Source organism: Pituophis catenifer, unplaced genomic scaffold (assembly GCF_029215685.1).
Source record: "Pituophis catenifer annectens isolate HBS135680 unplaced genomic scaffold, rPitCat1.0.hap2 SCAF_12, whole genome shotgun sequence".
In the NCBI taxonomy this organism is placed as follows: domain Eukaryota; kingdom Metazoa; phylum Chordata; class Lepidosauria; order Squamata; family Colubridae; genus Pituophis; species Pituophis catenifer.
Window position 1 is genome coordinate 5613278 of NW_027256892.1, and position 72089 is coordinate 5685366.

Consider the following 72089-nt stretch of genomic DNA (forward strand, 5'->3'; position numbering starts at 1 on the left):
ATTTTTTAATTCGTGATTTTACAAATTGGGTGTTTTAATCTGTGTTTCGGCCGAAATATTTAATAATTTTAAGGGATTTTTTTAATATTTGTATTATCTGTATTTTATCTTGGCTGTTCACCGCCCTGAGTCCTTCGGGAGTAGGGCGGTATAGAAATTTGATTAAATAAATAAATAAATAAAACCCCAACATAACATTTAGACACACAAAAAAAGGACTTTGTCAGGCTCCAGAAACCAAGAAAACATGCAGTGATTCTTCCAAGCAGATTTTTTTTATTGTTCTACAGACAGAATCTTGCCAAACTAAAGCAAAGTACCACTCACATAAAGCATATGTGCTGAGAACTATTAGGGAAGAGCTTTTTTCACCCTCTTTCTCACCCAAACTATCTGAATTGAGTTGTTTCTTACTTCTCTGGAATGCACTGCCTCCCTCCTGAGAATTTGGAAAACAATCCATCACAGACTTGGTTCTGCTTCTTTAAGAATATAAGCAGTGATGGGATTCAATTTTTTTAACAACCGGTTCTGTGGGCGTGGCTTATTTGGGTGGGAATGGCTTGGAGGTCATGTGACTGGGTGGGCGTGGCTAGCTGATCATGTGACCGGGTGGCCATGGCTGTGTGTATAGGGACTACCCAGAGGGCTGAAAAAAGTCATTTCTGACAGTTCCTCGCACTTTTGACTGTTCCTCGCACTTATGACTGGTCATCATTTATGCCCATTGTAGCATTCTTAACAACCGTGTCACTCATTTCACAACTGCTTCTCTTCACCATGATGACAAGATAGGGCAAAAAACATAAAATGTGAGGACAGTCATAAGTGCGAGGACTGGTCAAAAGTGTGAGGACCAGTCAAAAATAACTGTTTCAGCCCTCTGAGTAGTCCATATGCACAAAAGGACTACCCAGAGGGCTGAAAAAAGTGATTTCTGACAGGTCCTCACACTTTTGACTGGTCCTCACACTTATGACTGGTCATCATTTATGTCCATTGCAGCATTCTTAACAACCGTGTCACTCATTTCACAATTGCAGTGCTTCATGTGACTGGGTGGGCGTGGCCAGGTGGTCATCTGGCATCGCTTCTTTGCCCTAATGACAGTTTGCTGCAATGGTCATAATTGTGAAAAACGGTCATAAGTCACTTTTTCCAGTGCCATTGTAACTGTTGTAAATCAAGAATTACCTGTACAAAAGTACAAAAAGCTTCTTTGCTTGCAAAAAGCTGTCCTAAATACCAATCATTAGATTAGAAATACCTGCAAACTGGAGTTACAAATCAGGGAGGGTGCCAGAGCACTTTGAAGAATTAAAATAATTAAAATGTAATGATAACTATCAGCAGCCAATTCTTGCTCATAAAGTGAAACCCTTTAGTAGAGAGTCATTTAAGCTCTCCAGAATGAAGCAAAGGAGCAAACAGAGTATCTGTTGCTTGTTAAACCAATTACCAGAACAAATAGACACAGAACTAGTCAGATTTCCAAAGCTGCTTCTTTTGAGGAACAGAGATTAACATTTTTCCTTCCAAACAAAGCTGAATATAGAAAATTATCCCATTATTAAACACAGGATTAAACATCACCAAGCACATAATTAAACTTCACCAAAAACCAGTTTTAGACCAAAAGTCAGAAAGGGTATGTAAACTCATGTTTGAATGTCAACTTTCTAGCTAGCCAAGAAGCCTTGCTGAATGTCACTCATCTTCTGCCACCAATAGCCTCCCACCGACCAGTCCGTTCCCACAGAGAGGGTCTCCTCAGGGTGCCATCAGCCAAGTTATGTCGGCTGGCGACGCCCAGGGGGAGGGCCTTCTCTGTGGGAGCCCCAGCCCTGTGGAATGAACTGCCCCCGGAAATACGTAAGATCTCCGACCTCCGGGTGTTTCGCTGCGCATTGAAGACCCTGTTGTTCCGCCAGGCCGGACTATCAACATAATAGTTTTAAATTGGGGTATTTAAATTTATTGGGGTTTTAAATCTGAGCCACTTTATTTAATTATTTTAAATTTTATATTGTTGTTTTGTCTGTGTTTTTAAATAGGCTGTACACTGCCCTGAGTCCTTCGGGAGAAGGGCGGTATAGAAATAAAATTATTATTATTATTATTATTATTATTATTATTATTATTATTATTATTATTATTATTATTATTATTATTATTATTATTATTATCTTGGTTCCTTGTCATTAAAAGCTTCTGCTTCGTTATTCAATTATTTCTTCAAAGTGCTGATCATTGCACCCTGGCTGGAAGAACTCCAACAGGGGAGTATTTCCTCCCAACAGTGGTGTAAAAAGCTTAAAACAACCCTTCCCCTTTAAGAAAGTCAAGCAAAAAAAAAAGAAACCCTCCAAGAACCTCTGGAACCGGAAGTGACAGTAAGTCTAGGCATACTGCCAGAGAGGCAGTTTCTGCAAGCAGGGCAATAAAGATTAGGCTAGGAAACAACACCAAATGTTGTAATTCCTTACAGGATTAACCCTGTAAAGTGAAAAAAAAAAAAACAAAAGGAAATTTCTTTTAACAACTGCTTAACTACTTAGCTACTTAACTACTTAACAACCTAACTACTTAAACTACTTAACAACCGGTTCTACCGAACCGGTGCGAACCAGTAGAATCCCACCACTCAATATAAGCAATTGCACAAAGAACCATGTGTATAAAATGGTTAAAATGTGGGAAAAGATAATAAAAAGTAAAGAAATGCTTTCTCATTTCCTTTTTCTTTTTTTAGTAAATGGAGATTGAATGTATATGGAATGCGAAACAAATAGCATAGAGACCAATTCTGCCTATGCCTGATAAGACCTTGCATTATTTTGTTGTTTCAATGCAGTGTGTATTCATTTTCACTGGTGAAGAGGCAGGGAGGAAAGGCAAAGAAATGAAATCTGAACAAATAAGATCTATCCTTTTTGCCCCTCCTCTTGAAGGGAAAAATATCAGATACCAACAAAACACTGAGAATCTTTGAAGGGATTCAACTCTTACTGAAGTCAATTGGATTTTGAAAGAAAGCCATGTTGTGTTGTGTGTAGGTATTAACAGAATAGCAGAATAAGAGAGTTGGAAGGGACCTTGGAAGTCTTCTAGTCTAAGGCCCTGCTCAAGCAGGACACTCTATAGTCTATACCATTGCAGACAAATGGCAGTCCAGTCTCCTCTTACAAGTCTCCAGTGATGGAACAACCACAACTTCAGAAGGCAAATTGTTTCACTGGTTAATTGTTCTCACTGTTAGGAAATTTCTCCTTAGTTCTAGGTTGCTTCTCTCCTTGATTAGTTTCCATTCTTTGTTTTTTTGTCTTGCTTTCTGGTGCTTTGGAAAATAGGTTGACCCCATCTTTTCTGTGGCAGCTCCTCAAAGAGAGGGCCTCTTCAGGGTGCCGTCGGCCAGACAATGTCGGCTGGCGACCCCCAGGGAGAGAGCCTTCTCTGTGGTGGCACTTACCCTCTGGAACAATCTACCCCCAGAGATACGAGTGATTCCCGACCTCCGGACTTTTTGTCGGGCCCTAAAAACCTATTTTTTTCAGTTAGCCGGGCTGTCCTGATTTTATGGTTGGTTTTAGAATTTGATATGGATTTTAAATTGAAATGTTTTAAATTACGGGCCAAATTTATTTAATTATTTTAAATCTATTTTAACTTTTGTGTATAAATGTTTTATCTTGGCTCTTCACCGCCCTGAGTCCGAAAGGAGAAGGGCAGTATAGAAATCTGAAAAATAAATAAATAAATAAATAAATAAATAAATAAATAAATAAATAAATAAATAAATAAATAAATATTGGAACACTGTTGGATTAAGACAGTTCACAGAATAACTTGGGCCAATCATTCTCTCTCTAAATTCAGTCTACCTGGCAAGAGAAAATATTCTTGCCAGGTAGACTGAGAGAATATTACTATATACTTCTGCTTTAAGCTTTAAGTGATTCTGACAAATACTTGCTTTCTTTTTTTGCTACATACTATATGCCTAAACTAGATTTGTCTCCTTCTCTATTTCTGCTTTTTATCTCATGTGACCATCTATTTTTTCTTTTGTATTTTTTAAGAAATGCATTGTTTTACTGTTCTTATTCTATATATAAATGGACTGCAAGTCATAATATTGATTTATTTTAGGGAATGGTTTCACTTGCTGCCTTTTGGAGGTCTAAATGACTTGGAAAATGAAATAACCAATTTGAATTGTTTTTGGTGTTCTACCGGCAACTCCGAAGGCCACAAGCATTTAATAGACTGTTTCTGAGTGTAACCATTATTTTCATAGATCACTGCCTTAATAACAATTACCATTAGGCAATCTGTGTATATGTGTGTATATTCCTTCTTCAACACAACCTTCTTTTATGTTGCTTTTATAGACATCAAAGTAGCGCTTTATTCTATATCCCAAGCTAAATTCTGGGAAAGAGCAATGGTGGACAGGGTGCATCAGGATTCCACCATTGCTGTTTCCCACAATTCAGCAAAAATTATGTCATTCTTGGACAGGAGGAAAGGAAATGACCACAACAACCAGGACAAGACAGACAGACATACATTTGAAACAAATCATTGCTTGCTTATTTCCTGATAAAAATAACTTGTTGGTATGTGGATTTTTTTTTTCTGATTTACATCAGAGTTAAATTTCATCCCCTGCATGCTATAGTCTTAATGAAAACCGTCCCTTCTTCTTTTTTCTCTTAATTAAAAATGTCAGGATTATCTTTATGTCTAGCTTGCTTGGTCTGAGCTTGATAAAAAATCTATTTCTCCTTCAGTCATACAGCTCTATGCTGACACAAGGCAAACAAATACATTACATGATAGAGTTTTTTAAAAAAAACTAAGCTTGCTTTCTTGAGTACTTACTTTAAAAATAATAATCAATCAAATATTTCTAACTAGCGATTTTATAGTCTCTAATCAATTGCCTTATCTTTGGGAGGCAAGTAACATTTAAAAAACAACAGTCAACCCAAATGTTCTGTACAGGAGGTTATTTTCGTGAGAGACTGAAATTAGAACAGCAATAAACAATTTGCAAGCTGAAAGGTTGAAAACATTATCCTCCAAGGATGCTTTGTTGCTGCTGTTCTTCTTTTCCCTCTTGGTGTGTGTGTGTGTGTGTGTGTATGTGTGTGTGTGTGTAAAAGAGAGAGGGAAGGAGGGGGCGGGAGTGTGAATCCTTCCATGGAAACTTTATATAATATCAATGCCCAAAACACTGCCTTGTTTTCTCCTTAGTACTCACCTAACCATTTCCACCATTGTTGCTTTATCTATTGTTATTGTTGAGTGTCAGTTTATATTTATTGGCCATTTTGTTTTGAGCTGATCTTCCAACTATTTCTGGAAAGGCATTACTGTCTCTTCTTCTGTGTGAACTATAGTGCACATATCCAACATCTGGCAGTCAAAGACTTTATCAAGTATGCAATTCAAATTGTTAAACACAGACCTGCATACATGTACTCACACAAACACAAAACATTCATTGATTGGAAGGCTTAATTAGCTATTTTTATTTTATTTTATTTCAAATAATATTGAGAATTTATTTTTCACAAACAGTTATTTCATTTCATCCTGTATCTACAGGTCCATTTGCCCCCAGGAGCACTCTGCAGGCCTCCCAAACCCTCTGCATGCCCCGTTTTTGTGACACAAAAATGGGACAAGCAGGATGGGGCTTCAGGAGGCCAAAAATGGCTGTAATTGATGTACAAGACATACCAACATTTCCACCCTCTTTTAGGAGGGAAAAAAGTGTGTCTTATACTCTGAAAAATACGGGACATAAATGGCATTGGTCGTGCTTTTTGATGATCTCTGGTGGGAGTGGGATTTGGTAGTGCATCGATCCTTACTCTGGCTTTTGATACTATTGACCATGGTCTCCTTCTGGAGATACCCCGGGGGTTGAGAGTAGATGGTTTTGTGCTATTACCTCTGTGGCCACTCTCGGTCAGTGTTAATAGAAGATTTAGTCCTCGTCCACTGCTTTGCCTGATCCCGCAAGGCTTGGTACTCTCTGCTCCTATTTAACATCTACATGAAGACATTGGGTGAGATCATCCATCACCATGGACTGAGATATCATCAATATGCTGATGATACCCAGCTATATATCTCAGCCGTGGTGAGTTAAGTGATTCCATGATCTCACTCTTGCAGTGTCTGGAGGCTGTTAGGGGCTAGATGGAGAGCAATGGATTGAAACTGAACCCTGGCAAGACTGAGTGACTCTGGGTTTGGGGTTCTTTGGTCCATGGAGAATTTCCACCTTTAGTCTTAGATGCGGTGACACTGCCCCAAACAGACCCAATGCATAATCTGGGGTTCTCCTGGACTCGCAACTCCTGCTTGAAGAGCAGGTGGCAGTCATCACCAGGAGGACTTTTGCAACCCAATTAGTGGGTTGTGCACTAGTTATACCCTTTCCAGAACCAACAATCCCTACTCATGGTCACGCATGCCCTAGTCACCTCCTGTCTTGACTATTGCAATGCACTCTACATGCCCCGAAAAAGCATCTGGAAGCTCCAGTTGGTGCAAAATGCAGTGGACTGCATGGTTTTGTGGAGATCTTGGTATGCATTGTGTCATTCTCCTGCAGGAGCTGCATTGGTTGCTGATTTGCTTCCAGGGGCAATTCAAGGTGCTAGTTGTCACCTTTAAAGCCCTTCATGGCTTGGGACCAAGTTACCTGAGGGACCGTCTCTTGCTGGTGACATCTACCTGACCCACTGGAGTGGGGAGACAAGGAATGTGGCAGGTCCTGTCCCCTAAGGAGATATATCTGATGGGGCCCAGAATAAGGGCCTTCTCTGTGGTGGCTCCCTCCCTCTGGAATATCATCCCTCCAGAAATGAGACTGACCCCAACTCTGACACTCTTTCAGAAGGCCCTGAAAACATGGTTCCACCAGTGGGCTTGTGGAATCCAAAAGGGGGATGGTGCCCATTAAATGGCAGGTATAACTGTGTGTTGTTATTATTTTCATTTTTTATTATTTTTATTTCTTTTATATTGTATTTTTCTTTCCTATAAGCTGCCTTGTGTCACCGTGAGTAGGGAACAATATAAACTTTCCAAATAAATATTCTCTGTGTGTGTGTGTGCACGCGTGCGTGTGTGTGTGTGTGTGTATGTGTATGTTTTTCTGTTTTCTGTTTTCTGTTTTTATCTCTAAGAAGCTTCCAAAAGGCTTGTGCAAATTATATCTGATAAGCCATGAAAATAGTTTGAAAAACCATATGTATCTGATCAGTAAGTCCAGCTGAAAAGTCCAATTCAGTTTTAATGTACTATATTGATTAATTGAGTTGGCTCAAAATTCATTACGTTTTGCACAAAACCAGTATTTTTTAAAATTAGAAATAGAAGCAAATTATTTAGTCCAATTAAGTGAATCAAACTAGTTTGGTTTGTCAAATCAGATGCATCACACCGTCAAAGGTTCATCATACTGAATGGCTACATCATTAATTGATCTATAAAGCCCTAATTGCAAGCCTGCTACATTGCATAGAGTTCCAATAACTGCTGAACTTTTTCTCAAACATATTAGATTCAATTTCTTATATGTTTTCTTCTTTTAAAGTTAGGTGACTATTCCGCACTGATGTTTGTTTGTTGTATTGTCAACAACACCCACATTTGGGGGACTCTCCTTATTTTGAATGGTTGAAGTAATTGTTTCTGGCCAACTACTCAGCTTTTCACAACTAGTGTTTCGGCTACTTCTTCTGACTGCTGGCTGCCTGCAATTTGGCAGTTCAAATCTCACCAGGCTCAAGGTTGTTCTGTCCCCATCCCACACGCACACACACCAACAGACGTCCAAGAGTTAAAAACCAAACCAGCCGACAAAATCCTTATCCTTATGATAACGGAATTTGGCAGCAACCTAGTGGCTGCCTGCCAAGAGTTTATTATTCATGAAGGGAAGAGATAACGTCTCTCCGCTTCTGGTACATCAAAGTAAAATGTTCAATAATTACAGAGTAACTTAAGTCCAAATATAATCCAGCAAAGTCTATAGCAAAAGTCCGGCAATGCAGAATGGCGTGGAAGCTTTCATCTTTGTTCGGCTCAAGGCTTGACTGGCCAGCACACTCCCTTTTATACCCTGTGGGGTGTGGAACAATGACTCAGCCTAATCTCTGGCACGCCTTTTCTTCTGTTGCGCGCGCTTATCTCTGCGACGCTGGTGTGGATCCAGCCAAGACTAACTACTCTCATCACTGTCCACCTGTGGCTGCGTGGACGTGCTTGGCCCCGGCCCTATCTCTTGCCCTTCGGCGGACACCGAAGGCATTGCCAAAGAGGAGGGTCCTGGAAAGGGAGGCCTTGCCAACTCCTCTCCTTCACTCTCAGAGTCCTCTCCTGCCAATGACACAGGCTCAGGTAACGGAGCCACAACAAAGGTTGACTCAGCCTTCCATCCTTCTGAGGTGAGTAAAATGAGGATCCAGATGATTGGGTGCAATATGCTGACTCTGTAAACTGTATATAATGATATTTTTAGAGCTTCTAAGGGGGAATCTAGTTTTAATTACTCTAGTGATGAATGATTTGTTCAACTGAAAGATCAAGGCATTTTCTTTTCCAACACCACACTTCAAAATCATCAATATGTTTTCTTTGTTTAGCCTTTCTAATGGGCCAGTTTTCATAGTCATATATTACAAGTGTGAAAACAATGGCCCTGACAATATGTATTTTTGTTGTCAACATGATACTGCTGAACTTTAATAATCTACTCTTCACATAACCTACTTTATTTGATTAGGATTCCCAAACCAAACTTAATACATTGCCACCAGTTAATGTCAAATGCATGTTAAACATCTTTTTTTCAAAGAAAAAAATAACTTTAATAGTGACATTAAAATAGGCATCATTATGACACTTCTAAAATATCACTTCAACTGTGGGATCCTTGGTGATCTTGAGCTTGTTGGTATTCTTGCAGATGTTTTATTACCAAACTAGGTAATATCATCAATGCTAGGGGTTTGTTCTTGTTTTTAGTGACTTGCCCTGTCAGTGTTGGTGGACTGTTCTTGGTGGTTCCTTGATGGGGCTGTTGTTCACGGTTAGCTTGCTTGCCAGCATTGGTAGTTCTTTGATGCAATATTGTATACTTCTTAATTATTGATTAAGTGTTAATCTTAGTGTTGATTTCTGCTCATATGGGGATTGATTGGTAGTGAGGAGGGGTTTATTTGTTTCTTTTTGGGCTTTTTTATTGTCTCTTTTAAGAGGTATGTAGGTGTTGTTTTTCTCTATGTGTCTGTTGATGGCCACTAAATCAGATGATTTCACACTAAATTAAACAGAAAAATTATGGATAAGGGAGACATAAAGAATACAATTATCATACCTATGTATTCTATTCACTAGCAAACCAAGTAGGTAGCAAACCAGGAGCTCTGGTGGCTCAGCAGACTAATTAACATCCACTTACATCTGCTGCCTGCAATTACTGCAAGTTCAAATCTCACCAGGCTCAAGGTTGACTCAGCCTTCCATCCTTTCTAAGGTAGGTAAATTGAGGACCCAGATTATGGGGGCAATAAGGTGACTTTGTATAAATATACAAAAGTATGAAGGCTATTGCTTAATGCATTATAAGCCGCCCTGAGTCTCCGGAGAAGGGCGGCATATAAATCAATTTTTAAAAAAAAGTACTTTAAAAGGAATTTGTGGACATACCGGTATTTCAGTGTCACAAAAAGGATAAATCATGTCTAAGAGATGTTGACCATATGTCCTATTGGAATATGGACACCAAACTTTTTGACAATAGAAGAACAGGATTGAGGGAAAACTTCATTGGGTCCATATTTTCTAGAGGATAACCAAATTTGCACTTTGCCTACACAGTCTTCTTACTTCTTACTACTTTTTGATATACTTTTTTGAAAATTATTCATGCTATTAAGCTGTCTCACTAAAATCAATGTTCTATTTATTGTTTTAAAATGTATACAAGAAATTGCCTATAGACACAAACACATTTTTGCCTCATGTACTTATTTTGGAATAAGAATGAGATTGCTACCCAAAATACTCTTAATATTTTATTGATTTTGGAGTATCTCCAGAGTCATCGGCTCAGATTGATAAATCTCTTCAAGACCCTCCTCTCTTTATGATATCCTCAGCACTTTAGCATTATTAGTTACATGCTCCGCCCAAGTTTCATAACTAAAATTAGAAGCTTCCCATTCCTTCTCTTGCCTGTCCTTTCTCTTACTATAAACGTCTTCTCTGTCAAATGCTGCATACATTTAATTTAACAATGCCTGTCCTACAGTAATTTCACAACTAAAAAGCCTTTTCCCTTCCTTTGAATAAAATATGTATGTGAACAACATTAGCTGTGAAAAAATGGTTATCACAATTTGTCATAATCTTCAGCAGCTACTGTGTGAAATTGCAGGTGAAACTCTTCAGGGTGACAATGTCCATGTATGTGCTTTTAATTGTTTTTTCTTAATCTCTCTCACACATGCCAGTATACTTAATCTCTCTCAAACATGCCAGTTAATAACTTTTATTAACAATCTGATATGTCCTGTTCAGTTGTTCAGCAGATCAGAAGAAATATTCCAGTTTAAATTTGTGGATTTAAATCAATCATTTGAGGAACAAATAGGATTTGGGGGTTTTTCCTCCCCTCCTGAAATGGATCACTCTCACAATTTTACTGTTTTAATTCAGCAAATTTACCTAAAAGTAAGTCTCACTGATCTTAAATGCTACTGGTTTCTGATTGCAAATTTAAGCACCCCAGTGAAAGTATCTGGTTTATTATGGATTTATGTGGTTAATTAGTTTTGCCTTAACATGTATGTGGAACTAGCCATTGTGGCTTTTTGAACAAACTATGTTAAAATAAAACCTGATTCAATACGATATACAAAGCTTATTCGTGGGTTGTCCAAATTAAGTGCGTTCTTTCAAACCAATGCCTTTTATGTAGCAATGTAACCTGCACATATGTGTCCCTGTGTAAATATCATAACATCAAAAAAGATAGGAAGGTCAGCAGTGCCACCATTCCCTTCCTTCCCAGATCTCAATATATTGTCATAATTAACTCTGTAAAATGTTGTGATATTATATTTCCAATCTGTAAATCAGTTTTATCTTTAATCAGTTTTTCTTTATACCAAACTCGCTTTTCAGGGATTTAAAACAATTTGGTTGTGTTGATGTATATGTCCAAATCTATGAAACAACAACAACAACAAATCTGAAAAATTATTTGAAAAATGGCCACTTTGTGCCAATAATTAAGCATCAAATTCTTCTGTGATAATAATAGTAATAGGTGCCTTGGGTGCAATCCCAAAACATCTGCAGCACCACTTGAACACCATCAGCATTGACACAATCACCATCAGTCAATTGCAAAAGGCAGCTTTACTTGGAACAGCTTACATCCCGTGACAATATCTTTAACACCATCAAGCAACAACATCTGCCTAACCCTGGTCCTTGGGAAGGACTTGATAGGTGGATAAAAGTGCCAAATCCAGTCTGAATATCTGGCTGACTGTGTAACTAAATATAGTAATACTCTGTACGATATTAAGGCAAGTGTTTATCTCAGTGTCTGCTACAATTTCATAATGCTTTTTTTTTTATTTTTTCACTGCATTGAGAAATTGTTAGAAATATTGCAAACTGGAAAGGGAATTTGTGACCAAGTTGCTAAGCAGCAATAAATATATATTCTTGCTCTTCCTTGTGTGCAAAAACAGTGGTCCCTGATCTAAAATCACAGCAGAAGGCTGAGAATGAAGCATGAAATGAAAAATCTTTGCCTACTGCACAGAGAGAATGCCGACAGTGCCCTATCATTTATTATCTACCAATATGTGCTGTGAGCCGGACAAGAGAATACTTCAAACTTTGAAATCTCTTTCCTTCCAAATATTTCTTTCATGTATTTTTTTTCCTACTGTGACTTGGCTGCCCTTGCTTCCATATCTGTGATGAAGCAGAACCAAGAGAAGTTGCAGGTGATTCTACTATGACTGGAAGAGAAATTCATTTTCTTTGCATGTTAATGCAAATGTACTGCATTTCGTTTCACATTTTTTTGAGCCAACTTCAGAAATAAAATTCCAAACTCAAGACTTCTGCTGGTGTTTCTTTTTTTAATCAGTCTAATGTATATAGAAAGAAAAGTATGCTTGAAGATATGTGGATTAACAGAAATAATGTAGAAACACAGACAAGTTAGCAAAAACAAAATAAATCAAAAAGTGTACATTAGAAATGTGATGGGGGAATTTGCTTTGTGATTTCACAAAAGTTTTCTTTTGAAACTTTGAACTTTAACATTTGTCCCCCAGTGGACAGGGAAATTGAACTGAATTTCAGTTCGAAAACAGAAATTAAGAAAATCCGATACTGATTGTAAACTGCATCTAATTTTTATAGGGCAGATGACAGGATTATAGATCTGGAAAGAACTATTGAGAAATAATTGATTTGGCCACGATGTTTCTGTTGAGGAAATTATGTTTCTCTTTTGGTCATCCATATTAGACTTATGAAGCTACTTGTTCATATTGTACTCAGTTTATGATAAGTATGTTCTGAAGGCTCAGCAGTTAAAATGCTGGGCATGTCAGCTGGAAAGATTTGAGAAAGGTCCAGGTTTGAGACTGTTGTGACTCTGACCCCCGAGCCCTTCTTATCGGAGGGAGAAGACTCCGAAGGTGAAGGAGAGGAGTTGGCCAGGCCTCCCTCTCCAGGACCCTTCTCTCTGGCAATGCCTCAGGTGTCTCCCACGGGAGAAGAGATTGGCCAGGAGCCAGGTATCTCCGAACACTCGCAGTCGGACAGTGATGGAGATAAGTTTTGGCTGGATCCACGCCAGCGTCGGAGAGACAAGCGCATGCAGCAGAAAAGGAAGCATGCCAGCTGATTCACTGGACCACACCCCACAGGGGATAAAAGGAGGTGTGGTGGCAATTCAGGCTCTGTGACGGACAAAACTAAACAACTAGCGAGTCGCATTGTATCTCTGAAACTACGCTATCTGCCTGCCTTGGATTTAATACGGACTGGACTTGACAATTCTTTGACTTTGTGTATTTGTTTTGGTTTATTTGACAGAGGAGGAACACCTCCCTCTGTGAGTAAAGTTCTTGGCAAGCAGCTACTGGGTTGCTGCCAATCCTGTTATCGAAGGAATTTATTGTCTGCAAGTTTTATTTAACCCCTGGCTGACTGTTTGTGTGCGTGTGTGAGACGGGGACAGAACAGAGACCGGAGCTCCATGTGAGAGGATGAGTCTCCTCTTCACCCAGCTGCTGCCAACCTAGTAATTCAAAAACATGCAAATACAAGTAGATGAATAGGTACCACTTTGGTGGGAAGGTAAAGTGCTCCATGATATCATGGCCACATGACCATGAAAATGTCTTCAAACAGCACATGGGCTCAATGGCCTTGAAATGGAGATGAGCACACACACCCTATAGTTGGCAATGACTAGCAAAGTAAAATCCACATGGACTCCTTTACTATGATAAATACAATTCCAAGAACCACTATACAGAGGTTGTGATCAGACCAGATCACCCGACCACTTCATCTGACTAGACTGAGCCAGTGTATAAATTTCATCAACAAATAAATGTATCTCATCTTATAACTATGTGTATAATTTCTGATTCCTGTGTGGACAACCTTACATTTGTCTCCATTAAAGTTCATTTATTATTTCATACACTCCTATCAAGATAATTTAGAATTGTGCTTGTCTTCTAACGTATTCCTATCTCAACCACTGTTGTTCATCTCTAAATTTGATAAGCGTTCCTTCTGCCTCTTCAGCAAATTGATTAATAAAATGAATTCCACTAGGCATATCCAATCCATAGCCTTGCTTCTCACATTAGCAAACCAGAAGCTTAAAATACAGCATCATGATATCAAACCTCTGCTGTTGTTCTGCAGAAATTGATATTTAATAATATACAAATCCTTTGTGGGTATTATAGATCCACAGACAGTGAGCACATCAGTGTGCGGCTCTACCCTTAATGCCATATGCACTAAAGCTGCTTTGTGCTCCAGATATATATGCTTTCTTGTGATGTCTGCAATCTCATTCCAGTCCTGTCTATTCACACCAGCAAATCCATACATTTGCATGCACTCTATTCTTTGGGTTCTCTAATTATTCCACGAAAAACAGTATGGATTTGACTAGTGAAATAAAGCTCTGCAAGACAACATTCTTGGGCAGCTTTAAAGCTACAAATCTCTTGTTGCAGAATGGCTTTTAAAAATTAAAATCTTGAATTGGAGTTGCCAAGGAAATGCCAATCCGAGGGAAGGAAAAAGTAAATACATAAAAGCAAACAAGCATGGATAGAAATTATACCATTCCCAAACTTAAGAACAAAGTGTGCACAGATATAATCCAACAAGCTGTAATGCAAATTCTGTCAATACCTATTTATTTTTAAATTAGTTATGATAATCCCTAAACATCACTGTGAATGTTCTGCTTTAAATTTCATTTCATTTTGCATGAATTGTATATGCCTTCTGTCTCAGTCTTTGTTTCGAATACAGTGAAATATTTTTTTGTGGATACTTGGAAAACACAACAGGATTTATCTGTACTGTCAGAATCTAAGTGTTATGATGAGAAATTTCAGAATGGATGGGTAAAAGAAGGATAAATGATAAAAGCAGAATTATTTTTTTAAACAAAAACTAGTGTAAAAGTAGGTAGCTCATGAAAGGAAAAATGATAATTAAAAAAAATTCTTCCCAGTTTTAAAGTAAAATAACATGTCAAGCAAATGTTATAAGTACTAAACCTGCCGTTTAGGCCTATAACTAAAACCGGAGCAGATCTTCCTGAAGAAAAACTAGGAAAATGAAGGGAGCAGATTTTTGAGTCTCTGTGAAGTAGCTAATCAAATTGCAAGAAGAAAATAAATTGCAGTGTACAAATCAAGGCTTAAGACAGCAGAAGCAAGAAAACACCCACTTTTAACTGTGGATAGGAAAACATGGGGTTGGAAAATGAACAGAGGACAGTGATGTCTTCTCCTGATGCCCAGAAAGTGTTGGTGGCCATACTTATAACAGGGCAACCTGGCTGTGTGGATTTGCCCAAAGTCAGGTAAATACCTTAGAAGAGAAAGATCTGGGTGGGATAAGATCTGGATTGCCCAAATCAGGGTCTGCTCTGAGATGCAACACATCAAAGCTGGATGACCTTAAAGGCTTCGTGGTCAATTGGTAGGGATTATTTGCCTGATCAATCTTCACAGAAGGGCAGTGATTATGATGAGGAGGTGGTATAGAGAAACCTAGCTCTGGGCTTTAGGAGAGGAAGAGATAAAACAGCCCTGGGAAAATAGAAAATATGAAAAAAAAAAAAAGAACAGCCCTATCTTGAGTGGGACAGTGAAGATTTTGGACAGGTTTCCAAGAATCTTTATATACTCCACTTTTAATATAACCAACACACATCCTATAGTGTCTGTTTCTTAACCTGGGCTGCCTCAAGGAACTAACAAGGAGCTCTGACCCATTTTTTCCCCATCCTCTGTAATTCCTTCTGACAAGAAAGACTGGATTATTCCCATCATTTAGTGACAGAGAACACATTATTGTGAAAGCCCTCAAGCAGACTCCGTGCATTGTAGAAAAACAAAGAAGTCTTTTTCAAAGCCTTTTTAAAAACTCCTTACAAGATCCAGAAAGAAAATCCAAGCTCTATCTAATTTTCCCTTTTACCATCCTAGAGTTGAAATGGCATTCAACTTCGAGCCGTGCTGTCTTCTAATATATGGAAGAATCAGGGAGAGGAAAGAGGTAACAAAATGTCTTGAGTTAAATCATGTGGGAAGGAGACTACCAAGTTCAACCTAGCTAGTGTTCCTTATGCCAGGATGTCTTGACCACATCTCATATTTTTCTCCATCTTTCAAAAAAAAGGGATCAAACTACAGATAGTCCTTGACTTACGACTTGACTTGACTTACAATTGAGCCCAAACTTTCCGTTGTTAAGCGAGACAGTTAAGTGAGTTTTGCACCATTTTATGCCCTTTCTTGCCACAGTTGTCAAGTGAATCACTGCAGTTGTTAAGTTAGTAACACAATTGTTCAGTGTATCTGGCTTCCTCATTGACTTTGCTTGTCTGAAGGTTGTAAAAGGTGATCATGTCACCCGGACACACTGCAACCCTTATAAAGATGAGTCAGTTGCCAAGTGTCAGAGTTTTGATCATGCGACCATGGGGATGCTGCAGTGGTCATGAGTGTGAAAAAAGTGATAAGTCACTTTTCTCAGTGCCTTTGTAGTTTCAAAAGTTCACTAAATGAACTGTTGTAACTCAGGAGAACAGGATTTACATAGATTTCGTTTTTGCAGATTCACTTTTTATTCATTAGTTCCCAATTGCTGATCCCCAAGAAAAATAAAAGGACAGAGATGTGACAAGGATTCCTTTATGTTTCTTGGGTAAAACATTTTTTTTCTATGTTGTTGTTTCATCTGGAGATGCTTCAAGATACTCAAAAGTCCCTGGCAGAAGAGAAAGGAGAGACATTGCCATGTTTGTCACCATTATATCAAGTTAAGCACTTCTCCAGAAAATGTGTAAAACTGTCTTCAGTCACTATTTCAGCCTTTTTGGAAAGGAATACAATTTCCTTGTCACTTTTGGAGATGTGTTTACAGAGCATATTGGTTTTTTTTTTTTTTTCTGATTGGTCTGCCAAACATTTAAAACGTTGTACAAGAAAATACTTGTATTTGAAGGAAAAGATGATCACGAATGATTTTATCACCAAAGCACTGGTAATCAACCTGTTTTGTTCCCCTTTCTTTCAATTGATGACTGCTGTGTTATAGCTGATATGTATGCTGCCTACAAGTATGCATGTCTGTGTGTACTGCTGAATGCAGCACATGGTGCTCTCTCAACCAATGCACAAAGATTAATTGAAAAACCAAGATGGGAGGAGGGAGGGAGGGAGGGAGGGAGGGAGGAAGGAAGGAAGGAAGGAAGGAAGGAAGGAAGGAAGGAAGGAAGGAAGGAAGGAAGGAGAGAGGTCATTATATTTTACATCTTAACAATGTCTTTTGCTTATATTTGTGTACAGACCATCATCACAACATGCCTCTTTTCCCTTCCCAGTTTGCATTTTATATTCCACATCCTGGTAATGCCAGGCACAATGAAATGGTTTTGTAATTAGGATGGGGAAGATAAAATACAAATACTGAATGGGTCATGCTGCTGGATAAAAATTAACATCTCTCTCAGCATCACTGATGAAACAATATCCTTACTGCAGCCTTTAAGAATCCCTGAACTGAATTCATGCTGTATTTGCAAAGAGCTGGATTTGTTCCAGCAAGAAGGCTACAGTTTTTTTTTCCTTGTAATAAATCAACATCCATTTCAAATCTTGGCAAATAAGAATTTTGGAAGAACTATTTGCAGAGCAAATTGCTAATAAATACTTTCCTTGGGTATCGAAAGAGGAATTTACTTGTGTATAGATAAGTTCCCCCAGCAACTTAGTGGTTCTATACAGTGAAGTGCTTAAGATAGCAAACTATGACATTTTACTGAGAGTCTATGAGGACAGGCATATATTTGAATGTGAACTTCCATTGCATAGAATTGAGCCTATGGCAAGCTATCTTCCTTAGCCAGCACAGTAGCAAGCAGTTATGCCTGCGATCCAGTGGTGGGTTCCTCCCGGTTCCACCTGGTTCCGCTGAGCCGGTAGCGGTGATGATATGATGTCACCGAACCGGTTCTGCCCCCCCTGCCCCCCCATCCCCTGCGTTTTTCTTACTTTTTATTTGGCCCCACCCCCAATCTATTGCTGCCTCCTGAGTCCCAGCTGATGGCTAGGGGAAAAAAACTGTTTAAACTCTTGTTGCGGGGCTTCAAAGGGCAGTCCTACAGCTGATCAGTGCTAAAAGAAAACAAATGAGTAGACTGGTGCCTGCAAAAATACATGAGTAGACCGGTGCCTGCAAAAAATACATGAGTAGATCAGTGCCTGCAAAAATACATGAGTAGATCAGTGCCTGCAAAAATAAAGGGGTAGATCGGTACAACTCTGCAAGCAGTTAAAAGCCTGGTAGACCAGTACCTCTGCTAAATCCTAAATAATTGTCACATGACCATCAAGCCACGCCCACAAAATAAGCCACACCCACAGAACCGGTAGTAAAAAAATTTAGAACCCACCCCTGATGTGATCCAAATCTATGTTCAGAAGATTTTTTAATCCTCATACAAACAAAATGGATTTGGTTTTAAATTCCCATCCTCTCCATTCATACAGTTCATTCTTTCTTCCGTGTTTATATTGTCCTCTCCCAAGCCTTAAAATATACAATAAAAAATGATCTATGACAACCCATCAAACCCTAATCATCAACATCATAAAACCTGTAACTCATAAAATAAATTAGTAAAGATTACCTAAAAAAATTGGTAGATGTTTCACTTCAGAGAACCATAATCATTCATCATGGTCATTTGGAAGTGCATGGTCAAATCATCATTTAGAGAAAAAAAATGGGGAAAAAAGAGGAGAACCCACACAGTTGTGAATGAACACAAATGGAAGCTTTTTGAAATTAAGAGAAGAAAGGAGCACCACTGGCTGCCTCCTCTTTTATATTATGAATTTTTATCTGCTATCTCTGTTCGTTCCTTTTTTAATTCCTCCATCATCACCTCTGTGAATAGGATGAATGAAAGAGAGGCAACAGTTTTATCACAGGACCACTATAATCATATGCAAATTTGTTTGAGCATCAATCCGCTCAATGAAATTTACTTGAATCAACTTCACCTCTGAATAGCATTTATTCCATATCTGGCCTATAAATGTGTTCCTTAATATTTGCATTTTGTATCCAATTTTACAAAAGGCTTTACTTAATGGTTTGCAGTTTATAAATTGGATTAGTGTAAAATATTCTGAGAAAGTAAGTTCATCATTTTCTTTTCTGGCCATTTGCTAGCTTAGGACAAAAACACTAGCTTTGGATACCGTGGATTCTACCGTCTGTTTTAGCAAAGCAAAATCCGATTGTAAAGCTTGTCTTATGTGAATGTTAGAGGTCTTAATCTGATATCATGAGTCAATTTATTGTAGTGGTTAAGGTACCAAGCTAGAAGCTGGGAGATCATGCATTCTGGTTCCATCTTCCACCCAAAGGCAACTGAATGACCTTGATTCGGTCACTCTCTTTCATACCTAGGAACAGGCAAGGGGCAAACCAAACCAACCAACAAAGAAATTAATAAATGATTTGCTTTATGCAAAAACTGCTTAACCTATATTGAAGCTGTGGGATCCTATAAAAGCTGACCCAGTTCATCATACTCAATTCTGTTGTCTTCTGAGTGATTCAAGACTATATAGAGAAGCACTTGATTTACACCGATGAAAGTCAAAGCCAGATTTTTTTAGAATATCAATTTTGAGCTGTAGTTATAAAACTTTTTCAGCACATTTAGTAGTAAAATATGTATTCAAAGATATAAGAACAAGTCTATATATGAAAAAAAAGCCCAAAATAAAATAGCATGCCTACATTTTAAAATGCATAGTAGTTAGGAGTAATTTGAATCTTCTCTATATTATTGACTGTGAAATGCTACAGTGAAATTAAATCGTATTACTCTGAGGTAGAAATATCATATATCTAATTCTAAAAACATTTTCAGATGTATAGATATGTGCAAATGTAGCTTCCTCATAAAATTCTGCTCCTGGCAAGAAAATTCAGACTTCAATTAAACTGGGACAATTTCCATAAATGTTTTACATGGATGCATCAGCTGTTGTTGGTGTGACTGGGTTATGTCATGGTTTAACGTTGGAATGAATCATCAAAGCTAGCCCTGATTTTCCCCCTCCTGAAATCCCCAAGGTATGACTTTGATATCCAGCATATTTAGGGAAGGCTGAAATAGATCATATAATCCATTATGTTTATTTATTTGATAGATTAATATTCCATCTTTCAGTGAGGAGATCAAGGTTGCTTTCATTCCACTCCCTCCTACTTTCTCCACAACAAAGTTGGTTAAGTGACTCATCCAAAATCATCTAATGAACTTTCATAGGACTAGAACCCCAGGGCCAGACCAACACTTTAACCACTGTACCACAGTAGCTGGCTTTTCTGTTCCTATATTGCCCTAGAACATATACGCTATTAATACTAATGTGAATGTCTCTATTGTCTTTTTAAGATTTCACCACAGATGAAGCAAGATGCTCCTCAACCTTTGAGTCTGTCATTACATTGGTCCATCAAGTCCTACTGCTCTGTAAGTACAGCTTTATTTTTCTCTTTGGCTCTCTTGCTGCAAAAGCTTATGGTGCAGTGGTGGGATTCAATTTTTTTTTACTACCGGTTCTGTGGGCGAGTCTTGGTGGGCATGGCATGGCTTGTGGGCATGGCTTGGTGGGTGTAGCAAGGGAAGGATACTGCAAAATTCCCATTCCTCCCAATCAGCTGGGGCTCAGGAGGCAGAGAATAGATGGGGGCGGGGCCAGTCAGAGGTGGTATTTACCGGTTCTCCGAACTAATCAAAATTTCCACTACCGGTTCTCCAGAACTGGTCAGAACCTGCTGAATACCATCTCTGTTATGGTGTATTTCTTTTCTCTTTCTTGTTTGTCAGCATAGAGGAGAACAATATGCTCTTCATATGTCCCACTGTCATAGTCTAACAAGCTCAAATTAAAAAGGAAATGGAATGGGAAAGATAGAATGAAGAACAGGGCACTGAACTTGATTTCATTTTGTTCTCGTGGGATTATAAACAGAGTTTTACAAACATATCCCAAATATAGCTTTCAGTTGCTACATAAATAAACTATGGAGCCTCAAATCCAATGTCAGCAAGATAGATAACTTGTCTCAGCCTTTTTTGCAGTTGTTTAAACACTAGCAAATTAATTACAGAGTTTCTGAGAAGTGATAGCACTCTTAGAAATCAATTTATCCTTGCCCTTACAATATTTGCCTATGAGGCCACATCAGCTGCATCCAGCTCTGCAGGAACCAACCACCATATAATTTATGGCCTCATTGTGCCCTCAGGAGATCCTAAGAAGCCCAATAGGGTGACTTCTATCCTCAGTACCATTGCTGTTGTCTATTTTTCAAAATAAAATATAGAAGTCCTCATGCAAGCTCCATCCCAAGGCTAGATGAATGGCAACTTGTAAATTTCCTATCCTACTGTATTAAGACTTGCAAACACTTTTAATTTAGGGAACACTGAGTTGGGATCCTTTCCACGTTAGCCTTTTTCTTGGGTAGTGAGACATCTTAAAGGATTCTAAATAAACCAGCATTTAGACAAACTTATTGCAAGATAAAGCAAATTAGATGAATAATATAAGAAGAAAAGGAAGGGGGGGGGGAAATCCATTAACCCTTTTTCAGAGAAAAAAAATAAGTTTATTTCTTTCCTATCTTATCATACATAACCAAGGTTTTCATGCCCAGAGGGATGAAGCAAATTTAAGAAAGACACTAGTTGTAAAACAGGTTAAGTCTATTTCTCCTTTATCCTCCTTTATATATTTATAAATATATTTTAAACCATCTTTCTTATACCATAGGATTTCATGGTAGCATGAAATCTTAAACATCCAAGACAATTACAAGAATAAAGTGATAATCTGTATATTTGACTAAAAATTTAAATAAGTAAGTTAGAAACAAAATACACCAAGTTTGTCATTGAAAGTCCCTATATTGGTTTGCTTGATTTATAGCCAATCCTGCTCTATCTTCTTCCTCTCACTTTCTCTCTCTCCCTGTTGTGCGTTATTTCGTTAAATTGTTCCTTTGTTCCTTGTGGAGTTTTTTTTCACATGGTTCGTGAGCCATTGCAGATGCCTCATATAGAAACAGACAACTTTAATGCAGATTTTAAATGCAACAGCAATTAATCATCGCTACCATTTTCATAAACAACTAATGAGATAATAAATGAAATGGAAACAGGGGGATATTGCAATGCCACTAAAAGAGTATCAAGGTAAAGCTAAGTAAATCTGCTCTATCTCTTCCATGTCCTTGACATCTTCTATTATTAAAAAACCCTCTGGTATCAAGGCTTAAGAAGAGCTGCTGCCTGAAACCTTGGAGCTTTATTGTCAATCATACTGAGCTGCTGGTGAGGCTGAATACTCTGAATTTAGTACTGGAGAAGAAAGAACACCTTGGACTTTCTCAAATATACCCAACAGCACAATCAAATTACTTTCAGCAACTGTTTGCATCTGAAAACAACATATTGTCTGAAATATTGTGAGACTCAAAGAGAAATCCTCCTTTCTTCACTAATACTTGGCATTGTATTTAGGCAATTGTAAATTATTAGGGAGACATTCCTACCACTTATATGTGCCACCTGGCATATATATGATATAAAAGAGGGAGAAAGAACCCAACCCTTCATGATGTATAAGGATAAAGTTATTCTTGATAAGCTTAATAAGGTTCTTCTCCTTTAGGAATTCTTTACTTATTTAAATAATTGTGTTCTATGTGAGAAAAGAAAAATCATAACCACACTCAGCTACATATAAGGTAATGACCAGTAAGAAATAAACTACACATAAAGGTTTTGCTTAGGATTTTATCTGAATATAATTTAATGTACATTAAATTACATCCTCAACCTACGACCAAAATTGAGCCCAAAATTTTCATTGCTAAGCAAGACAGTTGTTAAGTGAATTTTGGCCCATTTTATGACCTTTCTTGCCACCATGGTTAAGTGAATCACTGTAGTTGTTAACTATAACATGGCTGTTAAGCGAATCTGGCTTTGCTTATCAGAAGGTCGCAAACGGTGATCGCATGACCCTGAGACACTGCAACAGTCATAAGTTCCTGTCAGTTGCCAAGCGTCCAAATTTTAATCACATGACCACGGGGCTGCTGGAATGGTCACATGGTGTGAAAAATGATTGTAAGTCACTTTTTTCAGTTCCCTTGTAACATCAAACCGTCACTAAAGAAATGGTTCTAATATTGTTGTAAACACTTTATTATTTTCTAAAATGATTTGTACCCAGACAACACAATGTTCAATTGAAATTGGAATTTTTGTATGTTATAAAATAAAATAAAAACTTTTTTTTTTAAAAAAAAAAGGAATGGTTCTAAGTCAAGAAATTACTTGTATTTCAAATTTACATTGCTGTGAATCGATTCCAGAGAGGCGTCTTACTCATCCATAGCTCTTCATTTTTTATGTACATATCTCAGTGTGGACAAGGAGGTAAAATAAAACCTCACACATTCAGACAGAGGCATTTCACACCAGGAGGGCTTAGTTTAACTGTAAAGCGTACTAGAACCCTTACAATGTAGTGATCAAGGGTTCATTGAAATGGGAGGACTTGGGTTCTCGTTCACCCATAGAACCATAGAACCCTAGAACCCATAGAACCATAGAAACCAAGTTTCAACCATAGAAACTTCATTGAATACTTTCAACCTCTCCTACTTTGCAGAGTGGTTATTATGGGGCTAGAAGATCTCTCACATAAGCCAACATGAGCTCCTGGTGAATTATCATCATCTATGTAGGGCTAAATCTAACCAAGAGGGGTGACAATTGACAATCTCCTTTTATTTATTTATTTATTTATTATATTTCTATACCACCTTTCTCCCGTAGGACTCAAGGCGGTGTACAGTCAAGAAAAATATAGACACACAAACATCATATAATTGCTAATTAAAATTGTTACTTAGTTTGGTCAATTAAATAAAACCCAGAATTAGATAACATTTAAAAAATCATTCGCATGTTTGTAAGTTTAGCCCTGCCTGTTGGAACATCAGGGTCTTGAGGGCACGGCGGAAAGCACGGAGATCAGGGATATTCCGTATCTCCGGGGGCAGTTCATTCCAAAGGGTTGGAGCCCCCACAGAGAAGGCCCTCCCCCTGGGAGTCGCCAGTCGACATAATTTGACTGACGGTACTCTGAGTAGTCCCTCCCTGTGAGAACGAACTGGTCGGTGGGAGGCTATTGGTGGCAAAAGACGGTCTCGTAGGTACCCAGGTCCTAAGCCATGGAGCGCTTTAAAGGTGATAACTAACACCTTGAATCGCACCCGGAAGACCACCGGGAGCCAGTGCAGCTCGCGTAGGAGAGGTGTTACATGGGCGTAACGAGCTGCGCCCATAATCACCCGCGCGGCTACGTTCTGGACCAGTTGGAGCCTCCGGGTGCTTTTCAAGGGGAGCCCCATGTAGAGAGCATTACAGTAGTCCATACGGGAGGTAACTAGGGCATGAGTGACCGTGCGCAAGGCGTCCCGATCCAGAAAGGGACACAACTGGCGGATCAGGCGAACCTGATAAAAGGCACCCCTGGCCACGGCCGTCAAATGATCTTCTAAAGATAACCGTGAATCCAGGAGGACACCCAAGTTGCGGGCCCTCTCTGTGGGGAGCAAGATCTCATCCCCTATTGTCAGTGATGGTACCAGCTGACTATACCGGGACGCTGGAAGCCACAGCCACTCGGTCTTGGAGGGGTTGAGTCTGAGCTTGTTTCTCCCCATCCAGATCCGCACGGCCTCCAGGCAACGGGACATCACAGCAAGGGCATCATTGGGGTGGTCTGGGATTTTCAAATCCCAGGGACAGACTAATCCCTCCTCATTGACCCAGTTAAGCATATAAAGGGAACAAGGTGTCTTTGCATTGCCTTAAGTTGCATGAAATAATTTTGCTAAGTTTTTGTTTAGAAAGGCATCTTATCTTGGCTTCTGTATATACTTCCATCAATTCTTATTTTCAGAAAATGCTAAGCATGCTGCTTAGCTGTTTGTTTCTTTCGCCATAGCTATGTCCTAGAGCTGTCAGCTTCAATTACTGTAAATACAAAAGCTCATCAAACATTAAATCTGTTTCAAGTATTTGCATTGTAACTAGCAGAAATGTTATTCCTTTTATTCTGGTGGGTCTTTAGTGTAGCTTTAAGAAGACACTGTGCATCCAATTTTATCCAAAATGCTTTGCATTTGAATGCATAAGACAAAATACTGTATTCTGCACTCTTTTCCTACAAATGATACTCAAGCCGTTTGATGCTTTAGGGATGAAGTCTTTAATTGATGTAAAAAGAAATTCTCATCTTAGGAACTCATCTTAGGAAAGCATATAGTAAATGTTCTTCGGTCAGAAATGTCCAGGCTGATACTGCTTGTCAACCAGCCTAACACACTCCTGACCACTAAAGATTATTCTTTAGAATGGTTTCCTATTGCTTGCTACACAATCATTTTTAAACCACTGCTGGGAACTGAACAGGACATTGTATGTGACAATTGACTTATAGTTCCTTCCTTCCTACCCCCTCTAACACTGACACATTTAATTTACTGACACATCCAAGGAATATCCAAGGTATACAGGTTACATAGAAATACAGGTAGTCCTCAACTCTTTTTTGTTTAATTGGGTTCAATTGAGTTTAGCAGCTTGGTTGTTAAGCAAAGCAATTGCTAAGTATAACTGTAACTGTGCTTATGATCTTACTTCAGTTTTTTGTTGCTTTACAGACCAGCAAGATTGTACATGTGAAGATTGGTTGCAAAGTTACTTTCTCATCACTATACTAACTGTAAATGGTCACTAAACAAGACAGTTACCAAACAAAAACTACTTGCATATCATCTCATCATGCTTGTTTGTAAAAGAAGAGTAGGCAGAGCTGGGGGGGCAAAATTATGTGAGTCATCAGTCTAGGATCATTGCGTACCCATAAATGGTGCCTGATATGCTACATGTAGCTCAAGCTTTGGTTCATATCACAATTCAACATTTCAGAAAATAAGCCCCTTTTTAGTTATATTGCACCTAATTACACAAACATTGAACATTTTCCAAACACTCAGTTCTACATCCTTTACAAGACCAAATAACTTCCCTGAGTTCTTGGTTTTTCTGTTCTGTAAAAGAATAAAAAAAACCCATTAAATACTAAAGCATTTATATGTGATATTGCTTTCAGATCTCTGGAATACAGGTAAAGGAATTCCATGCTGTAAAAAGCAGTTTTAGTACATGTCCAGGATACGCTACATAAACAGATTTGCATTGGAAATGGAAATAAGTAGAGACTATCTTTTAAGAGGCACTGGTAATCTACAATGAACATACATTAAGGGCTGTGAGAGACAGACATATTGCTAATAAACCATCTTATTTTTCATCTCACTTGGCATAATTGCAATAGCAGAGAAATGATGCCTTCAGTCTCGGAAACAATTAGTTCATACTGCATGCAGTCACTTCTTATTTTTAAGCAATCACATTTCTTTGCTGCGTGAAAATTAGAGCAGAGAAGAGGATGTGAAGAAATAAATTTCAAATCTCAGAGCTATTCACTTGGCAAAGTAAATGGTGCTTCAAAACGGGAGGCTTTTGAAAGTTAATTTGTAGCTGAATTATGTGCTGTCACTTTATAATATCCCTTATTGTATATTACTGACAATGGTTTACGTTTTAAAGCAATAGAAGCTGTTGTCATAAATATAAAAGTGATGGTAGGCATTCTTAATGGTCTTCATTCAGTAGCCCAGTTTGTTTGCCTGTGAAGAGAGAACATGTGTGTGTATTTGTGTCTGTCTTCTATTATTTTATGTATACTATATATATACCAAGCAGACTCCCTTTATGTAGGAAGACAATAATTACCCCATAAAGACATTTCTCTCTCCCAGGTTGGAAGGTACCTTTTGAAACCACTGATTAAAACAGGAGGGAATGCATAATGTAAAATAGAATAAAATTATATAAATTAATATAAAATAGAATATAAAGTGGCAGGATTGTGATAAGCAGAGTTGAATAGTAGCACTGATGCACCTCATGACATAAAAATGGACAATCACAGCTATAAAGGAATGGTGACTAAAGTTACATGGGGTCTAAACCAACATGGCACGGCCAACTCAATGTGGCCAACTCGCCACAGGACAAGAGTTACATTAATATTAAAGAAATGGTGGAATAGAATCATTAAAGAAAGGATGCAAAAGGATGGACAGAATGAAACATGAATGACAACAATTAAAATACTTTTTAAATTATCTTAAATATTTAAATTGAATTGCTGAATGGTCCCACAGTGAGTTTCCCCATGGTGAGTTGGCCACGCCGAGTTGGCTGCACCAAGTTGTCCCATTCCGAGCTACATGAAGGGGTTTCACTACTTTCTAGAGAGATACTCGCTAGATGATAGTTTCACCTGGTCTTACTGAAATCCTCCATTTGGAACTGGAGAAGATCCATCCATTCTTAAATGTATGAGTATCCTAATATTATTGTGGTAGTATTCCCTCATTGAATGGAATGAGTCAGGGGTCACATGTGGACAGAGCAAGATGTAATCAAAACAAAAAGCAGACATTTCAGAGTAAAACCCATGGCTTAATCCCATGTACTTTTCCCTGTTGAATTCCCCTACCATGCATCCCAAACCCTTTGTTTAATCTCCACTATCTTTTGTTTCTATCCAGAAATAAGTGGTGAGAAATTGTTGATGTTCAGAACAGTCTTATTAAATCTTTCTTGTCTTCAGACAGGGCAAAAAAGGACTCTGCGGTTTCATGCAGTCTGTAAAGTGAGAGTTAATAAATGTATCTACTGCAGAGTAAAATAAAAGAATATCAGTATTTTTTTTAAAAAAATAAATCTGCTGGTTTTATCCTTGGTAAGTTTCAGATGCTGATTATATCCCTAACTATGCCATTTATGCTTGCATGTATTATTTAGATGGCTTCCAATTGTTCGTGGAGTTTAGTAATTAAAATTAAAACAAGATAAAATAAGAAGCTCCTTTGGGAGGCCAAGAGACTGCTGGAATACTATCATGGGAAGTTGTAGACATATTGTTTGGGGCCTTACGGGGATCAAAGTATACATCTGATTGGACAATGCTAAGTAATTGTTTTATATGGAGAAATGAACTTTAACAAGTATCTAATCAGATAGTATAACTGTCAGCAGTAATTTGGGAGGGAAGATAACTAATCCTTTAACACATCTAGGGAACGTTGCTATGTGTTCTGACTGGATGGAGGTTTATAAAACACACACAAGAAAACATTGCTTAGCAAATAAATGTAAACCAATTGGTTTCTATTTGAATATGTAATGTTATTGATCAATAATGGCTGCATTCAGATCTTGAACCTTAAAGGTTTCATAAGACCTTAAAAATATGGTTCTGTCATCAGTCCTGGGGATCCAGGTGTGGCTATGCCAATAGCTATGCCAATTTGTGTGGTGGTTCTTTACCTGGACTGTATTTTTGTATCTATGTTTTTTTAATGTTTTATGCTTTGTATGATGTTTCTAATTGGTTACCTGTCATATAACTCAAATATTTGATGGATGATAGATAGATAGATAGATAGATAGATAGATAGATAGATAGATGATAGATAGATAGATAGATAGATAGATAGATAGATAGATAGATAGACAGACAGACGATGGATGGATGGATGGATGGATGGGTAGATGATAGATAGATAGAAAGATAGATAGATGATAGATAGATAGATAGATAGATAGATAGATAGACAGACAGACAGTAGATGGATGGATGGATGGATGGATGGATGGATGGATGGATAGATGATAGATAGATAATAGGTAGAAGATAGATAGATAGATGATAGATAGATAGATAGATAGATAGATAGATAGATAGATAGATAGATAGATAGATAGATAGATAGATAGATAGACTGTAGATCTCCAGTCTATCTACTATGGTGACTGTAGGTCACCATAGACTAACAAAGAGCACTCCTCCTATAAATGAAGTCAGGTCCTTTGTTTAATATTACACTTTTGTTCCACTGGCAATGATAGTCTCATAACATTTTACAGTGAAAGGTATAAACTAGAATTAATAAAAATACAGTGTGCATGTCAAAAAAAATTAGCATGGCCTATACTTTCTAGTTGGTGGATGTAGGTAATAATAGGCTGGTTTGCAAGGCTTGCCTAGAATACTTGAGATACAGTTGGTCTCTGGTAGCACTTGAGTTATACTGGGCAATATTTGTCAGAGTTCACTGATATTATCATCATTGTTAGCAGGGATTTCTGCATGTGTACCTGAACAGTCAGGCTGTAACTTACATCTTCAACAGGGGTGGGTTCTACTTACCTTTACTTCCAGTTCACAATGGGAGCATGCACACTTCTGCATGTGCGCAGATCACCCTTGATGATGTCGTGGCAGGTAGGCGGAGCTTCCCGCCAGTTTTACTACTGGTTCTATAGAACCGGACCGAACCGGGAGCAACCCACCACTGATCTTTGCTAACCTATAAATAATATTTCTGTAAAATTTCTGTTGATTACAGCCATAATGAATGGTAGCAGTCAATATCTGTGAGGCTATCTGGTAATAACCATGGCATTAAGAAGGCTACATTTCCTTGCCTTTCCCCCTCTCTCCTCCTCTTTGCTCCTTCCTTCCTTCCTCCCTCCCTCCCTCCAATTCCTTTTCCATGCTTCGCATAAGATTGCTCACTCCAAAAAGGAACAGAATGAGGGTTAAGTGAGTATGTAGGTTCTTAATTTATTCTATTAATATATTTAATAAGCTATTAAAATTAAACATGAAGATTACAACTTTCAAAAATTAAAAGTCTGGGTTTATGAAGTGTTTTCAAGACCTTTTAAAATGCCAGCCAGAAGGTTAGTGCCATCAATTCAAGAGGGAATCTCTTTTGGGCACAAGAGGTTATGCCTGAGAAGACCTGACAGTTGTTTCAATGGTTAGTCTGGGACAATTGCAACTGAATGTCCTCAGATGACCCCCAACGTTTCCACTTTTGAGGTGGGAAATGCATAACATCTATAGTGCACATTTTAAAAAAGCAAAACCAGAGTTATTCCCAGATGACATCTGTGTCAATTACAAAGAAAACAAGTTTAGTGATTCAATAGGAACAAAGCCATTGTGTTTTGGTCTTCTGTCATGCATCAGATTCCCTCTTAGCATTTCCACAGAGATTTAGCTCTCTAAAGCCACATCTTTAGGATAGAAATTGAATTAAATATTCCAGCCCCTTCTCACTGCCTGCAGATTTATGTTTTGTTGATAAGGAAAACTCTGGAGAAACCCTCAGTGCCACACAGCAACTGTTGCCCTCATTATATTTCTGTTGGTTCAAAGCCTAATTTGGCAAAAAAATTGCCACTCTAGATATTCAGGTCCAAAAACTAGAGTGGGAAGAGCAAGAGAGAATCACACAGAATGTTAATAAAGCAGGAAAGGACTTTAGAAGTAAGACAACAATTTCAGTTTGTTTAACTATAAATAAAACGTTGGAGATGCTATGCAACCTGTTTTACGAAGGTGCAAAAGAATGAAATAGCAGCGAAGAGAAAAAAATAAAGCTGTTTTTAAAAGGAGGAATATGTGGGAAATGTCTAACAAGCTTATTGTTAGAAGACAATAAAATGAATAAATAAAAATAAAATAGGTAAGTTAGTGAGAATAGTAAGACTACTACATTTCTAGACTATTTTAAGCATTACAAAGTGTTTTACTTATATTAGAAAATTTGATTTGGTTTTATAGATATTTCTTTACCATTAAAGGAGAATATTTGTAGTTCAAGATTGAAATGAGGTTCCTTGGTGCTCTCTGAGCTTGGTTTGTTTTCTCGCAGACATTTCATTAACCAAAATGGGTAACTTTATCAGTGCTAGATATTTCTTTTATTTAGACACCAAGTACAAAATGTAAAAATCCCATGTGCATAGCTGATCTGAATCAGTCATTCATCTAAGAACATTGAATAGATACAATGAGTCAACTTCATAAAAATTGTTAGGCTGTGCACATGCCCCAAAGTTCAACAAATTTTCAGATGAATTAGAGGCATGCAATAAAATTGACATGTCAAATTGACTCAGGAACTGGATTCACTATAAAAGGGATAATTTGACGAAATTACCTTCTGACTAAATGAAGCTCCGAGTCAAAGCTTTCTATAGTCCTATGTATGGACTAGTTCTACTTTTGAGATATTGGACTTATTTCAAAGTTTATTGGCTTATGTTGGTACAGCAACTCCATATTTGATTATATTAATATACTTCACTATGTTCTTTGTGAAATTTCAAAACAGGAGGAGTAGGAACACAATCCTGTATTTTTTGAAAGGAAGACAAAATAGAACCATTATACAAATATATTGCACAACATGTCTCTGTTGCTTACTTTAACGCTGTACATTGATTCCAGAATGAAGCAAACCACATTAAAATGAACAGTGATAACCAAATGGCAATAATGAACATGATTGGCTATTATTATTATTATTATTATTATTATTATTATTATTATTATTATTATTATTATTACTATTACTAATCTTTTATTCATTAAATATGAATAAACATTAAACATGAACTGAACATTTAAAAATACCATTGACTGGTGCTAATGGTTGATTCAGGTTGCTGCCAGTGTCCTAGGTATCAACCAAGTGTTTTCTTAAAATGTACAATGTTCCGAGTAGTGCAGTTTTTTTTGTAGTTCCGCTGGTGTTATTGCAGAAAACTGCAATTTCTTGATGTGTTTTGTAAAATTTTTGGACATGGTACCAAGTGCCCCAATGACAATAGGTATCACAGTTATATGTTTCATCCATAATCACGTAGTTCGCAATATTTTGTGATCTTTTTCCAGTTCTTTTTCTTCGACTCTGGCATCTCCTTGTGCAGCAATGTCAATAAATTATACGTTTTGGTTTTTGACAATTGTGATATCTGGTGTGTTGTGTTCCAAGTGACGATCTGTCTGTATTCGAAAGTCCCACAAGATCTTCACCTTCTCATTTTTGGCAACTTTTTCCATTTTATATTCCCATGACTTTTTGGATACAGGAAAGTCACATTTTTTTACATAATGACCAATGGATTAATTTAACAACTCAGTCGTGTCTAGCTTTGTAATCAGTTTGTGCGATTTTGCTGCATTCACATATTAAATGTGAAACAGTTTCGACTTTGTTGTTGCAAAGTCGGCAGTTTGGATTGTTGGTGGATTTTTGTATCTTTGGTTTCATGGCATTAGTTTGTAGTGCTTGTTCTTGAGCAGCGAGTATTAAACCTTCCGTTTCTTTCTTGATGGTTCCCAGTTTAAGCCATGCCCATTTAAAGTTGTCATCACATTTTCTGTCAATGTTTTTCAAGTGCTGTCCATGCAAAGCTTTGGTTTTCCATCTATTTAATCTGTCATCCAGCTGTTTTTCCTTATATTCTGCCTTTGTTTCTATTGTTTTTATAATGTTCTCCATTTTCACAGCCTGCAGCAATTTTTCTGTACTTTGTTTTTTTTTAAAAAAATAATCTTTATTTACATTTTACCATTAAAAACAAAAAGAGAACAACATAATATATAAATAACAAACAAAACATACAAAATAACACAACAAAAACATACAAAGCTAGCATATCTATAAACAGTACCTTGATAACTTAGTACTCGGTACTGTATATCTATATTATAATCCGGAGAAGACAGAGCATTTTACATATCTTTATAAAACAATTAGGTCTATCCGACCTCACTTTACTCATATAATATAAGTTTCTCAATACATATAGTTCCTCTTCTAATTTGGGTTATATTTTCCTTTTCTCTAGCCATCTGTAAAATTTTTCCCAAGATAAACATACTTGTGGGAGCCCCAGCCCTGTGGAATGAACTGCCCCCGGAAATACGTAAGATCTCCGACCTCTGGGTGTTTCGTTGCGCATTGAAGACCCTGTTGTTCCGCCAGGCCGGGCTATCAACATAATGATTTTAAATTGGGGTATTTTAAATTTTTGGGGTTTTAAACCGGCCACGTCTATTTAATTATTTTAAATTTTAATCATTGTTGTGTCTTGTGTTTTTAAATTGGCTGTACACCGCCCTGAGTCCCTCGGGAGAAGGGCGGTATAGAAATAAAATTATTATTATTATTATTATTATTATTATTATTATTATTATTATTATTATTATTATTATTTAATCTTTAGTGAGATTCACAGCCTTTGAGGCTGGTTAATAGCTCAGCAGCTCGAGTCCTAACCAAGGACCTAGGAACTGTTAAGGTATCATCGGAGGATGTAAGCTGTTCCGAGTAAAGTGGTTTTTTGTAAAGTCAAAATGTTAAAGTCCGGTAAATTTAGAATTTCTAAATAGCGGGGTAGCCCTTTGGGTATTGCTCCAAGGGCTCCACTTACAATCAGGATAACACACAATTTCTTTTTCCACAGTCGCTCAACTTCAATTTGCAAGTCCCGGTACTTTGTGATTTTTTGTTGCTGCTTATCTTCAATCCGTGCATCACCAGGTATTGCAATATCAATGAACCATACTTTTTTCTTTTCAACTATTGTTATGTCAGGTGTGTTGTGGATCAAGTGCCTGTCAGTCTGGATCCTGAAGTCCCACAAGATCTTGAGTTTCTCATTCTCTAAAACTTTCTCAACCTGATGTTCCCAGTGGTTTTTGCTGTACTCAAATCCAAACTTCTGGCATAATTTCCAGTGGATGATCTTAGCAACGCGGTCATGGCGTTGTAGGTAATCAGTTTGTGAAATTTTGCTGCATCCACTGATCAGGTGGTCGACTGTCTCATCTTTCTCATTGCAGAGGTGGCATTTGCTGTTGGTGGTAACATGTTCGATTTTTGCTTTCATGCAGTTTGTGGCTAGGGCTTGTTCTTGAGCTGCCAAAATAAAGCTTTCTGTTTCTTTTTTCAGTACTCCTGATCTTAACCAGTTCCAAGTTATTGTTGTTGTTGTTGTTGTTATTATTGTTATTGTTATTGTTATTATTTTTCCCCGAAAATACGATCTACCTTGAAAACAAGCCCTAGCCCGATTTTCGTGCCTGCACCTAATATAAGCCCTATCCCAAAAATACACACTACCTACTATCTGGTTGTACCAGGTGGGTCGAGGTGCAGGTGTAAAAATCAAGTTAGGGAAGGGGTGGGGGCTGGAGGTATCCCATGTTCCCCGCACCCTCTTACTTTAGGATCATCGTAGCCAGGCCTCCAACGCCATGACACCTGTCATGGCACTGCCCAAATTTGTCAATTCCCAGTGATGCTCTAGTTGTTTTGGGATTGGAAGGTGCCTGTTTACTATTGGTACTATCCAGACTTTTTTGTCTTTTTTTTTTGTCTTTTTTTTGGTGGGGAAGCAGGAATTTTAATGGTTGTAAGTTCCAGAGTGTGTCCCCCCACTTTTTTTTAAAAAAAAATAGAAGTACTTTTTTTGTCTTTCTTATTGACAATTGTTAAGTCCAGGGTGTTGTGTGGCAGGTGCCTATCTGTTTGAATTCTAAAGTCCCAGAGCAATTTAATTCTTCATTTTCTATGACTTTCTCTATTTTATGGTCCCACCAGTTTTTGCTTACAGACAAATGGTATTTCTTGCAGATCTTCCAATGTACCATTGTTGCTACTTTGTCATGCTGCTTTTTGTAGTCAGTCTGCAATCTTCTTGCAGCAGCTTACCAGCTGGGCCACTGTTTCTTCAGCTTCTTGCATAGGCGGCACTTGCAGTCTTCTCAATTCTGGCTTTGTATGCATTTGTCGTTAAGGCTTAGTCTTGTGCAGGAAGAATTAATCTTTTTTTCTCTTTGTTTAATTTTCCTGCTCTTAGCCATTGCCAGGTCTTGTTATTATCTGCTTTCCCTGCTCATTTTTTTTAAATGTACTGGCCATGTAGTGCTTTTTCTTCCCGTGCCTCGATTCTGTTCTTCATTTGCTTTTTCTTGTAGGCCAGTTTGGTCTCTCCAGTAGTCAGTAAGCCTTCCTGGCATACTGACTTCAGTGCATTTTCTTCATTGTCCTTCAGATATTCTTCCAAAGTGCTTTTCTTCTTCAACCATCTGATGTACTTGCAACATTCCACGTCTGCCTATTTGCCTTGGTCAATGTCAATGTCACTGTGAGGATGAAAGGCATGATTCATTTCAAATATCCTTTTCTTTTTGGACTTGATCTGTAATAACAGATCATTATTTCTTTGTTTTCAATCACTGTATATTTGCAACAGGTAAACACCTTTTCTTCCAGTAGTTCTGCATTTAATGGCCCTGATTGCTCAGCCAACAGTCCTGAGTCCTGTAGCCCATTTTTCACCAGATATCCAGGAATAATAATAATAATAATAATAATAATAATAATAATAATAATAATAATAATAATAATAATAATAATAATAATAATTGGAGCCCTTGGAGCAATACCCAAAGGGCTACCCCACTATTTAGAAATTCTAAATTTGCTGGACTTGAACATTTTGACTCTACAAAAAACCACCTTACTCGGAATAGCTTACATCCTCCGACGATACCTTAACAGTTCCTAGGTCCTTGGTTAGGACTCGAGCTGCTGAGCTATTAACCAGCCTCAAAGGCTGTGAATCTCACTAAAGATTAACCAATAATAATAATATAAAAATATGACTTATCTATATACAAAAAGTCATGGGAATATAAAGTGGAAAAGGTGCCAAAAATGAGAAGGTGAAGATCTTGTGGGACTTTCGAATACAGATGGATTATCACTTGGAACACAACACACCAGATATCACAGTTGTCAAAAACTGAAGCATACAATTTTTTTTTTAAATAATCTTTATTTACATTTGTCATTAAAAAAGAAGACAACAAACCAGATAAATGACAAACAAAACAACAAAACAAATAACATACATGCCTATAAGTAGTACCTGAATAACTTAATATTCGGTACAATATATCTATGTTACATTCCAGGGGAGGCAGAACAACTTAATTTACATTTATAAATCAATTAGGTCTGTCCGACCTCACTTTACTTGTATAATATAAATTCTTCAATAAATACGACTCCTAATCTAGTTTGGGATTATAGTTTCCTCTTTGATAGCCAAATATATAGTTTTTCCCAAGATAAACATGTTTGTGTTTGGTCTCTATCTTTCAGTTTTTTAGTCAATTTATCTGCTTCCACACAATCCAAAATCTTCTTTATGATTGCTTCCTCTGATGGGGTATTTTTATCTTTCCAGAACTGAGCATATGTTAATCTCGCTGCTGTGATAATATGTAATGCAAGGTACCATGAATCTTTTTTAATATTTTCCGGTTTAGAGCCGAGCAAGCATGTCTCTGGTCGCCATTCAATCTCTTGGTTTAAGATCTCGATGAGCCACTTTTTTATTTTTCCCCAAAATTTTACTGCTTCTGGGCATGTTCACCATTGGTGATAATAAGTGCCACGCTCAAACCCACACTTCCATCATTCAGCGGACTGTCCAGTAAACATTTTGGCCAATCTATCGGGGGAGAGATGCCATCTATATAGCATCTTGTAAATATTTTCTTTATATGCCATAGAAACTACTAGCTTCATATTCCCCCACCAAATCTCTTGCCATTTTTCCAGATGAATTGAGTAGGCAAAATTTTTCCCCCAGGCAATCATTGTATCCTTTATTATCTCGTCGCCAATCTCTAACCTCATCAACAGTTTATAGCTTTTAGAAATCATGCCTTTTTCCTGGCCCATCAAGATTTTGTCTAACTCCTCCTCCTTATATCTTTCCTATCTCTGTCTTTTTTATATTTTGATTGAATCTGTAGATAGGTCCACCAATCCAATTGTAGTCCCTGGGAATTCAACTCCTGTTTTGACTTTAGCTCTCCTCGTGCATTCAGCAAGTCTTTGTACATTAATTTTTTCACAGGGTTATATAATTTTGGATATATCAGTGCTTCTAGAGGTGATATCCAGCATGGTGTTTTAATATAGTATTTCTTACTGATCTTCTCCCAATTTTGAATTAAGATATTCCTTATATAATGCCGGGTAAACCATTTGCTTTGTGGAGTGTTATCCCGCCAGAGTGCCATATGCCAGCCCTGTTGTAAATCATGGCCTTCTATCTTGAGAAGATGGCTATTGCCTAAGGTGATCCATTCTTTTACCCAGACTAACAGAGCGTCTGAATAGTAGTTCTCCCAACATGGTAAGCCCAGGCCTCCCCTTTCTTTTATCTCCTGCATCATTTTTTTTTTAATCCGGGGTTTTTTCCCCTGCCAAATAAATTTGGTTATTGTTTGATTTAGATAGATTTTTTTGATAGATTCACTGGGGCAGTTTGAAACAAAAAATTAAACTTCGGTAAAACGTAAGATTTTATTGTTGTTACTCGTCCCAAAAGTGATAGTTGAATTTTACCCCATTTTTACCCCATTTGTCAAGGTCTTATTTTTTTATTTTTATTTTTATTTTTTTCTTATTTGGGTTAATAATTGATTATAATTATCCTCTTGTATGCTCGAGCATCTGCCGGTTAACCAAATGAAGCATACAATTTATTGATATCGCTGTACCAGGAGATGCCGGAGTCGAAGAAAAAGAACTTGGGAAAAAAAAATCACAAAATATTGCGAAATATGCGATTATGGATGAACCATGTAACAGTGATACCCATTGTCATTGGGGCACTTGGTACCATGTCCAAGAATTTTACAAAACACATCAAGAAATTGCAGCTTCCTGCAATAACACCAACTGAACTGCAAAAAACTGCACTACTTGGAACATCATATATTTTAAGAAGATACTTGGTTGATACCTAGGACGCTGGCAGCAACCTGTATCAACCATTAGCACCAGTCAATGGTATTTGTGACACATTTTTAAATGTTCAGTTGACTGAGTTTCATGTTTAATGAATAAAAGAGAATAATAATATAATTCTAATCTCTATTTCTTCAAATTCATACCCATTTCTCCTTCTCTCACTGCCTTGTTTTTACAGAATGCCTTTTCTGTTATGAATAATACAAGAAGAATTCTGTATCTAAAGAGTTTCTCTAAAGAGTTTAATTTGACCTGATATAAGACATAGTTTGATAGTTTCCATAATACAGCATCATAGCCAGGATGTAATCCCTGACTGATACTCCAGAAAGATTCAAGCAAAGGGCCAGAGTATTTGCAAGACCGCCTTCTGCTGCCAATAGCCTCCCACTGACCGGTTCGCTCGCACAGGGAGGGCCTCCTTAGGGTGCCAGCGGCCAGCCAGCGGCCAGCCAGTGCCAGCTGGCGACCCCCAGGGGGAGAGCCTTCTCTGTGGCAGCACCCGCCCTCTGGAATGACCTGCCCCCTGAGATACGCACGATATCAGACCTCCGGATTTTTCATTGGACCCTGAAAACACACTTATTCCATCTAGCTGGGCTGGCTTGATCCCATCCTCTCAGTTTTTTAATTGAAATTCGGTTTTAATTGGGTTGTTTTAAACTTGGGCCAAAATTATTTAATTGTTTTTAAAATGTTTTTAAATTTTATATGCTATGTTTTTATCTTGGCTGTACACTGCCTTGAGTTCCACAGGAGAAGGGCGGTATAGAAATAAAATAAAATAAAATAAATAAATAAATAAATAAATAAATAAATAAATAAATAAATAAATAATGTGTGGAATAGAAACAATAGAGAAAGGGATTGCAAATAAATGCTAATAGCTAGAAAAAAAGCTAGAATTAAGAGCTTTTACTAAAGGGAATTTCAAACTTCCCAATTTATGAATTGATAGTAATCCTGCTGGCAAGCATACAGTTTTTATATTTTATTTCCTTGGCTATCTTTACGAAATAAATCACAGCAAAACTTAAATCAGGGTAAAAACTCTGCTTCTCCTGTACTTTTCCCAAGCAATGACACCGGCTAGATGATCATGCAATCTATTTTCCGTCGGCTTCGTCTCACTTGTCAAATGTTAAAATGCAGAAGAATCGTTGTGTTCGACATATATTATAAATTTTTCGTATATTTCTCCCAGATATTATGACCTATTTATTAGGTTGAGCCGCGTCTGTTTTATTTACTCAGTTTTGTCAGCACTCATTCCAAACTGCCTGAAGCAAAAAGGGAAATGGGTAGATAATCCAAACAGAGAATACTAAAAAGGTCATGATTGTACAGAACAGTACCTGTGTGCTTAGAATTTGCAAGTTGTTTAAAAATTCATCTTTGGTGTTTCTCCAAGAGAGAGAGGATGAGAGTGAGGGACAGATAAACAAACATCAGGAACAGGAAGAAGAAGCATGAAAATGACTCCTCTTTAATTGGACTGGTTACCATTGTGATTTCCCATTATTAATTGGGAGGGGAGGGAAACCACCACCCCCTGCAATGAACGTTCAGTCCCATGATTATATATTCAAGGTCATAGTTAATGAGAAACATTATTTTCTATGTTTTTGAATTCTACTTCCTTTTTTATGTTGTTTTATTAAAAAATGTTTGGTTTGTTACTATGTTCACACACCATCAAGTTGTTGAGACCCTCATTCTGGCCCAATCTTCTGAGTGTTCTGACCTAGGCTTCCCCAACAAGCACAAAGCAGAATCCTAGTCCCGACAAAACCCCTTTTATTAAACATACAGTGAATTCCTCTCATTCACCTTCAGCAAAGTCTTTCAAGGGAGAATTTACAGTCACAGACCTCATCTGGCTTGAGAGCTGCCAGGCCAATATCTTCAAAATTTGTCACAGAGTGTTGGAGAGTCACAAACCAATTAGGCAAACTAATTGTCTCCTGCAAACTCCATTCCCCTTTCGCTCCTCTTTTATTCCCTCTGGGAGGGCTATTCATCATCCACCTGTGGCCTTACTCCCAAGTCGACCCTTGTTCTTTAGCTGTTCCCTTTGTCTGGCAACTCTGCACATGCACACACTGGGAACAGGCTCCATCTGTTTGTCTGCCTCACTGATGTCTGACTTTGAAGGCAGCTGATAACTGGCATCTGGCCCTGGCCCCCTCTCTGCCTCCGATGCAGAGCCCTCATCAGAGCCTTCCCCAGACTCCAGGACTGGCCCACGTTCCTCCCCAACCTCCTCACTGTCCGAATCTGCTGCCAGCTCCACTGGCCACTGGCGGGCCACAACACTGAGTACATGATCTCATGTAAAGCAGCTTTGATACCTTTATAACCTTCAAGCTAGAAAGAAATTTCAAGTAGTAAGAATATGAACAAAGGTAAATGACTAGTGAGAATGTATTAACTTGGCTTGTTTATTCCCGTGGCAAGCTTTTATACCTGGATCATCCCCTCTTGAATGACCAATTTAGACAGGGTTTCAATTTCGGACACTACCATTTCGCTTGTGGGCACATGCGTGCTTGTGCGTGTGATGCTTTTGGACATGCACAGAAGCATCTGTGCATGCGCAGAGACATCTGGGTGGGTGGGCGGAGCCTCCCACCGCTCCTGCAACCAGTTCACCCGATCTGCCAACCCACCATTGAATTTAGAGTACATTGTGGGAAGGGTTTTTTTATATGAGTCATGATGTATTACTCCTGTTGTAAGACATAAGAATTCAAACAAAAAATGGTTTACTGCCTTGTACGAGCCAATTTCTCTGCTCAAATTTGTTTGAGTCATTCAGGGCAATTTTGAGATCCTACATTTGATCTTCACATTAACATTGTATTCACAAAATATTATCTGGTTTTTATTTTCAACCAGGTCTTGTTGGCCTAGCCAATGGCAAGTGACTGTGGGCTACAGCATCTATAAGGTAGTGAAGTTGCCTACCTGGTAGAATTTTGAATCAATGCAATATAGTGCATAAGTGCACAACATTTAGCAAGCTATGAATCAACTTGGACTACAAAACTAAGAAAATAAATAGTATCAGTTGCTGCATAGGAATTTTTGCTCATGTTCTTAAACCACCACCTTGTCCATTCCTGTTTTGAGAGTAGGCTGCAAAGTATTGTAAACATAGTGGAATTCTTATTTTTATTCTCTGTCTTTCCTTTTCCATTCAAGGAATCAGAGTAAATTTATTAAAAGGATATTGTGTACTCAGCTTTTATCTTCCAATTTATGGGAGATATTACATCAGCAGAATTGAACTGGGAAACCCAGCAAGAATACTTATTGCATTAAAAAAAAACTGTTGTAGCTAGCATGTTGACCCTTCCAATTTTGAAATGGATCATTATAAAATGCCTTCCTTCCTTCCTTCCTTCCTTCCTGAATGCCAGTTAAGTGTCATACATCTCTTCCATTAAGTTCTGGACAGGAATGTTATTTTCATCTCCAATACTATAAATACTATACAGATGGTTTCAGAGTTTTGTATGTAATAATTCTGAGGCAGAATTATACAGTGGTTTACAGAGTCAGCGTATTGCTCCCAACAATCTGGGTCCTCCTTTTACCGACCTCGGAAGGATGGAAGGCTGAGTCAGTCTTGTGCCTGATGAGTTTTGAACTGCCAAACCACTGGCAGCTGATGATCAGCAGAAATAACCTGCAGTACTGCATTCTAACCACTGTGCCACCGTGGCTCTTGTAAACTCAAGGGCTCTCCTGCAGAGTAAAAACTAAAGACTAATTCTAGAGGGGGTCTAGAGGGGTCTGGAGGGGTCTGGAACCAAGGGTTGTCCCAATATTGTTGAACTACATCTTGTAGCACCTTTTATAGTGTTATGTTTAAAATGCTGCTGGGGTAGAAATTCAGCAAAGTTTCCCATCTCAGATTTCTTAAGCAGCGGGCAAACTATCTCCAGAAATGGGGAATGAGCAATTAAGCAAATAGTTTTTATAACAGCACCAGAGCAATTCACCATCACCCAATGAGATAGGAGATTGCCAGTAGAATTTAATAACTTTATTTATCAGCATAAGCACTGCACTTTCACTTTGTGAATCACTCATATTTTATATTTTACATACCCGCCCCATCCCACAACACAATCTTTTTTATGCTGGCTAGGCAACAAAAAGGTATGGGATGTTCCTTTGAGCTTTTTTTGAGGTGAACTTTGATGGAGTGGAAGATGGAACTTCAGACTTCTTTTTACTTTAGCTCTTTTTTATAGGTAATGCTGGGCTACCTCAGTGTACAGAACTTATCATGATCATTCACCAAAAGCTGATATTTGACCAAGGTGGGTTTTTTTCTATGACTCTCTCATGGAATTTCTTTTTCAACTCCACTTTTTAACCCTTTGTCTGACTATTATACTCATTCTGTAACCACACCTCAAAGTTTCTTCCCTCCTGGTGTATTCTTTAGGAGCAATGCAGGAAACATAGGCCCTCTGCTCCATGATCCTCACCTTCAAAACTAACTTCTTATGTTCATCCATGTATTTGTTCTTCAGTTCAGCAAGCTAGTGCATGGATTAATGAAAATGACTGTTTGCACAAGCTACTATCTCCCAAATTTGAGATATTAAAACATCTGCTAAGCTACTTCTTCCAAAGGTCAGAAATTGTGGAGAAATCAAAATCCTTTATTAAATGGGCTATGAAGTACAGGAAATCTTATATGTCCATTTGTATTCTTCCAGAATACATTACAAAGTAATGTTTTGCATTACTTTCATTAAAAAAAAGGGGGGGGGGGTTGTTGCCAGATATAGTTATTGGCGCAAGCTACATATTGATTACATTGGCCACTGTAGAATCAGTTATAGCATATTATAAATAATTGTCCAGTTCCTCAGAAATGAGTCACAGTAAAAGTTGCTTTAAATAAATAGTTGAACTAGAGGAGTTAAGGAATATTCTTATCTTCTCTGTCTGTGATGAACTGACTTTTGTGACTGCTCGTAGCAAAAATGAGTGTCCTTCTATCAGAGTTTGTTGCAGAAATTAAATCCAGAAATCATACACAGGTAACTGATGCAGCAGGATTCATTAACTTCTTTATATACATAATAGCACATAAAGTAAATGTACAATACCAACAGATGATTCTTCCAACGTGGTAGTAATTACAGGCAAAAAACACAGGCAGCAGGGAGAACAGTTTCCAGTTTCGATTTGCAGCTTCAGAATTTAGAGCTTAACACAGACAAAGAGAACTTCCTCTATACAGGACAGTTAAACTGAGCCTAAGCCACACCCAGGCTCCAAGCTGTTTCAGCTCCCAAACAGCCCTCATTGGCTGACTTAGTTGCTATGCCTATACATTGGCTGACCTTGTTACCATGTCCTATTCCAGCCAATCCCCAATGGCTGATCTGTTGCCATGTCCATCCCATTTCATGAATATTCTGACACCTTGTACTAATGTGGGAACTCCCACCCCTCCCCCTAAAGTAGACATTTTATTAGAAGAACCTCTTCTTCTTAGCGTTATTCCCACTCTATGGCAGGGTCCGCTTGTTGGCAAAGCCATCTCCACTTGGCCGATCCAGGGAGTCTTCAGGTTATGCTCACATATTTCATTTCCTCCTTGATGGAATCCATCCACGTTTTCTTGGGTTTGCCATTGGGTCGCTGACCATCAGGCTCCAGATGCATGGCTGTCCTTGCCACTGAGTCTTCTTTACCATGTTCAATGTGTCCATGCCATAGTCTTCCTTCTCATATTTTTGCTACAATTGGCACAACTCCCAGTTCATGTTGGATGTCATTGTTCATAATACAGTTGAATCACATTAGTCCAAAGTACCATCGGAGCATCCACATTTCCATCACATGTTTGGCCTGCTCATGCTTTGCCATCACTGCAACTGCTAGAAGAACCTAAATTCTTTGTATTGCTTTTGTCCATCCTGCACTTTTTCTTCAGTTTCTTTTTCTTTTCTCTTAACTCTGTTTCGAACGTTTCTTTTGCTAAATAATAAAAATAATAAAATAATAAAATTTTATTTGAAAAAATAAAAGAAGCTTGTTTGTTACTGTTGTAAAGATCGTAAGTCACTTTATTCCAAATACCTTTCTCTTTTTCTTTTTTTTCCCATTTCCTGCACTTTTTCTTTCATCTTTTCATTCTTTCTTAATTCTCTCTTAAGAAAGTTATTTGACATCTTTAGTAAATCACATCTTTTTTTCATATTTCTTATATGCACATATATATTCCCCAAAAATTAACTAGCTCTATAGCAGGAAGTCAAGAAATCTTTGTAATGATAAAGTCATTGACAGTTGAACAAACTATTTTGCCTGTAGTGGACTCTAATATATATATATATATAAGAAAAGGCTGGACTGGCATTTCTCAGGGATGCTACAATTACAGAAATGCAATGAACCTGGTGTTCAACTCGTCTTTCCCCCAAAGGATCCTTTTCAAATTCTCTGTTTCACTGAAGGAGATTCATTCTCTGAACCTAAATCACCAACTTCTAGAGAGATTAAACCAACACATCTTTTCCCCCCACTGGAATTTTATAAAAGCTTCACATTAAAATGTCTTTCAATCACAAATATCATTGATTGGTTCTAAGCTGATGACAAGTTAGCAAAGAATGACTTCTGAGACCCAGAACTCTCTCCAAGCCCAGTTTATATCATTTGTGGTTTGAAACTTTGAACCACCTGTCATCTTTTGGAGGAAGATTTAGGTGGCTTAACCACAATTTATTACCACCTTTTTCTCCCTCTTGCTCTCGAAAATACAAAAGCATTTCAGAGTTTTGGACAGATCCATTTCTTTTCTGATGAAGGAGAGGAGAGGAGAGGAAAAAGGAAAGGAAAGGAAAGGAAAGGAAAGGAAAGGAAAGGAAAGGAAAGGAAAGGAAAGGAAAGGAAAGGAAAGAAGGAAAGGAAAGGAAAGGAAAGGGGGAAGAGGGAAGAGGGAAGAGAAGAGGAAGAAAGATAGAAAATAAAGGTCTATAATTATTTTATGTGAAGTATGATCGAATGGTTTTTATATTTTCAATATGGAAAAAGTAATATCATATAATATTGTACAGGATATATGGTAAGAATATTATTGTTTATTTATAATATAAAAATAAAACAATAAATGTTAGGCAGGATATGTGGTAAGAAAATTACTAATTGACAGAGACATAATTGTACTAGAAGGTGTTGCTGTTGAAAACAAGACTTTTGTTTTGCTTTTGTTTTGCAGGCTGCAGTGTTTGTGTGCTTTAAACTGTACAAACAGATGCTCAATACAAATATTCTTTTCTGTCTTGGGCATATAAATCATGACTGTGGAAATGTTTACCTAGTGCTCTTTTAGGTGACATTAACTAAGGCATTTTGGTACCAATGAAAAGCCTTTAAAGGCTTTATAGCCTTTTTCTGTTTGCGTCTCCTAGATGTTAGAGAACTACAATTTTAAGAATAACCAGTCTGTTCAGAAAAAGGGCACCCAACATTGTTAACTGTATAGAACAGTAATTTTGTAAAAGATAATTCCATTATTCAAACCAATTTAGTTTGCTTGCTTGTTAAGGTATTTAAGTTATTTTAGACAGAGGTATCTAAGTACTTTAGGATAAATACAAGGAAGAGGAAATATTGTTATCATTATTATGACACTAAGGGTAAATAATTTAAATTAGAAATAAAAATAATTGAACTAATGTATATGATATCCAACCTTTCTGTCTAATGATCACATCTATTAAGATGTAACAGGCAGCAAATGTAATGGTATGTGAGAAAAACATTGGGAGACCAGGGGAAGAGATGCTGCCAAGGGAATAGTCAGATAAGAGAGGCCATAGCCCAGAACTGCATAGTGGATGGAGAAAAGGTTCAGCAGAGACCTCCCCTAACTTCTCAGTCTATGAAAGAAACAATGGAAGATTTGTACCTTCAGACTTCCAAGATTCTGTTAATGTAGCCCTATAATAAAGTAGAATTAGTTCATGTGATCATGTTTCCTGCCTCGTCTGGCTGGAAAAGCTGACTGCAATGTATCTTAAATATCAGTTATCAAGGAGCAATGGGTTATTATCCTTTGTTCCATACTTGTGAATTCTTTGAATGTATTACATTAAGCACTTTATGACACATCATGCTAGACTTGATGGGCCTCAGATTCTTCCAGATGTAAGATGAAAACATCTGGCAGAGTTCAGATTGGGGGAATTTGCAGTAGAGCCTTCTTGTAATAATAGGATAGCTCAGGGGTGAAATCCAGCAGGTTCTGACAGGTTCTGGAGAACCGGTAGCGGAAATTTTGAGTAGTTTGGAGAACCAGCAAATACCACCACTGGCTGGCCCCAGAGTGGGGTGGGAATGGAGATTTTGCAATATCCTTCCCCTGCCATGCCCACCAAGCTACGCCCACCAAGCCACACCACGCCCACCAAGCCACACCCACAGAACCGGTAGTAAAAAAATTGGATTTCACCACTGGGATGGCTCCTTTTAGGATAGTATATAAGTGGCCTTCGTTTTATTTTCCAACTAGGAATTAGCATACATTTTTCATTCTGTCTGAAATTCCATAGATTCTCACAGCTTTTTAAGTTCTGGCACAACCCTACACTGAAATGACACTGAACTTGTTGATCAGAAAGGTCAACAATTTGGTGGTTTAAATCCCTAGTACAGGTCTCCTGCGTGAGCAGGGGGTTGGACTAGATGACCTCCAGGGTCCCTTCCAACTCTGTTACTCTGTAATGGGTTATAAAATATATAGAATTGGAAATCATAATATTTCATGATATTAAAGAGGGAAACGAAGAATTGGTTCTAGGTTCTATCTTTGTCTCTGTATTACTGATCTCATTTTCCTACTTTCTTAGCTACTTAGCTAATATCCAGCTGGGCAAGTATCAAAATTTAAGTTTGTTTTTAAAAAATGGCAATGCATTTGACATCGTGATAAAGATTTATGAATGGAATAATCTATGAGTGGAATGAAGGAAACAGCAGTATGATTTACTCATTCCTTGACACTAAACATATTTATTTGGAAACAGCCCCTAGTGCAATCACTAGAATTTACTCACACATATGAGTTTAGGGTTGTGGTATATCAGTTTGGTTCACTTATATGAACTTAGAGTGCTGAACAGATTTTTAAAAAAATTAATAAGGGAAGAGGCATACCTTGGATAATTGTTTAAGGTTAAAATTAAAGCATACATTTTGGAAATGGGCAAAGCTAATCAGTTTTGCAATAAGAATCTGGGGAGATTGCATAGTTACATTTGCATTGAAATTGAGCCATTGACATTGTGTTAGGGTTGAAGGACTGATAAAGAAACTGATAGAGAAAACTAAAGACAAGGAAACAGCTGTGCAAAAAAAAAAAATCTAATGCCTTGAAGTTTTCTGAGAAACATCAAGGATTACGATTCAAAATTGCAGCAATGCATTTGGCACTGGCAATATCCAATTTTGGGTCAAGATAGCACTATTTGTTTACACTCAGATGTTTGGGAAAAAGGTACAATGAGGTTGTACCTGTACCTCTGTTTTGTATTGATGGTAAGAATGGTGTATAGATCTATGTTTAGAGGGAGGCATAGGTAAATACAGGTAGTCCTTGATTTACAACATTTTATTTAGTGACAGTTCAAAGTTATAACAGCACTGAAAAAAGTGGCTTATGATCATTTTTCACAGTTATGACCTTTATTTTTATTTATTTATTTTTATTTATTTAAATTTATATACCGCCCTTCTCCCAAAGGACTCAGGGCGGTGAACAGCCAAAGGTAAAAAACATAAAAATACAAAAATTTAAAAGCAATTTAAAATATATTAAACAATTTGGCCCAGCAATTTAAATACTCCATTTAAAATTCAAATTAAAATTAAACAATTAGAAAAGTTAGGCCAGCCTGGCTTGTTGAAATAAAAAAGTCTTGAGGGCCCGATGGAAAGTACGTAGATCTGGAATCGTCTGTATCTCCGGGGGGAGTTCGTTCCAGAGGGCAGGTGCTCCCACAGAGAAAGCTCTCCCCCTGGGGGCCGACGGTCGACATTGTTTGACCGATGGCACCCCAAGGAGCCCCTCTCTGTGGGAGCGTACTGGCCTGTGGGAGGTTCTCGGTGGCAGAAGGCGGTCTCGTAGATATCCAGGTCCAAAGCCATGGAGCACTCTAAAGGTGGTAACCAACATCTTGAATTGCACCTGGAGGACCACCGGAAGCCAGCTCGCACAGGAGAGGTGTTACATGGGAGCGCCATGACGCTCCCATAATCACCCGCGCGGCCGCATTCTGGACCAGTTGGAGCCTCCGGGTGCTCTTCAAGGGGAGCCCCATGTAGAGAGCATTACAGTAGTCCAGGTGGGAAGTGACAAGGGCATGAGTGACCATGCGCAAGAAGCCCCGATCCAGAAAGGTACGCAACTGGTGTATCAGGCGAACCTGATAGAAAGCCCCCCTGGACATGGCCGTCACATGTTCTTCTAAGGACAGCCGTACATCCAGGAGGACACCCAAGTTGCGAGACCTCTCCGTGGGGGGCCAACGACTCACCCCCAATAGTCAGAGATGGCACCAACTGACTATATCGGGACGCCGGGAACCACAGCCACTCGGTCTTGGATGGGTTGAGCTTGAGCCTGTTTCTCCCCATCCAGATCTGCATGGTCTCCAGACACTGGGACATCACATCAAGGGCATCATTGGGGTGGTCCAGGATGGAGATGTACAGCTGAGTGTCATCAGCATACTGATGGAACTTCACCCCGAAACCACCGATGATCTCACCCAGCGGCTTCACATAAATGTTGAACAGAAGGAGTGAGAGGACCGACCCCTGTGGCATCCCACATACAAGGCGCCTCAAGGTTGACCTCTGGCCCCCCGTCAACACAAACTGTGACCAGTCAGAGAGGAAGGAGGAGAACCACCATAGCACAGTGCTCCCCACCCCTAACCCCTCCAACCAGCACAACATGATACCATGGTTGATGGTATCAAAAGCCGTTGAGAGGTCTAATAGGACCAGGACAGAGGAACAACCCCTGTCCCGAGTCCTCTAGAGATCATCAACCAATGCGACCAATGCCGTTTCCATGCTGTACCTAGGTCTGAAGCCCGACTGGAACAGATCAAGATAAACCGCTTCATCCAGGTACTGGGGGCACTGTCGTGCCACCACACTCTCAACAATCTTCACCACGAAGCAGAGGTTAGAGACTGGACAATAATTTGCTAAAACAGCTGGGTCCAGGGAGGGCTTCTTGAGGAGGGGCCTCACCACCACCTCTTTCAAGGCGGCGGGAAAGCAACCCTCTCTCAAAGAAGCGTTGATAATCCCCTGAAGCCAGCCTCATGTAACCTCCCGGGAAGCCAGCACCAGCCAGGAGGGACATGGGTCCAATAAACATGTGGCCATGCTGAGTCTACTCAGAATCCTGTCCATGTCTTCGGGGGTCACCGGGTCAAACTCCTCCCAGATAACACTCTCAAGACCTGCCTCCATCACCCCACCTGCATCTACCCAGTCAGAGTCCAAGCCTTCCTGAATCTGAGTGATTTTATCATGCAGATACTGCACAAAATTCTCAGCCCTGCCCTCCAAGAGGTCCTCCTGTGCTCCCGGATGGAGCAGGGAGCGGGTCACCCTAAACAGGGCAGCCAGGCGGTTATCCGCAGACACGATAAGAACGGAAAAATAATTAAACTTTGCTGTTTTTATCGCCACTAGGTAGGTCTCAATATAAGACCTCACCAGTGTTCGGTCGGATTCGGAAAGACTAGCCCTCCAACCGCTCTCCAGGCGTCTTTTCTGGCGCTTCATCTCCCTCAGCTCCTCGGAGAACCAGGGAGCTAAGTGAGATCGGCGCCAGGTCAGAGGCCACAAAGGCACAACACGGTCCAAAGCTCCAGTGGCCGCCCTATCCCAGGCGGCCACCAGGTCTTCAGTTGAGTCGTGAGTCATGTGATCAAAATTCAGTCGCTTGTCAACTGGTTCATATTTATGACGGTTGCAGTGTCCCAAGGTCATGTGATCCCCTTTTGTGACCTTCTGCCAAGCAAAGTCAGTTGGGAAGCCAAATTCACTTAACAATCATGTGACTAACTTATCAACTGTAGTGATTCACTTAACAATTATAGCAAGAAAGATCATAAAATCGGGCAGAACTCACTTAACAAATGTCTCTAACAACAGAAATTTTTGGTCGTAAATCTTGATTATGACAAAATTGCACAAATTATAATGAAATCATAATCACTCATAAGGGCTCAATTGCGGTTGTAAGTGAAGAACAATCTGTATAACAAAGACAAGGAAAGAAGCCTTCCCTGGACCCGGCAGTATTAGCCAATTATCATCCTGTCTCCAACCTTCGCTTTGTGGTGAAGGTTGTCGAGAGTGGGGTCGCACGACAGTTTCCGTAGTACCTGGAGGAAACGTCTTATCTAGATCCATTCCAGTCGGGTTTCAGGCCCGGGCACAGCACGGAAACGGCATTGGTCACGTTGGTAGATGATCTCTGGAGGGTTTGGGACAGGGGTTGCTCCTCTGTTCTGGCCCTGTTAGACCTCTCAGCGGCTTTTGATACCATCGACCATGGTATCATGCTGCACCGGTAGGAAGAGTTGGGGATGGGGGGCACCATGTTACGGTGGTTCTCCTCTTTTCTCTCAGACCGGTCGCAGTTCATGTTGGCAGGGGGGCAGAGGTCGACCTCAAGGCCTCTTATATGTGGAGTGCCTCAGAGGTCGGTCCTCTTGCCCCTTCTGTTCAACATTTATGTGAAGCCGCTGGGCGAGATCATCCGTGGCTTTGGGGTGAAGTACCATCAATACGCTGATGACACCCAGCTGTACATCTCCACCCCAGGCCACCCCAATGATGGGGTGATGTCCCAGTGCCTGGAGGCTGTGCGGATCTGGACGGGGAGGAACAGGCTCAAGCTCAACCCTTCCAAGACTGAGTGGCTGTGGTTCCCGGCATCCCGATATAGTCAGTTGACTCCATCACTGTCTATCAGGGGCGAGTCTTTAGCCCCCACAGAGAGGGCGCACAATCTGGGAGTCCTCCTGGATACGCAGCTGTCCTTGGAGGAACATCTGACAGCTGTAGCCAGGGGGACCTTCTGTCAGGTTCGCCTGATTCGCCAGTTGCGGCCCTTTCTTGATCGGGATTCCCTGTGCACAGTCACTCATGCCCTTGTCACCTCTCACCTGGACTACTGCAATGCTCTCTACATGGGGCTCCCCTTGAAGAGCACCCGGAGGCTCCAACTGGTCCTGAATGCAGCCGTGCGGGTAGTCACGGGATCCGCATGGCACTCCCATACAACACCTCTCCTGCGTGAGCTGCACTGGCTCCCAGTGGTCTTCTGGGTGCGCTTCAAGGTGTTGGTTATCACCTTTAAAGCGCTCCATGGCATAGGACCTAGTTATCTTCGAGACCGCCTGCTGCTATCAATGGCCTCCCATCGACCTGTGCGCTCCCATAGAGAGGGCCTCCTCGGGGTGCCATCAGCCAAACAATGTAGGCTGGTGACCCCCAGGGGAGGGCCTTCTCTGTGGGGGCACCTACCCTCTGGAATCAGCTGCCCCCAGAGATAAGGAGAATCCAAGATCTCGGTGCCTTCTGCCGTGCCCTTAAAACCTTCTTTTTCCAGCAAGCCGGGCTGGCCTAACACTTTTTAAAATGTTTTTAATTGTCTGTTATTATTTTTAATCATGGGGCCAAATTTATATATATCTTTTTAATTGTATTTTAATGTTTGTAGTTTATGTTTTTACTTGGCTGTTCACCGCCCTGAGTCCTCAGGGAGAAGGGTGGTATACAATTTAAAAAAATATATAAAATATATAAATATAAATATGTAGAAATAGAGTATGTTGTAAAAGCATTAAATCATCTTCTGTAAAAGAGGATCGTGTTAAATAGAGGAAGATTTCACTGGCAGGAATCACAGTCCTGTTGACTGACTGTAAAGCTTAGCGCATTGGTGATATACTACAGAATACGTCTGCATATTTGAACAGAAAATATAGGAAAAAAGCTATACACATCATAGCGAGATCATAATAGCTCATAAGAGTTAATGTGGAACAATGATTGCCATGTTGCATTGGATTTGGGGAGAACTGAAATCAAGCCTCTTCTCTGATCCTCACGTTTTTTCTCCTTTATATAAATTGCTTACATTCGTGGGACTTCTACAAGAAAAATGATTCTTTTTCCTTGCCAATATTTACTTCTATAACTATTGGTGCATGCTGTCTAGAGCACAGAGAATAAGACAGGTCCAGAATCTAGCCAGCTGCTGGCTGGCGGATTCTGGGAGTTGAAGTCCACCCATCTTCAAGCTACCAAGGTTGAGAAACACTGATCTAGAGGAAACATATTGATGGAATATGTTCATCATTCCATCAAGTGGGAACCAAAGAACAATCCCCCGGTGACTGTGAATTTGTACAATAAAAATAGAGTATTATGCATGAACCATGAAAGGCCTTTTTGTTTCTGCACTGTTTTAATGGAAATGGAAGATATAGGGTCCTTGTAAGTCAATTACTCCCTCTGCCATAATTCATCTAATAAAATAAAAGTCATATACCATTGTCTTAAGAGAACAAGCAGATTCATCTGGCGGGAAAGTAAAAACACATTCTGAAGAAATGTACCTTCCACTGTAGCAGGGTGTTTGGTAGTTATGCCATTAATAAACTTATATAGATTTACATACACACACACATACTGTGTGTGTATATATATATGCAAGTTTGGGTGTATTCGGGTCTTTTCCCGTGTAAGATTGATAGTATCTTGGCGACGTTTCGACGAGGTCTCACTTGTCATCTTCAGGCTGGTGTCTTCGGCTTCGTGCTTGTGCGAGGAAAGCGTGATCGGAGCTGCCGCCTCTCTATAAATACTGGTGGGGAGGTGTGCCCTCCTGGGTACCTCTCAAATAGCAAGTGCAGAGAACCAAGATGATTAGGGGACTGGAGACTAAAACATACAATGAACGGTTATAGGAACTGGGCATTTCTAGTATAGGGAAGAGAAGGACCAAGGGATACAGGATAGTAGTCTTCCAATAGTTGAGGAGCTGAGGCAAGCTATTTTCCAAGCACCTGAAGGCCAGACAAGGAATAATGGATGGAAACTGAACAAGGAGAGATTCAACCTGGAAATAAGGACAAATTTTCTGACAGTGAGAGCAATCAACCAATGGAACAGAAGTTGCCTTCAGAAGTTGTGGGAGCTTCATCACTGGAGTCTTTCAAGAAGAGACTAGACTCCAATCTCTCAGAAGTGATGAAGGGTCTCCTGATTTGGGGGGGGGTTGGACTAGATGACCTACAAGGTCCCTTCCAATTCTGTTAATCTATTTATCTAATAGCAATATCACTTAGACTTATATAGTGCTTCTTAGTGCTTTACCGCCCTCTCTAAGTAGTTTACACAGTCAGCCTATTGCCCCCAACAATCTGGGTCCTCATTTTACTGACCTTAGAAGAATGGAAGGCTGAGTCAACCTTGAGCTGGTCAGGATCGAACTCCTGGCAGTGAGCAGATTCAGTTTGCAATACTTGTCTGCATTCTAACCACTGTGCCACCATGGTTCAAAGGCAATGTACTCTTTGTTCCTGTTTTATGCAATCATGTCCTCCATCTTAACTCATGCAACAGTCCTACAGCTCAGCAAAAAACTGGTAATAGTTTTGCCATTTGTGTGTGTGAGAGCACTAAATATGAAAGTGAAAAACTGTGATTAATGAAAAAAAATGGTAATGCATTTGCTTCATGCAAGAAGCCACCCACAGATGTTCTCCATTAAAGAGCCTGATGAAAGAATGGCAGAGTTCCTAGAAGACATTACATTTTTTATTGGTAGGAACATGAGTCATTGTTTGCCATGAGTGAGACAAGTTCTCGTTCACCAAATTGTAAAGAATGTGCTTATCGAGCATAGATGACAAATAAAAAGAATATATGCTTTTCTGAGATATTGATGCATTGTACCATCTTGTACCACTTTTCAATGCCTACAAAACATTACCAGATAATATTTTCACAAATTCTGCTTTGATAGCTTCTACTTATTTTTTTTTAAATCACTTTAATTCAATCAGGTGGACATTTTATTTACTTATTCGTGTTTTTCTTTTGTTTGTTTGTTTGTTTAATTTCTCCCTCTCTGTGCCTTTCACACCCAAAGATTAAGATTGTTTCGTTGTGATAGCCGTACGTGGTGAAACTAACCGAGGTATGCTTATTAAGCGTGAGTGTTCTGGGGTTTAAAGACTATTGTTTCCATGCAGTTCAGCATCCTTGGCTTCTTAATCTGGCATTAAATCTCACACAAGTTTATGTTTGAGCCATGGTGGTGCAGTGATTAGAATGCAGACAAGTATTGCAGACTGAATCTGCTCACTGCTGGCTGCCAGCAATTCAGTGGTGAAATCCAAATTTTTTTACTACCGGTTCTGTGAGAGTGGCTTGGTGGGCGTGGCTTGGTGGGCGTGGCAGGGGAAGGATATTGCAAAATCTCCATTCCCATCCCATTCTGGGACCAGCCAGAGGTGGTATTTTCCGGTTCTCCGAATTGCTCAAAATTTCCGCTACCGGTCCTCCAGAACCTGTCAGAATCTGCTGGATTTCACCCCTGCAGCAGTTCAATTCCCACTGGCTCAAGGTTGACTCAGCCTTCCATTCTTCTGAGGTTGGTAAAATGAGGACCCAGATTTTGGGGGCCAATAGGCTGAACCACTTAGAGAGGGCTGTGAAGCAGTATATAAGTCTAAGTGCTGTTGCTATTGCTATTATGTTTGAGTTTGTTTTGGATCAGGAAACAAGATCAGCCAGAGAGACCAGCTAAAGAAAGAGCTACCAGGAAACAAGAGGAACAGCAATAATGCTCACACATGCAAATCACGTCATTTTATAAGTAAACAACATCCATATTTTAACATTTACCCAGTTATACCATCAAGACCTGCCATTTTTCAACATTCTCCCAGCATTTATGACTTATTCTGTATCACTTTTTTTTTAGAACCTAATATTTATAGCATTCAATCTTTGACATATCATCGCCATTTCCATAAAAACTTCTAAATCACTTCTTCCAGCACTCCCCTATTTAAATTTTATCCCATATCGTTTCATCACTCATTTCCATTTATTTTGCTGGAGGCTCTTTGTTTAGCTCTTTTAGATATTTCTAAAACACTTTTTTAAAAAAATTTCTATCAAAAATGTTTTGCATTTTTAAATATTAATAGTTCCTTGTTCTCTTTGCCTGCATTAATTACAATTGTCCTTTTCTTTCTACATGCAAGCTTTATATGATACATAGATAGATATAGAGCTGTACATCTCCACCCCAGGCCACCCCAACGATGCCCTTGAAGTGATGTCCCAGTGCCTGGAGGCTGTGCGGATCTGGATGGGGAGGAACAGGTTCAAGCTCAACCCTTCCAAGACTGAGTGGCTGTGGTTCCCGGCATCCCTATATAGTCAGTTGACTCCATCACTGACTATCGGGGGTGAGTCGTTGGCCCCCGTGGAGAGGGCGCGCAATCTGGGAGTCCTCCTGGATACGCAGCTGTCCTTGGAAGAACATCTGACGGCTGTAGCCAGGGGGACCTTCTGTCAGGTTCTCCTGATTCGCCAGTTGCGGCCCTTTCTTGATCGGGATTCCCTGTGCACAGTCACTCATGCCCTTGTCACCTCTTGCCTGGACTACTGCAACGCTCTCTACATGGGGCTCCCCTTGAAGAGCACCCGGAGGCTCCAACTGGTCCAGAATGCGGCCGCGCGGGTAGTCACGGGAGCCGCATGGCACTCCCATACAACACCTCTCCTGCGTGAGCTTCACTGGCTCCCAGTGGTCTTCCGGGTGCGCTTCAAGGTGTTGGTTATCACCTTTAAAGTGCTCCATGGCATAGGACCTAGTTATCTTCGAGACCGCCTGCTGCTACCGACGGCCTCCCATCAACCTGTGCGCTCCCACAGAGAGGGCCTCCTCGGGGTGCCATCAGACAAACAATGTAGGCTGGTGACCCCCAGGGGGAGGGCCTTCTCTATGGGGGCACCTACCCTCTGGAATCAGCTGCCCCCAGAGATAAGGAGAATCCAAGACCTCGGTGCCTTCCGCCGTGCCCTTAAAACTTTCTTTTTCCAGCAAGCCGGGCTGGCCTAACACTTTTTAAAATGTTTTTAATTGTCTGTTATTGTTTTTAATCATGGGGCCAAATTTATATATATATCTTTTTAATTGTATTTTAATGTTTGTAGTTTATGCTTTTACTTGGCTGTTCACTGCCCGGAGTCCTCAGGGAGAAGGGCGGTATACAAATTTAACAATAAATAAATAAATAAATAAATAAATAAATAAATAAATAAATAAATAAATAAATAAATAAATAAATAAATAGATGTAGTGATATAGGTATAACTATGAAATCTTTCTTGTAGATTTAGGCAGGGGTGAAATTCACTTACCTTCGCTACCCGTTCGCAAATGGGAGCGCACACGCGACACCTATGCGCATGCGCACGACCTTCTGCGCATGTGCAGAGTGTCAAAAATGGGATGTGATGATGTCCGGGTGGGTGGGCGGAGCCTCCCGCTACTGGCGCTACCGGTTCGCCTGAGCCGGATAGAACCAGCTGCATTTCACCACTGGATTTAGGGCTTATAATGCTTCAAGACACTTAAAGATTTTACAAAATCTGAAGAGGTAGAAGGACTTGGTTTTGTTCCAGTGATTTCTATTTAGTTCTTAGATCTCAGGAAAAAGCTTCTCCTGTATTCTATCCTCCAAAATTTCCCCCCTTTTCCCTTTGATTAAGAGTTTTCTATTGTAATGGATTCTGAGAACAAGCAGACAAGGCAATAGCTGGACAAGCTATTATCAGCCCACGTAAAGAATGTGTGTGAGAAAGCATCTCTTTTTTATAAACTACATAAATTCAAATACAGCTACTCAAATTGGCTTGAACAATCAAAGCAAGCACTAAGCAGCAGCAAATGACTTATGACCAGTGGTGAAATGTAAAATTTGTTACTACCGGTTCTGTGGGCATGGCTTGGTGGGGGGGGGGTGTAACGTGACTGGGTGGGCGTGGCCAACTTTTTTTTTTTTTACTTTTAAAAGCATTCTTTCTAAGAGGTTGTAAAATTCTTCGAAGAGGTTGTAAAAAATGCTTTTAAAAGCCTCTGACGATCAGGCAACTGAGCTGGGATCGTCAGAGGCTTTTAAAAGCATTTTTTTCTACACCCTCTTTGGTCGGCTTTTTTTTTTTTACTTTTAAAAGCATTTTTTCGGCCGAAGAGGTTGTAGAAAAAATGCTTTTAAAAGTTAAAAAAAAAGCCTATGATGATTGCGTGGCTCAGATGGGCAGGGGGGGGCAGGGATTTTTGCTACTGGTTCTCCAAACCACCCGCCCCCCATTGCTACCAGTTCGGGTGATCCGTTCAGAACCGGGAGCATTTCACCCCTACCCATGACCCATAATGCTTTTGCCCCCATTTAGCTGCAGCCAGATTGTTGCAGCCCAGATAGTATAGATAAGCCACAAACAACAAACAAACTCATACTTGCTTTCTTGGCTATTTTCCTTTCTTTCACATAATAAAAAAAAAAGGCAACTCAACAACATTTTAGGAGGGTTTAACAATTAAAAATTCTTTTGGGGGGTTTTAGGACTGTCATATAGCTAGAGGGGTAAGTAGACTATAAATAGAAAGTAAGGGATGGTTTCTGGTGATTTCTTCATTGTTTCTTACTCTGACTTTTATTTGTCCATGAGACTGTGATTCTTCCTTCTTTTGATACCATAAGCCTGTAGGCATGATAATGCTCCCCAATTGATTATTTCTTTGGTAAAATGTAGCTAATTGGGTGCTAGTCTATATTACATAAGATGAACTTTTACTAAGCTATCAAAACAGTTATCCAGGCTTAAAGTGACTAATGAATCAAAATTATTTACATTGGACAACAATTCAAATAACTCAGTATATGGGTGTGTCTAACCCCCCCACCCCCCCCCCCGGGGTGAAACGCTACCAGTTCAGATGGATTCTCCCGAACCGGTAGTAAAAAATGCTACCGGTTCAGGCGAACTGATATTTCCGACAATCAGCTGGGTGACGATCAACTGTGATGTGTGATTTATATTAGCTAGAATCGTCGGATTTCCTGCTTTCTAACTAATCTAAATCACATGGCACAGCGGATCCCCCCCCTCGCTGTTCTATTTACCTTTGCAGACTTGGAAGGCTTCAAAATGTTCCTTTTTTAGCACTGCGTGGGTGCGCCTCTTTTTTAGCATGAGCTTAGCAGACTCACAGAACCGGTAGCAGACTTCAGAGGATTTCACCACTGCCCCTCCCCCATCTCTGTGTAACAAGTTGTCATTTTTCTCCCTCTATTGTGTTATTCATGGAAACTCACCAAACAAAATTAAATATTTTTTTTTCTTCCATGTGTTCCTTCTGGTTTCTCTCAACCTATTCTTGTAATTGTTGAAGGGTCGTTCAGAAAGATTATGAATCTATAAAATAAATGAGGGTTAATAAATAAGCTAAAATGTTACATATTCACTCAGCTCCCCATCATATAAAATATCTCAGGATAATAACACAGTTTGGTTATACTTTATTTATTTATTTTTATTTATTACATTTGTTTGCTGCCCATCTCGCCATGAGGTAACTCTGCAGGAGAAAGAAGGAAAAGGAAAATAGGATCTGCAAGCATATTTTTAAAAATAGTTTCAGATACTTAACAAAGTAATTCTGAGCTCCATAAAAGCGTTTTTTCCCTTAAAATCCTTTTACTGTTTGTCTCAGCTCTATTTTTGTGCCAGTAAGTTATTATAATTAATTATCACTCTATTTTATTGTCACTGCCTTAATTTTAGACTTTAAATACTCTAAAACATAAACAATCAATTTAATTATGTAGCTAAAGCTGGTAGAATTTGCATAGGAAGTAGACACCATTAATATAGTTTATAGAAAGAGAACCTTGTAAACTTATATTAGCAATTAACTTGGATTTTTCTATTGTATTTCTGATATAGTGAAATTTGTCTGAATTATTTGGACTGGGAGGCTATCCAAGAAAATTACAAAGTAATTTCTTGGATTGTGGAAGTACCATTGCCATGTTTGTTGCTTATCTAACTTAGAGACATGAACTAGGGATTTCTGATTGTGCCAAAAATTTCATTTCTATCTATAGATAATCATTCAAGTGAATTTGCTTTTCTTCCACCCATTCCCATCATTTAAGAACAAAGGAACACTAGTGAAATTCAGGAGTATGATGGTCTTGAACCATCAGTCAATGGGTATCTATAATTATCCTTTCTTTCATTAGTCCTTTTTCCATGTTTTAATTAAATCCCCAGGGAGGGATAAGAAGAGGGTTTTTTTCCCCATGATTGGGAACTATAGACAAGCAGAGAACCTTTAATGCAAAGGCATAGCATATAAAATAATATCAGTTCAAGCTGCATCCCCACCTCCAGCAATACGTAAGCCCAAACCTTCCAACAAAAAGAATTTGAAAGAAATTCTCAAACATCCTGAGAATACATTAAAAAAAGAGAAAGGAAGCGTACTTCACAGGAATGAAATTCTGTGCAAAGTGGAAATGTAAATTATAGTTTTATGTTAGCTCTAAGTGTTCCCATGAGTGAGCAAAACTATAGTGTGTATGTTCTACTGCTGTGTCTTGTATTCAGGTTCTAGCATCTTGCCTTTCAAAGGTTGCTTTTTCAATTGAACCATCTAATTTACCGTACAGGTTTTATCATTACTCCACAAGAAAGAAGTCAGTCAACAGACATCAAGAACCCAAGAATGGTCAAAGTGAGGTCCTATGAAACAGAGGGGTGGGAGAAATATGTAACCGTTTGCAAAACATGGAATCAATTCTGCAACATTATTTGACTTAAATTTCTGATGGCTGTAAGAGTTGGACTAGAAGCAAGGCTGAGCGCCAAAGAATTGATGCTTTTGAATTGTGGAGTTGGAGAAGACTCTTGAGAGTCCCTTGGACTGCAAGGAGATCAAATCAGTCAATCCTAAAAGAAATCAACCCTGACTGTTTTTTGGAAGGACAGATATGAAGCTGAAACTCAAATACTTTGACCACCAAATGAGAAAGGAGAACTCATAGGAAACATTGAAGACAAAGGGAGAAGGGGACAGCAGAGGATGAGATGGTTAGACAGTTCATCGATGCAATGAATGTAAATTTGGGCAACTAGAGGGACAAGGGTATGCTATAGTGTGCTATAGGGTCCATGGGGTCGCAAAGAGTTAGACATGATTTAGTCAATAAAATCTCTGATTTCCTCCATCATTTGGTGCATCCTTTAAAAAGTAATGAACTATAAAATGTATGGAATCCACACTGATACATTTTATAGTTTATTACCTTTTAAGGGATGCTAACCACATCCCCACATATTAGTGACCAGATACCTTCACCAAGTTATACAACTGTGCAACATTTTTAATTAAATATGTTTTATTGCCCTATGGTTTTTTCCTTTCCCCCCAAAAATGAATTGTTTCTATTTCTCTCTTTTTTTTCTATATAGAGTGATGCGTAGATTATCCAACCAAAAATGTTCAGTGCATGCACTTCCTTAAATTATATTCTTTGTTCCTCTCTAGCAATGAATTACAGAGCCTGTTCTGATTGTCATTAAAATCACAACTGTAAAAATAGTTGGTCACAAACTTTGTTTGCTAGATTTATTTTTCGCTATAGTAACGCAGGTAAATTACAAGATCTCTCTCTCTCCCTCCCTCCCTCCCTCTCCCTCCCTCCCTCCCTCCCTCCCTCCCTCCCTCTCTCTCTCTCTCTCTCTCTCTCTCACACACACACACACACACACACACACACACACATTCCCATACCAGCTACATAAGATAAATTCCCCCAAAGACTCAGTTAGTGTCTGCAACATAATGAGGGTAGAATTTATCCTGCCCTCTCCAAGCCCTAATCCACTTTAACCATTACAATACACCAGTTCTTTTATCTCTTTTTACAGGCACTGTCTGTTTCTCTTGTCCCTGTTCTTTGCTGTTAGGGTTTCTGGATGAGAAATGTGGATGTTTTCCCTCTAAGGAAAAAGAATAATGCAGATGTGAAGAAGTTCCTAGCTCCAAAACTTCCTACAGTGAAGAGACAGAGCTGTGTAAGATCAAAGATCCTTCAAGCACTTTACAAAAACACACAGGGGGAGCCTGTGTTAATGTTAAAACATTTTGGTGATCATAATTTCATGGCAATTCTCCACATCATTATAAATCTCTCCTTGTGCTTCAGTGTTTTGCTTCTGTCTGCCAAGAAACAGGAGGAAATAATCAAAGCACGTTCCCTGTTTCTCAAAATGCAGAGGTGATCTTAGCGAGCAGCCTGCACAATGGTTCTGCAGAAAGTTTGCTGATTGTTTCATCCATTGAAAGACATGATTAAGAGAATAGAGCTGTGCAATTTATAGTCACTTCTCAGAGTTTGCTGATTGGACTGGCCTTCATGCCGTGAGTGAATGTCATGTTCAACTTAGCTGAGAAAAAAATGCTTTTCATAAGGCATCCACTGTCTAATCTTGAAAAATCAGCAGTTGTTCTTGATTTAATTAATTGATGTTCTTCCTTTATTTGCAGTTCTGCTGCTTAGTACTCTAAGCAACACATTATGATGCTTAATGGAAACAGCAATAAAAACTAAGCAGTTTGAAACCTGGGTAGAACTAGGATGGGAGCATACCGCTAAATCTCAGGGGTTTGGAATATTAGGGAAAAAATTGCCAGAAAGTAGCAGTGGCAAACCATTTCCATTGTTGTTGCCTAGAAAACTGCACGGCATGGTCTAAATTATCAGATTCTTTTGTTATTTTTGTTGATATAAGAATGCTGTTCATGAATGTTGTGTCTTTTCATAAATCTAAAACCCTGTACAATAATCTGCAGATTTATGAATTCCAAATATCAGTTAAATCCTAAAACATGACAACAAAAATGAACTTTTTCTATAAAGCTATTTCTTTTCTTTTCTTTCTTTCTTTCTTTTATTCTTTCTTTCTTTGCAACAGGAAGGTTGAGCAGTAAGAGAGGTTGGTGATGGATGGATGGAAGGATTAGAATTTTCTTTGAAATGTTTCTGATATTTATTTCATTATTAAGTTTTCCTTCCTCCCTCCCTCCCTCCCTCCTTCCCTCTCTCCCTCCCTCCCTTCCCAAAACTTGAAAGTATTTTGACACACTGTTACTAGAATTAAAAATGAAAATGTTCTATGTATTTAATTCCAAAGAATATAAACGATCTGTCTTACTTCATGTGTGATTGATCCTTTGCAATAATACAAGACAGTATGCAAATCACATTGATTTATGACTCAGGTCTTGGAATAAACATTGCTTCTTCCATCTAGCAATAAATGGGCCTTTTTCTGATGCCCGACTTCCTTTAGGGCCTTTGTTTGTTTCACAGACTGTTTAGTTTTCCATGTCTCTCACACTTATACAACTGTAAACAGAGCAGCAGGCCCATAAAGATAATTTTGCAACAGGGACTTCCAAATTAAGTCTTTGTCATGATACTTCTGCCTTTTATCTTGTTCATTTCCTATTACTGAGAATTGAAAATTGGATAGGTCAATGGTTTCTGATAATGAAGACTGAAGGATGATGGATACATTGGTGAATTAGTTTTATCTGGTCCTTGTTTCCATCATTTACAAATATAAAAACATTTGAAGATATATTAATCTTAACATGCATATTTTAACACATATCAAAAATTGCACTCCTAAACATATTTTATCTCAAAATAACAGTGCATGTTTAAACTGAAATAAGAACTTACATCCTAATATTCATAAGTAACGAGGGAGGGAGGGAGGGAGGGAGGGAGGGAAGGAAGGAAGGAAGGAAGGAAGGAAGGAAGGAAGGAAGGAAGGAAGGAAGGAAGGAAGGAAGGGGTAACTAAGTTATCAAACATAGGTGTCTGGATGAGGTAGAGTCATATTTTGACGTTTAGTTACTGTTCAAGGGCTAAGGAAAGGGTCACAAAAATTGCTAAATAATAGAATTGCCCTCAGAAGTATGAATTGATTCATGTATGCATTCAAGCCTCTATGCAAACAAGTTTATAATGGAAAACTCTGGCTAATAATTGCCATGGAAGTCATATTTTTCATGGCTTAGAATATGCATTTGTGATGCTCGCAAGCTTTCCTTCTCTGTATTTCATTCAAAGCTTTTCTACATGTTTAAACAGAAACTAAGATTCTTGCTGCACATGAATGTATTTATTTTACTGGGCTTATAACCAGCTCTAATCAGGCTTGACACTAAGTTGTTTACACACTTCCCCAAACAGTAATAAGATTAAAACTAAATCATTATAGTATAAACATTACAGCCTAATAAAATAAATATCACGATAAGTAAGTATTCCATGCACCAAGGAGGAACATTAACATCATCCCCATCAGGCAAAGGAAAATCTGGAAAGGCCTATTGAAATAGACAGATCTTAGTTGCTTCATGAAAAGTTAACAGATTCAGGGTCAAACTGGTGTCAGGAGGAACCTTGTGCTATGGCTGGAACAATCTTAAACTGAACACACTCAAAACTGTAGAAATGATAGTAGATTTTAAGAGAAGCCCTCCTATTCTACCACCTCTTACAATGCTAGACAACACAGTATTAACAGTAGAGACCTTCAAGTTTCTAGGTTCTAGGTTCTATAATATCGCAAGACTTAAAATGGACGCCTAACATCAACAATGTCATCAAAAAAGCATAACAAAGAATGTTCTTCCTGCACCAACTCAGAAAGCTCACACTGCCCAAGGAGCTGCTGATACAGTTCTACAAAGGAATTATCGAGTCTGTCATTTGCACCTCTGTAACTGCCTGATTTGGCACTGCAACAAAACAAGACAAACACAAACTTCAACGGATAATTAGAAATGCAGAAAAAAACAATCGCTACCAGCCTGCCTTCTATTGAGGACCTGTATACTGCACGAGCCAGAAAGGGGGCTGTGAAAATATCTACAGACCCCTCACATGCTGGACATAAACTCAAGACCACGCTATAGAGCATTGCACCTTATCTTCTTAAGATTATAACTTTGTTGCTTGTATCTTACCATTTATATTAATTGTTTTATTTAGTATCCTAGTATGATTTATGTCGATTGCTTATTTAGTATTCTATGACTATCACTAAGTGTTATATCTTATGATTTATGATGAATGTGTTTTATGATTATTATGATCATGATTTATCACTTGTTGCTTGTATGTACATTGAGAACTTATGAACCAGAGACAAATTTCTTGTTTGCCCAATCACACTTGGCCAATAAAGAATTCTATAACCTTTTATATCTGCAAGAAAACAACTAAGCTCAGAAATCCCCAAGGTTATATTCCATAAATAATGGACCCAATGGGAGTTTTTGCTTCCAGATCTCAGCAAATGGGTGGAGACTACAGGCAGAAGGTGGTCCTGCAGAAATCCAGATGGATCTTGACAGACTTGAACACTGGGTCCTATCTAACAAAATAAAATTCAATGTAGAGTAAAGTAAAGTCCTACACTTAGGTAAGAAAAACCAAAAGTACACATATAGACTGGGTGAAACCAAGCTTAATAGCAGTAACTGTGAAAGAGATCTTGGAGTCTTAGTGGACAACCAATTAAATATGAGCCAAAAGTGTGTGGCGGCAGCCAAAAAAGCCAATGCAATCCTAAATTGCATTAACAGAGGGATACAATCAAGATAAAGTGAAGTACTAATACCACTCTATAAAGCCTTAGTAAGACCACACCTAGAATACTGTATCCAGTTTTGGTCACCACACTTTAAAAAAGATGTTGAGAAAGAATACAGAGAAGAGCAACCAAGATGATTAGGGGACTGTAGGCTAAAACATATGAAGAATGATTGCAGAAACTGAGCATGGCTAGTCTAGTGAAGAGAAGGACCAGGGAAGACATGATAGCAGTGTTCTAATATCTGAGGGGCTGCCACAGAGAGGAGGGGGTCAAGCTATTTTCCAAAGCACCTGAAGGCCAGACAAGGAATAATGTATGGAAACTGAACAAGGAGAGATTCAACCTGGAAATAAGGAGAAATTTTCTGACAGTGAGAGAAATCAATCAATGGAACAGCTTGCCTTCAGAAGTTGTGGGAATTTCATCACTGAAAGCTTTCAAGAAGAGACTAGATTGTCATCTCTCAGAAGTGGTGTAGGGTCTCCTGCTTGGGTGGGGGGTTGGACTAGATAGCCCACAAGGTCCCTTCCAACTCTGTTAATCTGTTATTTTATGCTGCTTGCCATGAGGAGCTTTAAAAGTGACCACCAGCTGCTTGATTTGCACCAAGGAACAAACTAGCAACCAGTACAGCTCTCAAATCATTTACAGTACCATTCATAACTTCTCAAGCTACAGCTTTGTGGACGAGCTGCAATTTCTAAGTGATCTTCAAGGGCAGCCCCATGCACAAAATGGGAAATAATCAAGCTATGAGTGACAGTGAGCAAAGTCTACAAGCCGAAGAAAGGGCAATGTTGATGCGCAAGGTGGATTTGGGCATCATTAGAAGACCTGGCATTTACTGGACTTGATCACTCCAGGAATTATTTTGAGAAAAGAAAATAATTTTCTTCTAAGTTTTCTGTGTTAAAGAAAGAAAAAGTGGTATCCACCTCTCCCTCATAACATTATCTAACTAAATAAATCATTCTTCAATGAATTCCCTTGGACCTTCTACAAAGAAACAAGAATTAGCTATTTACTACATGAGTTCAAGCCCTGTCTTAGCCATGAAAACCAGCTGGGTGACTCTGGATCAGTCACTATCTCTCTCAGCTGAACTCACCTCACAGGTTGGTGGTTGTGGGGAAAATATGGTAGGAGGAGGAAAGTGTGTTGAATATGTTGCCGCCTTGTGTTATTTGTAAAAATAATAAAGATGGCATACAAATAAAGAAAGAAAGAAATTGCTGAAAGAAGACAATGTCCACATTCAATCCAATTTTAGTTTAATTTTAGTTTAGATTTTTTTCATACATAGTTTTGATATCATAATATGCAGCATGGGGGTTTCAGCCTTGTACCTATGAAAATATGCCTTCTGAAGCATTTAAACAATGATAACTTTGGGTAGATGGCTGATTTACAACCATGGGAACCATCATAAAACCCTACAATTCATACATTTGTTGTAAAGATTCATAAAGTTCTACAAATATCCTATTGTTCAATCAGCACTGGCTACCTCACTATAAACACTACCTCTGTATCTCGGCACAGAGTTCGTTGCAGCTTTCCAAAGTCAGTTATGAATTTTGGTAAATATTATTTATTTATTTATTTATTTATTTATTTATTTATTTATTTATTTATTTATTTATTGGTTCAATTTATATGCCGCCTTTCTCCGGAGACTCAGGGCGGCTTACAATGCATTAAGCAATAGCCTTCATACTTTTGTATATGCCTGCTTAGTAGGGCTTTTGGCCCCCCCTAAGCGGTGTTCTTTTTTATACAAAGTCAGTTTATTGCCCCCACAATCTGGGTCCTCATTTTACCTCCCTCGAAAGGATGGAAGGCTGAGTCAACTTTGAGCCTGATGAGATTTGAACTTGCAGTAATTGCAGGCAGCTGGTGCTACTTAACAGCACTTTAGTCTGCTGTGCCACCAAGGATCTTCAACATAAATAGGTTGGCAATCCAGTTTTCTTTCAAAGTTTCATTGGTTGGAGTGATGAACCTATATTCAAGCACAGCAAGGAAAAGATTGGATGGCAGCAGTGGTAGTCAAAATTAATTGGTGTCTCATCTGTGTTCCTTCAGTAGTATTTTTATTTTAGAAGAAAAATAAATAAAAACTGTTCCATAATTTCATGTTGTTTTCCAATGAGGATTTTAAAAGATTTATTTCTGTCTGCAACAAATGCCATTCCCCAATCAATGCAAATAGAGAGAGAAGCAAAATAAATACTGAAATTAAACCCAAAGGTTTAGTTTATCTATAGAAAATTCAGAGTTGCTGTTACATTTCTATCTGCAATTTTTCATTGACAGAATTCAATGTTAGAGTGCATTTGAAGCTTACAATTGCTGCTAGTTAAAGAGCTAATTAATTGATTTCTTACATCCTTCTATTCCAAGTCTTTGCTCTTTTCCTGCTCCCTTTTCTGAAGGATATTTTTTAACAAAAAAAAAACTTTTGAAACTGCTTTCTTATAAGGTGTTCTTGTAAGAAATAAAAGGAAATTATTTCTATTTCTTCTACACTGTAATAGAAACATAACATTGTCTTCAGAGCATACTAAAGAAAGACACATCAAGAACTTTAAGCAGAAAAAGGGTTTTTTTTTCCTTAAGAGAAGAAATGCAAGTTTACATATTACCTTATTCCATTAAATATATCATGAAAATATTTAAAAATCTGGAAATCTCATATTTAACAGCATGCAAAATTAAATACTCATCAAGTTTGAAAAGCAACTCTCTAATATGCAGAATTCCTATGCAACATTTCCTAATTTAGGATTTTTTAAAAAAGCTATATATTTTGGAGAATGGGGAATGGAAACGCTTATTAGAGTGTGCTTTTTTCTGATCTTAAACATAAATGAGAGCCAACAAAGACCAACAATTGGAATGATACCTGAATTTTGCTGCTCCCGATGCTAATGTTTTATTCCACTGGGATAGAACTTATATATACAATTCTACAAAATGCGAGATAGAAGAAATCTATCCATTTTTGAGATATTATTCTCTTACAACTCTTTAGGTGACTTAGCTCTTAATGGTAATGGGAAATATGATCTTTTCTCCTTAGGCATTCAGTGAAAAACAACAACTTCATGTTCTGTTAATTAAGTGAGATTTTGCTGCAGGTAAATATCTTGGTTCCACCTCCCCATTTAGCTATTTATACTGACAAAAAGTAGCTGTGAAACATCTCCCTTTTCATCTAAAGATGTCAGATGAACAAAAAGTATGTAAATGAATTGTTTTTAATAAATAAAGCATAGACTGGGAGGCCTGAGTGATAGAAGATTGCATAACACAGCTGGATACACAAGCAAATTTAAGATAGCCAGCTAACTTCTATTGTTTTGGGGCAAGCCATTGACGTAAAAAGGAAGCAAGTAACAATAAGAAATCTCTTCTTCTTCTACCATCCAGCACCCTTATTCATGATTGGTGGTCATATTAGAGGCTATCATTGTTTGATCCAATACTTAATATGAGGGATAAGCTGGTTGCCTTCAGTCTCCAAACATGAGTTCCAAAATGCTTGTGGCATGTTAGATATCTGCTATAGGTTTCAAAGAAAATATACTGAGGCATAATCTGGCACCAATGTATGCCTCTAAGAAAGAAGAATATTCTATTATTAGTATCTGGCAACTGTACTGAAAAGAAATCAGAGACTTAGCAATGTGGGATGCTTGATTTTGTCTTGTTATTGTTGCACAGTCAGCCAGATATTTAGGCTGGATCTAGAATAGAAAGTATAGAATAACAGAGTTGGAAGGAACCTTGTGGGTCTTCTAGTCCAACCCCCTGCTTAGGCAGGAAACCCTACACCACTTCAGACAAATGGTTATCCAACATCTTCTTAAACATTTCCAGTGTTGGAGCATTTACAACTTCTGCAGGCAGGTTGTTCCACTGATTAATTGTTCTAACTGTCAGGAAATTTCTCCTTAGTTCTAAGTTGCTTCTCTCCTTGATTAGTTTCCACCCATTACTTCTTGTCCTGCCTTCAGGTGCTTTGGAGAATAGCTTGACTCCCTCTTCTTTGGAGCAACCCCTGAGATATTGGAAGACTGCTATCATGTCTCCCCTAGTCTTTCTTTTCATTAAACTAGACATATCCAGTTCCAGCAACCATTCTTTATATATTTTATCCTCGAGTCCCCTAATCATCTTTGTTGTTCTTCTCTGAACTCTTTCTAGAGTCTCAACATCTTTTTTACATTGTGGCGACCAAAATTGGATGCTGTATTCCAAGTGTGGCCTTACCTGGCATTTTTATTTACTGATCAAATTCTTCCCAAGGACTCAGGATAGACAGATGTTGTTTGATGGTGTTGGAGGTATCATTGGAGAATGTAAATTGAATGTAAAGCTACCTTTTGAAGTTGATTAAGGGTGATTTTGTCAATGCCCACGGTGTTCATGTGATGTGCCAGATGTTTTGGGATTGCACCCAAGGTGCCCATTATTACTAGTTCTCTTTCCTTTGCCACAGTTGTTCTACTTCTATTTGGAGGTCTTTGTATTTATTAGCATGGGAGAAAAAATCCCAAACATTGGAATGTTGAGAGCATATTACAGTCATATGCTTGCCGTAGACCAAAGCTGGTAATAACCAGAGACAATTCCCACTGTTCAGAATGTGTTATAGAAAGCATAAATATTGCCATCTTCATACATTCCCTCCCAGGGAGGAAGGGAGGGAGGGAAGGAAGGAAGGAAGGAAGGAAGGAAGGAAGGAAGGAAGGAAGGAAGGAAGGAGTAAAATTTTCCCTAGTTGTTCTGATTGTCTACAACATGGTTCATTTATCCCTATCCTTTTAACCTATTAAAAAATGAGGAAAAATGAAATTGTTGGCATGGATTATTGTTATTAGATATTTATCCCACTTTTTTATATATAATCAAGGGCAGTTAATATTCTTAATGTACCTGTCTCCTCTTTTCTCCATAACAGGCATCTGTTGGATTGAGGAAGACAGAGTTCCTCAAAGTCACCCAACCAACTTTCATGCCTAAGGTGGGACTGGAAGTGACAGTTACCTAGTTCCCAGGTTAGCTTCTTAACTATTAGAGCAAACTGTCTTTCGAATTGTTGTTGTTGATGTTGTTTGGGAAGGCTATATGAAATCTTCAGAGCTTTTGTTGTTTTTGGTGTATGTGTGTGTCTGTCTGTATGTGTGTTTTGAAGGCTATATGGAATTTATTTTCTGTTACACACATCTGTTAAATTGAGATTTTTCTCGCAGTTCTAACTTTAGCTGATTTACCGCAGGAAAGAAAGCCTTTCCAACAATTTACTTTATGGTGTCCTCTGCAAAATTTCTCTAGTGATGAAAAATCAATAACTATTGAACATTTCAAACAGACATCATGAGCTCTGCTGGCTAAAGAAGAGAACAGACATTGTTCAATTGCCTTTCTACATACTTCAAAAATGCTTATTGTGGACTGATTCCTTTTCTAACAACACACATGGGACCTCTTTGGAGTCAATTGTTTGAATTTTAGAGACATAAAAATAATGCTTGGATATAAGATAGTTCTGAATCTAACTTTTAGTATCGCATCAAATTGGCATTCCATTTTCATTTTCTGGCTGATGTATCCCTTTATACTTTTTTCAGAATATCAAAAGAACTTTTCCAAATCAGGTGAATATCTATTTTGTCTAGCATTCTGTTTTTCTGAATGGACACCTATATATCTTTAGGAAGCATGCAGGAGTGGGCCATTCCATAGTTTATTGTAGAAAAATATATCTTCAGAAAGAGATGTCTTTTAAAAATACAAAAGCTTTTTATTTAGAAATCATAGCAAAGAGCCCTTCATAGCTATGCAATATTTTCCTTTAACTTCTGCACTTCTCCACCCAAAGAAACCCACCAACAACCAGCTCAGCTTATAATTAAGAATGGTAATAGATTTGTGATATTGGGAATTTTCTTGTTTCCCTGCAGACAGATTAGAATTTATGGCTGCCCATTTTTATTCTCCTGATTGTCCTAAGCAAACATATTTCCTGCCAATTACAGACTGATTAATTGAAGAAGAAACCAAGAAGCCTCCTTATCAGTTCATTTAGTTCAGCACCCAAATAAGAAACTGGCGAAAGAAAAACTTTAGAAATTAAAGGTCACAAAATCATTCCACGTGGAAGATGATATTTGAAGAAAACAATGTTGCTGAACTGGGAATATTTTCCATATTTCTTTAGCGGAGTGGCAGGGAAAACACTTCACTCATTTTCTTATTTTTGACATTTTGAATCTTTCTCACCCCTTAGACTAATTTTCAATGGCAATTTGTTTCTGTCTTTTTTAAAAAATGAATGGATGGATGAACAGATTTTGATCTAAATAAGGCCACTGTATGATTACCTTTCTTCTCCGCGTTAGGAAGAAAATTTGTGCAAATATCTAACTCTAAAAGTTCTTCGGGAAATTCTTTGACATGTAGAAAATGTTTCTGTTTCTTAATTTCAATTTTTTAAAGAATTTTTAATTTTTTAAAAACTTTTAAAGAAGAGATTGGCAATCATTTGTCTGAAATGGTATAAGGTTTCCCACATTGTGTTATTCATTTTAAGAATAATTTTGGATTCCTTCCTTCCTTCCTTCCTTCCTTCCTTCCTTCCTTCCTTCCTTCCTTCCTTCCTTCCTTCCTTCCTTCCTTTCCTTCCTTCCTTCCTTCCTTCCTTCCTTCCTTCCTTCCTTCCTTCCTTCCTTCCTTCCTTCCTTCCTTCTTATTTGGAAGTGTAAGAAGCCACGGAGGCTGCAAATTGCTAAACAATTCATTGTAGTGTGAAATTCAGAGCACTATCCATTCGCTCTCTTAATCAAATAAGTGCCAAATTACTTATTTACTTAATTATAGATTTACCCTTGAGAATTTCACTAAAGCTACAGTATCTTCTATTTTGAAATAACATTTGACAACAAATTCTTTCAAGTTTTGAGGAAAATATGCAGAACATTTTCTCTAAAAAGCTTAGGATATGGCTCCACACTTTGTCTAAACCTTAGATAAGCTCTGAATCCATTTTTCCATATTCTTACTCCATCTTGTGCATCTTGTCATTTTTTTTTTAAAGTTTGTAAACCTTATGGTGGAATTTTTCATATTTTAGATTGATTGGAGCAGCTTTGTGAGAAAACAAGATGCAGTCAACAAAGAAGAAGAAAAGCCAAATAGTGCACCACCAAAATGGAAGTTCAGGCTGGAAAATAAGATCAGCATGCTAAGATCGGATGTAAGCAAGTTAGAACCGGTGAAATAAAAGATGCTGAAGAACAAGAAGACCAAAGCATACTTGATCAAGAAATGTCACCTAGGAACAAGGAAGACCAAGCAAAGCACTGGAGATAATAAAGCCACAAATACCAGAAGGTCAGTAGAAACAAACTCAAATTTCACACTACTGTATAGGCAGAAAATCAGAATGGCTATGAACAACT